Below are 72,089 nucleotides of genomic sequence, written 5' to 3'. Positions count from 1 at the left end.
ATGATCATAGAGTTAGGAAGAGACCTCGTGAACATATCAGTCATGGGAATGGGTTTAAAGTTCATACGTTAATATCATATGTCAGGACACCCAATTCCCATCTAATACAACGTTAGATGCTGAATTCAATGTGGAAAGCTTGTCATATAGATAATGGAACACAATATCATGAACATCCCAAAGTTTGTGTTCAGACCGCGAGATAATGTAACATCCGCATTTCTGAAAGTAATGTATAGCAGAAGTTCTTACTATTAACTGTGTGTCGTTAGTTTAATTGTGTGCGTGTTTATATTGGAAAAGGATTGGGGTTGGTATGGGAAATGGGTGGTGGGGCCCATAGCCCCCTATATAAGGTCATTCCCCCATCCTTTCACCATTTCTTCCCCACCACACACACACTAGAACCCACACTTTCTCTCTAAACCCGAATCCATATCCGAGCTGAAAAGAAGGGAGAATCTCGTGTATAAACATCATACAACAACAAGAAACACCACCAAGATCCTCGAGTGGTCAGATATGAACCCGAACCCAAAAACAAAAAGGTGAGTTCGGCAAAAAGGTTACGTTTTGTGGTTAAGTTCGACATGCAAACTGATAGAACGATAGATCGGGTTGTAGAGCGTAAGAAAAACATAAACTTGGTAAGTTATAAACCCACGGGGGTGTTATAGGACAAAAGATGATGTTCGGACCATGAAAAACACGGGTATACAAAGTTGGTACGACCCAAAACCCATAAAAAGAGTAGAATCGGGTCCTAATGAAGAGTCTCGGAGGAAAATGGTAAAAATGAAGTAAAAAGGGGTTTTTCGCATGAAAAAGGGCTTCGCATCGCATGCCATGCGAAATCCAAGAATTTCGCATCGCACGCCATGCGAAGCGAAACCTTCCCATGCGAAGCGAAACTTCCCATGCGAAGCGAAACTCCATGCGAAATGGCCATGAGAAATTTCATGAAATCCATTTTCTGATGCGTTTTTGATAAAGGACCTGTTAACAAAAATAAAAGTTTTCCCCTTGGACCCTACTAGGGGCTCAACCCCAGCCAGGGGCTCTGCCCCTTGGACCCTACTAGGGGCTGCCGCCCCTAGACCCCGCTACCAAGGGCGCTGCCCCCGGACCCCCGTTAGTTGAGGGTTTCAGTAATGTAGATGTATGAGGTAGTAGTGATAAATAATTGACACTCGTTATGTGTTGCACAATTAGCCGCGCACAACTAAGGAAGGGCATTACTATTAACGGTGAGAGAAACCGGCTTCAGGTGAGTTCTAGCCCCATATCTCTTGAAATGTTTTCAGGGCTGTGTGCATGCTTGTAAGACTAGTAATATATATATATATATATACACGTGTATGATTAATATGAATGATTGTTGCTAGAATGAAAGAAAGTTGTAAGAACTTGTATGTGCCTAGCTGTTAACTTAACGTGATTGAAAGAGTCAAGTAAGAATGTGATGTAAGAGTCGGGGTGACATGCCCTTATGATACCTGGGCAAGAATAGTAAGAGTCTGATGTAAGAGTCGGGGTGACAGGCCCCTATAATACATGGGCAAGAATAGAGTGGCCGACTCTATGATTAGGGCTGGCAATTTATACACGAATACACGACACGTACCTACACGACCTTAATAGGTAACGGGTAAGGGCTTAACAAGTTTCGTGTGCTAAACAGGTAGACACGAATTTACCTGTTAATTTTCGTGTCTAAACAGGTAAAATACATGTTTACATGTTAAGTACCTGGTTAGATTTTATAATTATATATATATAATATTATAATTTTATTATCCATTTATCCTAATTCCTAAACCTGTAAACCCTAACCAGTACGACTTCCAATTTTCCATCATTAACTCATTCCCTCTATATCACCACTTTCTCAGCCGTAGGCCCGTCACCACTCACCCGTCGGTGCTTCATCCGCCGCCGCCCCTCTCCGCCAGCCGGTGTTTGAAACACTTCCTGTCAGCGCCGTCGCCGGTGCTTCCCTCGCCGCCCGCCGGTGCTTCCCTCGCTGCCGGAATTTGTTAAATATGTGTTTCCAAACAGCACTTATCGTGTATTATCGTGTTTTATCGTGTATACCAGGTATTAACAAGTTCGTGTTCGTGTTTATGATACAGGTACACGATAAGTTTTCGTGTCATGTACAGGTATACCCATTTCGTGTTCGTGTCTTATCGTGTACGGGTATACACGATATGCCAGCCCTATCTATGATATCGGTGCAAGAGGTCGAGTGACAGACCCTTATAATATATGTGCAAGAATGTAAGAATAACTGTATGTTTGTAAGAAAGTATAAAAATATGTAAGAATAGTGCAAGAAATGTTTGTTTGTAAATAAAAGAATGTATAAGAATAATTATTTGTAAATGAAAGAATAACGTAATGTGAATGTAAGACGAACGGAAACAAGAATGGGACAATGGTAAGAATGGTACCTACAGGTACAAACGTGTAAGAATAATCTTGTAATTTGTTAAACTAGAACTCACTCAGCGTAGCTGACTTTTAGTATGCACGCATGTGAGTAGGATGAGGCAGGTTACTTGAGATGGGACACGTGGCAAATGGATGAAGACTGGCACCGAAGACAGAAGATTCACGTGTCGTTTATGTTGTTGTTTAAGACTTAATGTATTTTGTTAAGACAAGTACTTATGTTATGTAAGAATGTTTAATATTAAGTATTCCGCGAAAAGTTTTTAATTAACTCTGATTTTAGAACTGTATTTATGTGTAAAGCCAACACCAAAGTAGGGTTACCGGGGACGGGGCCTTACAGATAAAGTAGGTTGAAGTATAGCTTCTTAATAGTTCATTGTTAAATTGCAGTGCGGGTGCAAGAATAATGAACTACCTATAAGAATATGAAGTTTAGCCGCTTCAAGAAGCTTTGGATTTGAACTTTGATATATTCTTTGAAGGATTAGGACACAGGCTAGTAAAATATTGTGTCGAGCGGAATTTGGATTTATAAACGTATGTGTATTTTGCCTTCAAGTATTCAAATGGATAGCAAGGGTTCAATCCATAGGACACCCCGATATTCGAATATTTGGATCGTGTAATTTACTAAGATGAAAATTCAATCCATAGGAAATTTTCATTTATGCATACATTTGCGTTTCTGTGACGATGGTTAAGTTAATCATGGATATCACTAAAATAGGGGAGGATTGTTGGATATTTTAGTGTTATTGGATTAACTTGTCGATGGAAGAAAATAACGTTATGAGATTAAACGAGTTAGGTGACGCAGGAGTGCAGGCTTGTTTAACAATAATGTTATTTGGGCTTTGTTGTTTGGTTTTATACTTGGGCTTAAGTGTAATGTCAAATGGGCTTTTAGTTATTTTTTTGGGCTCATGAAGGAAATGGATTTTGATTAGATTAAACCATGTTTTTTCATTCCCTGGATGATAATATAACTTCATCGAATACATGGAACAGAGAGGACAGTTACTTCTTCTCTTGTTCTTCATCGCATTCACAGAATCATCAAAATCCAATCCATCTGCAGAAATTCTCTAGTCTTATCCGATAAATCATCGTGTGTAATCCACAAATAGGTTTATCTGATAGTAATTACACGATTCAGAGAATAATCCAGGTTGCAATTTTTTCATCTTCAATGGCATACAAAATTACCAGATTTGTTTATTTGTTTAATTGGTTGATTTATTGATTATAGACTACACATATATACAACATCGTAGAATCCCAAATAGGCCATGACATGTCATGATCAATAGAAATGAGACATGATGCAGTGTATGCTACCCTTCTATAACTTCCAATTGTTTCTATTTCATATATATTCAAACATATCACAAAGGGATCGTTATGTCTACTACTTTTGGTGATTGAACAAAGAGGCTGTCTACTTCCATTTAATATTGGTAAGGGTATAGAAACATTACTAGAAAATTGAACCTTCATCGATGGAAAACAGCCCGTATATATCCATCGGTAAATAACCAACGGATCACCACTGAATTTCGTCATACTTTACTTAAAAAAAAGAAATAAAATTAATAGGCCCTGATAGAACATGTAGTCAGAGAAGGTGCGTTGGTAAGCTGTCGAAAAAAGTGTGAGTCGGTGATCTGTCGGTTATCCATCGGAAAGAGAACCACCCACGGCCAACAAAGCTTCACCGACGGATTTTAGTCAATGATGCCTTTCAGTCTTTCACTGACGGACGAAAGCGTTCGTCAGTGAAGCCCCATTTTTCATAGTGATATGTTGATATATAAGTTACTTCTAAATTGTATAGTTGAATTGTTCATTTGGATAACAAAACAAGCCACTATTAACCACCACAAGCATTACACGGAAAACATACAGTTTGTGGATTACGCAAACACATATGGATATGAACTTTTGTCGCATTTATAAGCACATACAAATAGTTAAGTTTTGAATGTATTAGGAAATTAAGAGCTGCACGCCAATAAGGCAATAAGTTTCATGAAATAATAACTAAACTGCATACTCATAAATTAACGTGTAGGTAATCATAATGTACAAACATAAAAGTGTGAAGATTACAAGCTTTGAGATTTTTATTTTTATTTTGTTTCTTTTGAAAGGCGCAAGCTCTGATATATAACATGCAAATGACCAAGTGTTAAATAGCCCGTCCACATGTTAAAGTTTTTATTTTATTATTAGTTTTATTTATTTTTTTTTTGGCAAACTTCAATAACACAAAGCAGCCAGCTAAAAACTGCAACATCAATCACAACTAACAAGAAGCAGCAAACATCAAAATTACAAGATAAATCTACACTAACCCTCCACCTGTCTAAGTGGAAGTTTTAAAGAGGTTTATAGGTTTCTAATGGTTTAGAAATTATATTTAATTATTGAGTTTTGAAATCCAGTGGTTGTTATTAAGGAACCTACACTTTTTCAATGCACCGGAGTTATATATGGCACCTCGGTTATTGATATAATTGCCTACACTTTTTCAATGCACCGGAGTTATATATGGCACCTCGGTTATTGATATAATTGCTATAGTATGCGTCAAACGTTAAAGATCGCATCTGCCATGTTTGTGTTTAATTGTGTGGTTTCTAGCGGAGAGAATCTACGATTTTAAATGATTATTTAACATAGCATTCTTTAGTTTTTTATTTAAGGATTTGAAAAAAAAAAGATAAGGAAATTTTTTTTTTCAATCTTGAATTTTCTTTTATGAAAAAAAAGAGAATGACAAAAAAAGTTGGGTCTTTTTTTCCTCCAAAACTTTAATATGTCCAGATTGTGAAGGAAAGTTTATAGTACATTATAATATTATTAATTTACCATATCTTAATTCTCTTTTTGCATTTGGCTATGAGGACATAATTGTAAAGCTATAATTTATTTTTCCTATCTTTCTCTTCCTATCTAACTCAATAATGTAATTAACACATTTTTTTTCTTTTCTTTTATTTTAGACAAAATAGCAAAAGACGTCATTTACGTTTGACCTGATTTTCATTAGACATCATTTAATAAAAGACATAATTCATGTTTCAAATTTGTTTCACGTTACGTCCTTTTTCACTAACTCAATTAAATTTTTTTGTTAAACCTGATCATTTGTCTTGCACATGAGGGTATTTTTGTAATCCTATATATAATTTATTTTATAATTAAAACTAACAAATATAAAATACACAAAAAGACAAAACTAACTCTCTCTCTCTCTCTCTCTCCCCTATTACAATTCATCATCATCCATCACTTCCACTAATCTTACTTTCTCTCTCTGCACCAAAGAACCAACCGGACCACCACCACCTCACTGCCGCACCTGCAACCACTGACGACGATGGTTCCCCAAACCCGACAAGACAGATGAAGCTAGAGTTCTGGCGCATCTGCAACCACCACCGTTTTTCCGGAGGATGAAGCTAAAATTCCCAAAACGTTGACAAGCGCGGCGGTGCGGGTGAAAGAGTAATACAGATCTGCCATAATCTCCACCCGTAACCGCCGTTGTTGTGTTCGCCAAATACACCAGCAGCATAACCCTGAAGACTTGTTTTTTAAGGTTTGATTAGTCCCTTTTAATTTTGGATTAAACTACCATTTTTGCCCTTGTTCCATATCTAATCACCTTATCGTGTTCAATTTAACCGGACGCAACTTCGATTTGGCGTGCGCCGGACATAAAGAAAGGGGTTATGGGTGTAGCCATGAATGGATGATTGGTGATGGTGATTTGTGACTGCTAGGGTATGGGGGATTGGTGGTGAATGGTGATGGTGCTCTTTGGTGGTGGTGTAGAGAGAGAGACTAGAAAGAGATAGAGTGTATGTATAATAAATATATATGTTTGTATATATATATATATATAATAGATTTTACAATATTATTTAATTATAAGTAGAAATAGAAAGACAAAAATACCCTCACATATGATCAGATTTAACAAAAAAATTTAACCGGGTTAGTGACAAAGGACGTAACGTGAAACAAATTTGAAACATGAATTATGTCTTTTGCTATTTCTTTCATTAAAGGACGTATAATGAAAATCAACTCAAACGTAAAGGACGTCTTTTGTCATTTTGTATTTATTTTAACTCGAGAATGTCTTTTAAGCATATAATTTCTTTTCCTTTCTTTCCCTGTCTAATATAATTATCATATCTTTTCCTTGCATTTTAAACCCAAGAATGCCGTGTAAAAGTGTGTTTGAAGTCCTTGTGCTACTCAGGCCTGGTAGTCGTCTAAAGTGTGTAGGACGCCCACATGATGATGAGTCCATGGTATGACAAAAGTAGTGACCCATTATCATAAATGGAAGGATATGCTTGCCCTTGATAGCCACACCACACCACACCCCACCCTGCCCTGTGACTATTCTTTAAGTATAAATATCAAACAATACTCAAGAAATTTTGACATCAACCATAAAATTTGGAAACCGATATACACTGACATTGGCACTCAAGAAAAAATATTTAAATAATAAAATTAGGAAAATTGGTTTTAAATAATCCTAACTATTCAGTATTGCCAAATAATAGTTTTAACTAATGACAGTTTCATCTTTTAACATTTGTTCTCAATGGTCCACAACTAACAGACTCTAACGTCGTTAGTTACAGGTCGCCGGAAAAAACGGTTTTTGCCGGAAAAATCACATTTTTCTCCAGAAAACTCAGTCTGAATACCACCACCACCGACTCACCACCAACCAACCACCACCAATTGACTTCGATGGTGTTTCTTGGGTTCCGGCGACCTAACTAGGCTTTTACTAGAAAAAAAGATCCTAATGTCTTATATAACGTTATGAAGAGGTTTTGGACGAAAATGCTGAGTTTTCCGGCAAAAATATGTTTTTTTCCGGCGACCTGCAACTAACAGCGTTAGAGTTAGTCATGGGCCATTGTGAACATGAATGCTAAAAGATGGAACCGTCATTAGTCATGTCGTTAGTTAGGACTGTTATTTGCAAACAGTCAATAGCAATTTTCCTTAAAGGTATATAGATACAATTATATTAACCTATTATAAACTAATTAAATAGATATAACAACTAAACCTGTTTCATATAACTAAACAAATAGGTTTGCTTTAAACTAAACTAATTATAATTATAACTATAGATAAATAACGAAGCTTGGTGCCATAAAGTTTTTTCAGACCTTTGTTTGAGCTTTTAAGTAAATTATTTCATTTGGTTAACAATCAATTGTATGGGGCAGATGGCTATGTGAGATCCTCTTAAAGCTGTGGTGGGTCATTTGTCCATGTCCAAGTCTCCTTCGCAATTTATTTTGTTAAAATTTCTTCTTCGTGATGTGTTAAGTGGATTTGTGTTTATGTATTCTATGCTTGACTATATGCACCTATCTACGTACTTTTAGATTAATTCGTTCTTTTATTCTCTGTTTTTACTTTTTTTTAATGTTTTTGTTTTTGGTTTAAGTGTGTTGCTTTGATGAAATCATGTTTTTGTCTTTGTGATTAAGTATGTTACATCATTTTCTAGATTTAGTTTGGTACCCACAAACCTAAATAAAAAGAAAGTATGATATTTTGTTGCATTTGAGCAATGAAGAATTTATTTTTTTTTGTTTGCTTTCGGTGCAATGTTCCGATACCGACCGAATTCGCGTCGGTTAGCCGTAGAAACACACGTGTTTCTTTGGATATGTTAATTTGTTATATTTGAGTGTTGAAGAACTTGTTTTTTGGTTTAGCCGTTGGATCAGCTCGCTTATTTCCGCATCCTCATCTTATTTAACTCGCCTACCACTTTAAGGTGAGTAACCACACTCCTCTTTTTCTGTTTTTGTTTTGAGGACTTTATGCGTACACAAATTTATTATTTATTTATTATACAGGTATATACGCAAACACAATTCCACTATTTTCATATTGTGATATTGCTCGATTAGTTGCTAAATGTTAGATGACTACGAGTTTACAGTTTTTATGGTTGGTTGGTATTTCATCCTCATCCTAATAGTATGATCATCCATCGCCTGAGTAAACATATCCGAATCTAGTGACATGTTGAAAAGACATTTTTATTTTTATGTTTTGCTAGTTGATGTAATACATATTATCGCAAGGGATTGTCATTTTTATCATTATGTATAACTCAAAACTTGTGATTACTTGCTCAACATTATTGTTGACAAAATATATCTATTTTTGCGCATATCACGGGTAGCTACATGGGATGATTGAGGATGCAAGACATTATTAGTTATACCTTAGGTTTAATAAAATAAAGAACAATTTAATGTATTAGTTAATGTAATAGTTTTGGATGATTTGGATTTGTAAAATTCTTGTGTACGATGATTGTAATAAATAGATTAAATATTGACACTTAATATTTATTTTAGCGTCTTTGAGCTATGATACAAATATTGCCGTGCCCCGGCATGTTCTGCCGTTAGGTTGGAGCATGACAATCACCCCATCATGTTCACGGGTAACATGTTTTATGGCCTTATGTGAGTAAAAATTTCACGTTGAGATGATATTACTCAGAATTCAATCTTAAAAAAGTCATATAAAAAGCTAACTCGGAGTATCAAATGCTCGACTACACTTCTAACAATCATGTGATTTTAGTAATTTCAATTTTGTAATAAACTCAACATACTTTCCGTTAAAAGTTAAAATTTATGATTATAGAATCTTACTACTCTATTATTTTCCTGTCTATTTTCCACATGACACCATTTTAGGTCCTCCACATAGGATGCCACATAGATGTCATGTGGACAATTTCATTATTAATCAACTATCTTTGTTAAATCTTAAAAACCACACGCTTGTTTTAGTGAATACAATGTTTTAACCCATAACTCGGAAATTTATTGTTAGTTACGGACCATAAGGATATTCAAATACCACTTAAAGTACGTTAGAGCGTATATAATCATAATTACCTGTTTTGTAAAATCCTAATCCTCCCTTTTATTGCCTCATATTTTTCTTTCTCCTGTCGTCATTGCATTCTTCTTTATTATTTACTAATCTAGAGGTAAGTTATTTGTTATTTGGTATGTCATTATAACTCTAGTACTAATCCGTTTGCTGATTATGCATTTTTCTTTTATAATTCTTCTTCTTGATGTTATTTACTTCAGCTTTGTTGGTTGAAATATTTCTTGAAGATGACAAAATCTTTCTACATTGTTAGAAAGTTCTTTTTAAGGTATATAATCAAACCATGCATTTCAATTATAGGTAATTAAAGATTTTTATTTTTTACTAATATTGGTTATAACATATGATATTTTTAATAGGTACTTCCACAAGAATTTATTGACAAAAATTATGTCAGGTTTGAAGTTTTGCCTTAAACCATCCAAACTGAGCATCATAAAGGGTCATCTAAAATTCAGTTACAAAGATATGAACAAAGTCTATGTTTTGCCAATGGTTTTCCTGAGCTAATGGAAGATTTGAATGTTTGTCAAAATCAAAAGATATTTTTTGGTTTAACTGAATATGAATATAAATGGTCATTAAGAACTTCAATGAAGAAGGCAAGATCAATTGGTTATCTGCAGCCTTTAGTATTATTCAATCATTAGAAAATGAATCATAGATTGGTAATTTTCAATTCTTATGTTGCTAACATTATTAATCGTTTATATTTTTTTTATTTGCTAACTTTCTGATTTATGTATTTATTTTTTTTAGGTGGTGTCAAAATAACATATTCGGTTTCAATTTCAAAATCTGCTTCAAGTTGGTGTAATTAAATTCATTATGAATCATAACCGTTCATGGCATATCAACTTCAAATTTGAAAAGCAACGCTATGTATTTGATTATGGATGGGAGCAATTTAAAAAGGACTTATGGTTTAGAGATGGTGGCATTATGTGGTTGAGTTACGTGATAAATCAACGATTGATGTCAATGCTTATGACAAGACAGGCTTACGATTACTTTTTCCACATTTACCACCAGTTGTCGAACATGATGAAGAAACCGTTAATGCTCCAAAGCCTCAATCAAATGTAGGACCTTCTCATAACCGATATTATGACCATCCTTATAATACAACATCACAAAATAATTCTTCCTATATTGAGTTTCATCGGAAGATCGATTATCGTATGGTAATGTTATTTTCTATATATATTTTAATAATATTTTATATTTGTAATTTATATTATAAATTACAAATTTTTAAAATTTCATTTTCTTTTCGTTTTTTTTTGTTTAATGTTGTTTTTTAAGCGTCTTCCTGTTGAAGTTGAACGCCTTGCTAATCTTGGCAAGACACGGTTTGCTAAAGTAAGGAGTTTTGGTAGTTCGGAATTTATCTTTAAAGTTAAACCGGAAAGCAAAACCGTAAATCATCGCTTTATTCTAATTGGATGGAAGGATATGTGCTAAACAATGACTTTTGTTTTGGACACAAGTTAACTCTTCGTTATTATAAGAATGATGTTGTTTTGCAGATTACCAAAATAAGTTCACTTTGAATTTATTTTTATCATTTCGTGTTATTTCTTACGAACGTCATTTCGATGTCAGTTGTACACTTTCAAAGCCTTTGAGCGTTTTTTTATGTTTCATTTTATGTGTACATCTTTTTGTGTTTTAATTAGTTTTGTTATTTATATTACATATTTTTATGCTATTGTTTCTTGATTAAAAAATATATAAAACATTCTTTCCCAATTTATGGTAATCAGGTAATATTATTAAGGGCGATGCTCAAATAAGAAGTTGTGTTTTTGTAGGAAGCCAAAGGAATAACAAAGTGACATGGAAAAGTTGGAAAAACAATAGGAAGGGCATTTTGGTCCACAACAAGTTAAAACCCTGAATCATAAAAACCCACATCTTCCTATCTTAACCACCGTCTCTCTCCGATGTAATCTCCCCCTCACCACCGTTATTTGCACGAGTCATCTGACGGCCTTGTAATCGTAGCTACAGTCGTGTCGATCATTGTACTGGTGATCGGAACAGAACATCTCGTTGCACCGGCACCGGAATCCCGTCAACCCCCGGCAACCTGAGAACTGATGTACCTCGATCTCGTGTCTCTTCAGCTTGCTCAAATCCTCCTCTGATAAATCTGCAGTCACCGTCGACGGCGATAATGGCTTCTGATTGACCAGTCACCGAGAACGAATCCATCATTCCAGTTTCTGTTGAGAGATCTGGAAGCTAAGGCTTATTGATTGTGGTTAGCTTTTTCGCTAAGGCTTTAGTCAGGTGCTAAGTGTGTTTATGAATTGTGTTTTAAAGGATTTTTTATTCAAATGTATTGCATGATGAGTCATGTATAATTCATCAGTTGGTGTTTAGAGGTAACAGTGTGATGTGTTTTAGCCCCTCTATATATGTGCCATTGTGTAATTTTGATTTTTTTTTTTATTGTGTTTTTTTGGTTATTGTGTTTTATAGATAAGTAAGAGAATTGTGTTTTTCGAGCCAAAGTATTTTGTGTTGTCATTGTGTTTTTAAACTAAATTTTTTTTATTAGTATGTTATTTCACAATTGTGTTTTTCATCCTAGAAACACAATTGTGTTTTTCATCTCGTAGCACTATGCTAAAACATAATAACCGAGTTCATTGTGTTTTTATTTTTTTATATGTATATTGATTATATACTCGTTTTAAAGATAAAAAGCACTCATTTTTATGGTATAGTGTTTTTTTGTTTTTTTAAAAGAACGTCATATGAAATACTTATTTACGTTTAAAAAAGTGGGGAGAAAGTATACCATAATACCCTTAAAAACCTATCAATCTATTTTATTTTTGATTAATTCCACCCAATTAATCATAGTCATCCATTATCCAATCTGGTTACAAATCTTTCCTTGACTTTCTAGAAAAAAATAACTTTCTACTATGACTTCACCCATATTATTAATTATTAAAAATACAGTAATCAAGTAATTTAAATGCATGTTTAAACTCTATAAATATGGTAATCATTAATATTAACCTTTTAAAAAGATTGTTAATATTTAGTTAGTATTTAGAATTCTATAAGTAATTCTTAAAATAACTGAATCCTTGTATATTACGCTAGAAATACGTTATCATTAACATTGACCTTCTAAAATTAGTGAAATACAATCAAATAATTAAAATCAATTTACTGTTACTCGAAATACGGTAATCAATGAACCTTTGACTCTCTATCATTTAATCTGTATGTAATGATTGAAATCTTCTCAACCTCCCTAAAACATCATAGCTGTGGAATCCGAGCAAGCTCAACCACTTACACTGCATTCTTAGGTTTAAAATACAAGAAAAAGAAATGATAAGATTGGATAGGGGGGACAGGAAAAGAAATTATATATTTAAAAGATATTCTCAAGTTAAAAGAAAAGAAAGTGTTAATTACATTCTTGAGTTAGATAGGAATGAAAAGATAAAAAAAAATTGTAAATTTACAATCATGTTCTCATTATTGAGTTAAATAGGAAAGAAAAGATGGGGTAAATTATTAATATTGTACATGACTATAAACTTTCCTACAGAATCAGGCCATTTTGGCTGGAAAGTTTTGGAGGAAAAAAACCCTAAATTTCCTTTCCATTCGCTTTCTTTTCTTTTAAAGAAAAAACTCAAGAATGAAAAAAGAAAAAATTTTTCTTATCTTTTTTTTTCCAAACCCTTAAATAAAAAACTCAAGAATGCAGTGTTAGAGCAAGGAAAATGCTTCCTTGAGCAAGATAGCCTATCCGAGCAGGATTATACTTCAAATATCTTCCAAGTGTTTTGTTCAAGCAAACTACAATTCTCGAGCATGTTTACAGTACCTGTCTATACTTGGAATGTTCAAATAAACCAAAGGGAAGACTGAAGAGAGTCAAGCATCAACTTGCTTACTCGTAGTAGCATATCCGATAAAACTTTGTTGTGCTTATGTTTCATTTATGTGTACCACTTTTTATATTTTAATTAGTTTTGTTATTTATATTACCTTTATTCTTCTATTTTTCGTTGATTAAAAAATATATGAAACATATAATCAGCTAATTTTTATTTGTTTAATAGCATTATAACAAATGATATAATTAAAGTGTACTATAATTAAAAGTATAATTAAAGTACACTATCTTTAATATTGGCCTTTCGAAATTATTGTTAATCTTTAAAACTTTCAAATTCAAATCTATCAAATAATTAAAATAAATTTATGTTACTAGAAATACGGTATCATTAATATCGACCTTCTAAAATTAATGAAATGCAATCAAATAATTAAAATCAATTTATGTTACTAGAAATACGGTAATCAATTAATTTTTGACTCTCTATTATTAATCAATAATATTGACACTTCTATAAATAATTATTAAAGTAATTAAATTAGGATAACATACTAACAAATTTCATCTTTGTGATGCCAACAAACTTCGTCCTAATCAAAAGATATTTTTTGTTTTAAGTGAATATAAATATAAATTATCAGCAAGAACTTCAATGAAAAAGGCAAGATCAGCCGGTTATCTGTAGGCTTTCGTATTATTCAATCATCAGAAAATGAATCATAGATTGGCAATTTCCAATTCTTATGTTGCTAACATTAAAATCAATTTATGTTACTAGAAATACGATAATCAATCATTTGACTCTCTATCATTGATTGCTAATATTTGCACTTCTATAAATAATTATTAACATTAATCGTTAATATTTAAATTATGTCATTATTTAAAGTATAATAATTAATATTGACCTTCTAAAATAAAATCGGTTTTATTATTTTCAACCTTCCAAAAATATGTTAATCACGTATACTTTTTTTATTTTTATTATTTTAAACACAGATTTTTAATTTTAAACAAAATTTTAGAAATTTATTCCTATTTACCAACCGATTAACAAAAATAGACAGTTTGCACTGGGAATTTGAGTCTTTCGAAGTTTAATCGGTTACACCGTCGCTTCAGACAACTTTCTCTTCTTCGGTTCATTCATGTAGGTTGTTTATTTCAGTTTTTTTTTCTTTTTTTATAATTATTCATTTTAAAAACTTTATCACAGTTTGATTATTTATATGCATTTATTAATTTTACAGAGTAACGGAGGTTCGGAAATTCACAATGTTGGATGAAATTAATGCACTGAAGACTTCTCATTTCACTGTGAAGGTTCGAGTGTTACTCATTTGGACTGTTAAGGATCGTATTTGTGCGAATGAGGATTGTTAAATTGAAATGGTTCTTATGGATGAGTCGTTAATGTTTTACTTTCATTATATGTTTTTGTTGTTGATATTTGCGTATTAGTCAACTTTTTTTTTTTGCCACATTTAATTTGATTAACCATGTTTTATTTTAGGGGAATCGTATGCAATCGTGTGTTTTCAAACAAGATATATTTCGTTTTAAGAGATATTTGACAGAAAATGCTACATTGATAATTATGAACCCTAGCCTAAGATAAAATTCATCTAATTACAAGGTAGTTTTGTAACAACCGACTTTCAGAAATAATAAATAAAGAAACTTTTATTATTTAATCATGTGTTGCTACTGATTTATGGTTAAATAAAATAATAATAAATGAGGAGTGGACTTGGAGAAAGGATGGACTTGAAGTTTATTATGAACTTGGGGTACACATATACGCATAAGGTCCATGGGCTTGGAGTATTTAAACTACTTAAACCTCCTTAAAACCTTAAACCTCTCATTTTGTCTTTGCCTCCACACACTCAAAACACACACAAACACTCCCCCTTCCATTTCGGTCCAAATCCAAAGAAGAATCAGAGCTTGTTGTGTTCGATTCCCGCAAAAAACAAAGTAACATGCCAAGATTCAGTGATAGTTGGTCAGTTTGTACATAGTTTAGTTAGTTAATTTATTAGTTCTATTCGGTTATTGCATGAACTTCGATACTTCATACGTGTTTGCTATATTTCAGGTCATAAGTAATTAAAGCAGCTATTTTGGACATGTACGAGCATGGAATGAATACCAGGGATGACCAGCACGCGTTACGAGACACGAAACAAATTGTTGGAGAAGGGACCCATTGCGATACGCGATGGGGATGAAACGCGATGGACTGTAACATATGGAAGTTTGACTTTTTGGTCCATCGCGTGCCGTGATGGGTGGCAGAATCGTGATTTTTAGGGTTTGATGTTATATTACGTTTTGACAACCCTATTATGTTTTATCACATTACTGAGCAGTTTTGAAGGCAGAGAATACCATTTTCCATCATCCTAAAACATCTAGTGATCATCCACATGGCCTACGGTATCATTATTGAAGACCTTTCGATGTTGATGCTGGGCTAATATTCTCAAATCATATTCGGGATGTAGAGTTTGTAACATTTTAGTTTTCTCATGTATTAATGAACGAACTAATTGTAGTTGTCTTTAATTAATCTATAAGTATTGATGTCTAATATTGCTGTGCATTCAGTCGGTTTAGGTTTATTTCGATCAGAACGATTAGTTTGCCGGTTGTTATGATAATTACTTATAGGGTTGTTTTGACTAGTTGAAATATGATTAAGCATACAATTGGCCTTAGTTGGGTCACACTGGAAGGGGCTGTTTGATAACTAGTGCCATGTGTTAGCGATTGTTGATGCCTAAGGTTTGCCTAGTTAGTCAATCTGTAATTGATCATTGATAATTAATCTGTTATGTTAATATGAGATTGGTGTTATTTTGCTTACTTGAACCCCCGGGTGTGATTTAGTTTGTTAATTGTTTGAACTTGCTTAATTTACTTGTTTAATATTCAACCAAATCTTTTGCTAGTATGATCAGCACTTTTGACATTCACTTCATCATTCTAGAAATTAGTTACACGTACTCTGACCACATACTCCTCGTGGTTCGACACCCTACTTACCCTAGGTTGCTTAAGTGATTAGGAACACTGATTATAATTGTTTTGACTAGATACCGACAGTCCAACATCAAAATAACGCCGTTGCCGGGGAGTTAGTGCGCTTAGCATTTTCGTGTTATTTGATTTCTTTGTTCTAGTTTAGTTTAGTTATAATTTTCATTATCCCATTTTACGCAGGGTGTGTTGTTTGTGCATGTAACAGGTTTATGCACACCCACCATTCAGGAATACAATCACCACTTTTCTTCGAGCCTGAAATCTAAAGAATAGCTCGGCAGAACCTAGCTCATTTTAGAGAATCGGCAATGGAAGGTTAGAACCAGAACCTGTTAGTGCACGGATTTGGTGTCCGCAACTGTTCAAATAGGCTAGGGGTAGTTTAGTCTTTACACATAATGTATAAAGGCACATTCGCTAAGGATGTTTAGCGAATGAGGCCTGATTCGTTAAAGACTAGACATTCGTTAATGTAAGAGCTCATTCGTTACTACTGTGTAACGAATGGAGGCTTATTCGTTAAAGTAATGCCCATTCGCTAAGGATGTTTAGCGAATGGGAGGTCATTCGCTATGGGAAGCCTCATTCGTTAGTGATGTTAACGAATGAGGAGGACTGCCTATAAATAGGCCTTCCCTAGTGAATGTGCATAGAGATATGTGCCATATTTATGTAATGTAACGTTACCATGCCGGATTCTTTCCTCACCTAATGTATTCATCATCCATGTAATGTATCAGTCCATTAACGTATTGAATGAACACGAGTTAACGTATCGATTTGCGACTAGGTCTTGGCTCATTATAACGTATTTACATTTGGTATCAAAGCCGGAGGTTGCTCGTGATACGTGTTTGTTCGTGTTCATCGGAGTTAACATACTGTTTTGATCAGATTTGAACCAATTCAGAGATTGAATGTTGAATCTGATGATGAATTTGTGTTCAGAATGTAATTCCGAAGCTAATTAATGTATTGAGATGGTTAATTGGTAGTTGGATTGGAATCTGCCATGGATGCCATGGTTGAAGCTTTCAAGTTGCAAAGCTTAATTAATGATGATTCAGATGGTTGATTATGAAATTGATGTTTGAATCGTAATCGTAATGTAAATCCGGAGCTTCGTGTATAATCTGATAATTTGATATGGAGATTTGATGATGATTTGAAGTTTCCGAGCACTGTAACTGAATTTTCCGGCTACGGTAACCATTTGAAGGATGATTCGTTAAGTTAAATGGTCATTCGTTACGAAGGTTTAACGAATGAGTTATTCGTTAAGGAGTTTAACGAATATGGATTACTTAACGAATGAGACCACATTCGTGTACTGTTCATACGAATGAAGGTGATTAACGTATGGAAGACATTCGTTACTAGTGTTAACGAATGAGGGTGTTAACGTATGTGGACATTCGTTAGTGGTTTTAACGTATGAAGACATTTATTAATGGGTTAACGAATGTGGAGTAACGTATGTTCCCATTCGTTAAAAGGTTAACGAATGAGACCCATTCGTTCAAGGGTAACGAATGTGGACGGATGTTTAACGTATGTGACACTGTTCTAGCGAAAGAGGAGATAACGAATGAGGATTGTAAAAATAAAAAAAATTAAAAAATAAAAAAAAAGAGTATTTTCGGAAAATTTTCTCAAACAAAATTTTTCGGGGATATTTTAAATATGCGGGATACTCTTCTGGCAAAATTTGGTGAAATACTTTCCGGCCGACTTTTCACGTATATCGAGGGGCCGAGGGGGAGTAACCGCTTAAGTTAACGAGACGTTTATTGAATATATTTGAAGAATTGTTCAAGACCTTGCCTAATTTGTCAAGAAAAGGGGGAGATAAAACTTTCAAAGAGTTTAAACGATTGGTATCTTTCCTACATTTGCAAGGATTTCTTGAAAAACTACTGCAATTCGGGTGGTAATTCATGTTTGCAAAGCTATGTTTGACCGAGTTCAAGACTGTGTTTGTTCTTCGATTGGTGATTGATTTGTTCAAGATTGAAACCTGACTATGTGGGATACGAGTGTCTGTCCGATTACTTCTTTCTGAGGGACTTTGATCCTGACAATGTTGGCTACGAGTATTCGGCGGATTGCTTCTGTTGAAGGGAACAATTATTGAATGGGTTGATTTGATTGAGGAATATACGGGTCTTGTCATCTGATTGAAGAATGTGATTGTTCGGTGTTGATTAACAAACGTTGGAACTCTGAATCATATGCCCAAAACATTGGCTAAGCGTCCTAACGATTGGGATGTCGAGGGGCTTCAAAGAGTTATATTTTGGGATAGACGTTTTCAAGAGAGTGAAGACCGATGTGAAAGATGTGGAATGATTGGGTTGTTCATGAAGATGTGTGACAAGGTTAAACGTAAAGACATTTTTATGTTACCAGTGTGACTGATAGCCGAGGATTTGTTGCGGATTGACTCGTTTGATCGAACCATATCATATGTCAGTTGGATGATCAGAATGATCACCTGGAGATGCTGATTTGAGGGGGAGATCTGATACGAGTAGCTACAAGTTGTTGGTTTGCTTAAAAAGAGTTATATTTTGTCTGTTCGCACAAGCCCGAGAATCATCAGTCTAGGGGGAGGTTGGCTGTACGGCTGATGATATGCAGTTAAAGTATTCACGGTTAACGTATCCGACTTTAACATATACGTTGTTAACGTATTCGAAGTTAATGTATTGAAGGTTAACGTATTCGACGTTAAATTATTGGATGCTAAAGTATTGAAGACTAAAGTATTGGAACACATTCGACAGCTACGAACAAGGGGGAGTTTGTTAGTGCACGGATTTGGTGTCCGCAACTGTTCGAATAGGCTAGGGGTAGTTTAGTCTTTACACATAATGTATAAAGGCACATTCGCTAAGGATGTTTAGCGAATGAGGCCTGATTCGTTAAAAACTAGACATTCGTTAATGTAAGAGCTCATTCGTTACTACTGTGTAACGAATGGAGGCTTATTCGTTAAAGTAATGCCCATTCGCTAAGGATGTTTAGCGAATGGGAGGTCATTCGCTATGGGAAGCCTCATTCGTTAGTGATGTTAACGAATGAGGAGGACTGCCTATAAATAGGCCTTCCCTAGTGAATGTGCATAGAGATCTGTGCCATATTTATGTAATGTAACGTTACCATGCCGGATTCTCTCCTCACCTAATGTATTCATCATCCATGTAATGTATCAATCCATTAACGTATTGAATGAACACGAGTTAATGTATCGATTTGCGACTAGGTCTTGGCTCGTAATAACGTATTTACAGAACCAAAACCAAAACCAAAACCTTAACCAAAACCTTAACCAAAACCAAAACCTTAACCATAATCAAAACCAAAACCTACCACCCGAAGACAACATATTCCACCCGAACTACAATAACAACCAAGACCAGCCCGAAAAAGACCAACTCCCACCTATCAATACCAACCAAGAACCAAAACCAAATAACTCAGCCTGATAATCTAGAAACCAAAATCTCAACAGACCGGGACCATTAGCCCCACATAACACCTCCAGCCACAGAGTTCGGGTGAACCGAGATGATGATTATGTCAGCATTCATACCGAGGATGAAGAAGACGGGGAGTGGAATGAAACAGATCAGGGGCAAGACGGTAGTAATGGGGACGGTTGGCGAGTCAGACAGAATGAAGGGTTTGAGCCAATTAATGAAGTTAATGATGGTTGGAATGAAGAGGTAGACGAGCCGGTGAATCGGAGAGGTAGCGGGTGGTGTGTTGAAAGAGGATAGGGAATTCAGGTTAATAGAGGTGGTTATAATCAAGGTAGGCGAAGGAGGAATTTTGTAGCCCCGGTTCAGGGTGTTAATAGTTGTTTCAGATCGACTATCTCAGAAGGGGCATCCCTGATAGTCCCACAAGTTCGTATATTTGGGAAAACAAGAATTTAAGTCATGGTTGTCTTACATTAATATTGTGCCACATTTTCACAAGATGGCTTATGAGGACCCGCATTCATATTTGTCTGATTTTTTGGCTATCTGTGGGTCGATTGGTGATGGTACTTTTGACCAGGATGAGATTGGATTGAGGTTATTCTAGTTTTCATTGAAATACAAAGCAAAGCATTGGTTCAACTCATTACCAATGCACAGTAATGGAAACTGGGGAGAGATGCCGCAAGCGTTTTTTAACGAATGTTGTTCACAGTTGAAGACAAACGAGTCCCGAATCGAGATTCATCATTTTTCACAGTTACCGGGTGACTTATTTCATGAGGCTTTCACTCGTTTCAAAGAGATGATAAGAAAATATCCGCACCATCAGATCGAATTGTGGGAATTAGCGAAGAGTTTTGTGGGGGTTGAACTATGAAGACAAAAAGTATTTAAAAGCCTCGTGTAATGGTTAACTGTTAAACCAACCTGAAGAGGATGACTGGGATTTTCGAGAGTTCATGTGTGAGGATTTTAAGTCTGGAGCATCTGCCGAAAGAAGGAGACAAGTGAACACCAGATCAGTAAAATCAGCAGTGAGCGAGTCTGATAGAGTAGCAGAACTGGAGTGTGAATTGACACTGCTAAGAGAGAGAAGAAGAAAGAGGTCGATAAAGTTGGGGTGAAATTCTCGGTGTGAGAGGACTGTGGTGAACTTGGGCATAAATCAGAAAATTGCCTTGAGTATGAATACGAGGAGGATCCCGAAGAGGTTAACTATTATGGGTGCTAACGAGCCGAGCTGCTTGGGAGCTACTTGAGATCGGCTCGTTAAAAAGCTCGATCGAGCTGATCTTAATCGAGCCCGAGCCCGAGCTCGAGCCTAAAATTAAGCTCATTCAATAAACGAGCCCGAGCCGAAGCTTCACTTATCGAGCTCGAGCTGGCTCATGAGCATAAACGAGCTTGCCATTTATATAATTTTTAAAATATATATTTAATAGTTATTAATTAATATATATAATGTTATGAAAAAATAATTAAAAATAACTAAATAATATATATTATTTTATGCATAAAACCATAATAGAAAAAAATATATAAAAATAATTATAATTATATAAAAATAATAATTGATATATAGTAAACAAGCCGAGCTCGAGCTTTAAAAATAGAGCTTGAAACGAGCCGAGTTCGAGCCCTGTACACGTTAAACGAGCTGAGCTCGAGACTAGTCGAGCTCGAGCTCGGCTCGGCTCGTTTGCACCCCAACTAACTATGCTTACGGGGACTCCAAAGGTCAAGGGCTTAACTCAAACACTTATCACCCTGGCCTAAGGAACCACCCGAACTTCATATACAGTAATGCTGCGAATCTGTCAAACCCAAATTTTCAGGGTTCCAGTCAGAACCAACAGCAGAGTGGTTACCGCCAAGGTGGTTATTAGCAGGGTTCGTATAATCAGAATAACAGTCGGGGGTATAACAGAGATGGTTATCAGGGTAACAGTTCATCTGTGCACTCAAAATTAGATGCTTTGCTGAAACTCGTGATAGATAATCAAAAGGAAACCCATAAACAGTTCGAATTACGGGATAAATTTTCAGAAGCGATGACAAAGGAGATTGGTTAGCTCGCCTCAGACATGACAAAGTTGTCGAAAAGTGCGGGTCAGTTACCGAGTGACACCACAGTAAACCCGCAGCACTTCAGTTCGAGGTCGAAGAAGCATGTTAATCAGGTAAGTATTTTAAGAAGTGGTAAGAAACATGAAAATAAAGTTAGGTTTCCACCACCATTGTTGAGGGGATGGTGGAAGAAATTGATGAAACTGCCATCAGTGATGACGAACTAGAACCAATTACTTTAATATGATAATAAAATATCTTATTAAAGAAAAGTTTAGATTACATCGAAATAGAAGGCAAGCGGGCAACAAGCCACGCCGTTACCCCCTTTTGAATCGCAAAACCCAATCTTTTAAAAACTATATTTGCTGATCTTGGAGTTACAACATTACTATGCATGACCCGCTGAACACGGGTAAGTAGCTCCACAGCTTCAGGCGCGAGGAAACCAAAAGTGTCAAAAGCAAAAGGAATAAATACATGTTGGTTGTCAAGACACGCCTTTTCATGTTTTGCCACCTTACGAAGCAGCTTTTAATGCGGCTTAACCGACTGCGAAACCACTACTCCATAAGCCCACCAAAGGAGAAACCCCTGTTAAATCCACACACACGTGTTTCCCTCCTATCCATCCAAACACCAAAATGTCAGTCGGTCGAAGAGATGATCTTCCCTCCGACGGGTCAGTCAAGAAATTCATAGGTGCTTCTTTCTTAACAGAAAGTCCAGCTCGCCTGAATATATCAAAGAGTACATCCCTAACCAGATCGTGTCGGTACTTGAACCCCGGGAGCTCTTTACAGTGCACCGCATGCTCCCCATATGAGTCTAAACACGCCTTACGACAAACAGGACATATCTCATCAACCGGAAATAGAGGAAACATGAGGCGATACTTAAGAATACTACGATACTCCATTGGAGACATATGCTGGCCTAACCCATCTATAGGGATAGCAAGAAGAAAATATTGAGAATGTGGTGCTTGTAGACACTCAAAAATGACTTTTTGTCTGCTTGTCATGTTAAAGTGTGACTCCATGTCGTAAACAATTTTACTAAAAAGAGCGCTTGCCAATACATGCTGGGCTTTAGAGGGGGCGGTCTCTTTGTTAGAGAAACTGCTAAAATCGACGCTTGGAATCATATCACGAAGACAAGCCAAAGCACAAGAATAATCAGAATCCATCCCACACATACCACTGTCTCGCAAAATGTGATCCTGAAGCATCCACCATTGGGCTCTCGAGGCCACAAACGCATAAGATGAAGCCTCTACTGACGAATACAACCCCAAACCCCCATTCTTAATAGGTAAGGAAGCAAGTCGCCATTGGAGGTCTCCAAAGAAAGGACCTCCACAAACTACAATGTACTCGATCGCCTCACGCAATCCCTTGTCAAAAAACACCGCTGCCTCCATCATGTGTACAGGTTGGCATGTTCTCAAACCGAATAAAACCGAACCTAATAAAACTAAAAATAAAATTAACAACTCGGTTCTGAGAGATGGCACCAACGATTCTAAGGATAAGAGGAAGGTGAAAACCGTCCCCTATCCCGATGCTTTGTTGGCGCCATCGAAGGCGAAAATGGCAACTAAACGGGGCCCACAACAGGAGGAGATGTGGGAAAATTTTAAACAGGTTAAAATTAATATTTCCCTATTAGATGTCATAACAAAATTCCTGCCGGTGCGAAGTACTTGAAAGATTTGTGCACACAAAAGAGGAATCATAAGATTCCCAAACAGATTGACTTAAATGATAACGTGAGTGCAATTATTTCGGGTGCTCTTCAACTTAAGCTACAAGATCCAGGGCGCCCATTATATCCATTCAAGTGGGTGATTTTAAAATTACAGGGCACTCCTAGATCTCGGAGCTAGTATTAGTATCCTCCTGGAAAGTCTATACGATCAGTATGACCTTGGTCGGCTTCGGGCAGCCGCCAGCACGGTTGTTCTAGCTGACCACACATCTAAACTTCCCCGAGGGATATTGAATGATGTGATTATCAAGGTAGGAGATTGTTACTATCCAGTTGACTTTTTGGTTCTTGACTATGTTTTGGTGAGAGGACCAAACAGCCCACGGTTATACTCGGTAGACCATTTTTGGCCACTGAAATGCTAACATTGATTAAAAACTGGTACTGTTGATTTGGAATTTAGTAACCACAAACTTAAGTTGAATGTTTTCACACATGGCCGATATTATTGATGAGTGCATCCCGTTATGACTTTGTCGTGGACACGGACGGCAAACGGAGACGTGTTTTATGTTTGACTGGTTATGGGTGGAAACTGATAAGAAACTGGAAGAGTAAGAAAGGAAGCTAGAGGTTGTAGCTGCGAGAGAAGATCGATTCAGGTGGAGCCACTACCCAAGAAGATCGATACCGGGTTAAAACCGTCACTGTAGGAAGCACCGAAAGTCAAGCTGAAGGAACTGCCAAAGCATTTAAAATGTGTTTTTCTCGGCAAGAACGAGACTTTACATGTTATTATTGCTTCTAATTTGTTTTTTGAATAGGAAAATGCTCTACTGGAGGTGCTGGTTGCAAACAAGGAAGCAATCTGTGGACTATTGCGGATCTGAAAGGGATTAGTCCCTCTATTGTCATGCACAAAATTATGACAGATTCGGATGTCAAACCAGCACATAATGCTAGAATGAGGTTAAACCAGATCATGCAAGAGGTAGTGAAGAAGGAGGTCCTGAAGTGGTTCGATGCAGGTATCATATTCGCCATTTCTAACAGCACATGGGTGAGTCCGACTCAGACTGTACCAAAGAAAGCGGGCATCCAAGTAGTCAAGGACGTCTCAGGTAATGAGGTAGCCACCCGGTCGGTAACCGGGTGGCAAATTTGTATAGATTATCGGAAGTTGAATGCGGCTACATCGAAGGATCACTTTCCACTTCCGTTTATTGATAAGATTGTAGAGAAGCTATTATGCATAAATTTTATTGTTTTTAGACGGTTATTCAGGTTATAAGATGTGAAGAAGGAGGTGTCGGTTTTTATTGCCGATTCATTAAAGGTCTTAATGATAGCACAAAACCCTTATGTAATTTATTGTTAAAAGATGCCCCCATTTGATTTTAATAACGAATGTGCTAAGGGCTTTTGACATTTTGAAACAGAAGTTGTTTGAAGCCTCAATTTTGCAATCACCTGATTGGAATTTACCATTTGAAATAATATGTGATGAGAGTGATTAAGCTGTTGAGGCAGTGCTAGGTCAAAGGGTTGAAAAGAAACCTGTTTCCATATACTATGCAAGTACACCCTCTTGGATGCCCAATTGAATTATACAACAATCGAGAAGGAGTTACTAGTGGTAGTATATGCTCTAGATAAATTCGGTCATATATATGGGGTAGTAAAGTTATTATTTATTCTAATCACTCTGCTGTCAGGTACCTCATGGACAAAAAGGATGCAAAACCGCGGTTGATCAAATGGGTTTTGCTCCTACAGGAGTTTGATCTAGAGATTCGGGACAAGAAAGGGAGTGAAAATGTTGTTATAGATCATTTGTCCCGAATCATGGTGGAAGAAAGAAATGAAGACGGGCCCACTAATCCCTGATTTGCTCATATTGTTAAATATAATGTTGCAGGTGACATACCGTAGCATTGGCCAAGGAGGAAGAATAAACATTTAATGTCACAAGCCAAACATTACATTTGGGATGACCTGGACTTGTTCAAAATTGGTGCCGATCAGATGATCAGTGTAACACCCACAAAGTTTAGGTCCAAATTTGACAAATTTATAAAAGTGAATGACCAAAATTATTTATGAGATAGTAAGGGGAAAAGTATGATAAAGAAAAGAAGACATTTTATGTTAAAGGAATAAATAAGGGAAACTCCATCCCACATGGAAAGTGGGAAAGAAATGAAAGCACTTTATAAGGAAGGAGTTTTCCATGGTAATGCTATTATGTGGCTAACCACTCTCACTGGTCTTAGCGGAGGGTGCGAAGCACCCGACGCACACGCGCACGGACACGGACTCGGACTCAGGCGATTGGCGTAATGTGGCGTTTTGATGGCGCACTTTGCACTTCGCACGCTCGCATCGCCGCGGGCCGCTTTAGTATTTTTTAACTATGGAAGGTAGACCAAGAAGTGAAGAGTTAATAAAGTCCAGGGACTGAAAATAAAAAATTTTGATTTCTAGACCCATCGCACTACGCGATGGGTAGATCATGCTGATTATCGCGCTACGCGATGGTGTTTCCCAGGAGTTTAGAAAAAGGTGTGTCGCGCTACGCGATGGTCCAGAAGGAAGGGGGTATCACGCTACGCGATGATCCGGTTAAGTAACCGAATCAACCACGTGTCAACACGTGGCAAGATCTCGTGAATTGCGGCGTCACGCTACTTGATGGCCTATGTAAAGGCTCATCGCGCTACACGACGGTGGGCAAAACCTTGCCTATGAAAGGGGGCTACGGGTTTGAAGCATTCTCATCCCAAATTCACCTTTTCTTACACACACATAACCTTGGAAGGTGTGCCCGACTATCGTGAGGTTCCGTGGTCCTGATTTCTCGTAATTCATGCATGAATTGAAGTTCTGACGCTCTGTCGAGTGGTTAAGCAAGTTCGAAACAAGGTTCTAACAGTTTAAGTAGAAGTGCTACTTGTACAAGGCTTAGGCAAATAAAAATACCCGTATAAGGTAGGGATTCTGCTTAAGTTATTATTTTATTATTATATATGGCTTAGGCGCTAGTCGGAGGTATAGTCTATACCTTGATCAAATAAGTAAGTGAATTATAAGCTTTCATAAGATAAGAGTATGATGAAATGTTGTTCTTTATATTATAAAAATATTACTTATGAAAGAAGAAACTTGATATACCCGTTTCTTCATGAAGAAGAAACGTAGCCTATAAATGTTAAACATATATTTTATAAATGAAATGGATATCAAGGTAAAGGTTATGCAAGTAGACTAAAGGTCTAAAGCTAGATTGTAAATCTAGTTATTTATAAAATGTTATTCTCATACTATAGGTCCGAGATAAAGAACATGCATTTGTCAGTGAGATACATTGATATATCAAAAGGTGAATACGCTAAACCTTTTTATAGTATGAATATGTTTTCAACGTGAATACGTCTATATGACATTTGAAAGATATTTACTCTTGTAAACTATGGACTGTTATCCATATGTAAAAGAGTTATGAAAAGTATTTTCATGAGGGTTGGTTCAAATCCTCTAAAACGTTTTGATACAAGGTAGTACTAAACACTCAGGCTAAAATACACATGTGTCTAGATCCTTAAATATATGTACTGTAGTGGGCACACTGCAGGCATACTGACCACGAGGCAAGTGACTGTCTCTATGGGCGAGTGAAGTCCAATTATATGGTTTGTGCGTATGTTTAGTTCCGATGAGATGGGATTGAGACCCAATGAGTCGTTGAATGCTATTGGTGTCGTGTCATTACGAATTGTGAAAACCTTTTATCGAGTCTGCGTGTTCACCAGCATATAGCTTACGTATTTTCAAACTGTTTTCAGGTAACCAAGAGTAAGGTATAGAGAAGAATATGCCAGTGGAGATAGAAGATCGCTATGCATAGAATACAGCTGGTGGCTCAGCTAATTTTGTAATGAAGCTTTATATAGTAAACTTGTTTTTAAACAAGTAATTTTCTAAAACATACAAGGGTGTTTAATTCCCTTTGTAATGAAAGTAAATATTTTTAAATTGACATTTTCCGCTGCAAACTTTGATAAATTGACAAAAATGGTACCAACTGTGAGTCACACGCCTAGGCCCGAAGGCGGGGTGTGACAATCAGACGATGCATACCCGAAGAAGATGTCAAATTGGTGTTGGAACACGCCATTTGTCCACGTGTGGGGACCACTTTAATGGCCAAAAAAGTTCTTACGAGTGGCTTTTATTGGCCCTCACTATTTAAGGATGCTCATGAGTTCGCGACACATTGTTTAAAGTGTCAACAATTCAGGAGCATTTCTAAGAGGGTTGAGAAGCCCTTGAACTTGATCCTTATAGTTGATATTTTTGATGTTTGGGGATCGATTTCATGGGCCCATTCCCGAACTCCTACGGTAATTTATACATCTTAGCGGCCATCGACTACGTGTCTAAATGGGTTGAGGCAATATCCACTAGTACCAATGATCACCTTGTCGTTTGCAATTTTGTTCAAAGTAACATATTTTCAAGATTTGGAATCCCTCGGACTATAATTAGCGGTGAGGAATCTCATTTCAAAAATTTTAGGTTCGGTAAATTTGGGGTTGATCATAGGATTGCAACTCCTTACCATCCGCAAACAAGTGGACAAGTTGAGGTATCTAATTGGCAAATTAAACAGATTTTGCAGAAAACTGCTCGGACAGACCGTAAGGATTGGTCAACCAAGTTGAATGATGCTTTGTGGGTCTACCGGACGGCTTATAAAATACCAATTGGTACTACTCCTTATAGACTTGTATATGGAAAGGATTGTCATTTAGCGGTTGAAATTGCATTGAGCTTATTGGGCCACTAAACAGGTTAACATGAGTTATGATGATGCAGGTAAAGCTAGGAAGTTGGCTTTGTGCGAGATTGAGGAGTTAAGGGACGAAGCATTTGAGTGTGCATCTGCATACAAGGCGAAGATGAAGAAGGTACATGATGTAAAGATCCGGTTGAAGAATTTTAAAGGTCAAAGATGGCTACACAACACAAGGATGAAACTCTTCTCGGATAAGTTGAAAAGTAAGTGGACGGGCCCGTATTGGATTGCTCGAGTTAGGAATCACGGGCAATACGAGATTGAAGATTTTGATGACTACGTGAGGCAAGTGGTGAATGACTATAGTTTGAAGCCATACTTAGAAATGGAAGACATCCACCACATGGACAAGGAATCGGTGAGTTTCATTGTGACCTCCCCGGTTTATGAAGACAATTGAGCATTCGAGGCATTGTTGAGATGCAGACACGCAATTCAAGCGCTAACCGGGAGGCGACCTGGGGTTTGTAAGTGTGTTTCCAATTTATTTTCAGTTTATTGAGTCATCTTTTGATTGTTTGCTTTGAGTTTGTGCAACAAAGAGTAAGTGTGGGGAGGCTTTGTGGTTAAGTTACATCTCAAAGAGTTCGGTAAAAATTTTCAAGGGTAGCAAAATACGAAAACCGAAAAAAAAATTTGCACTGCCGACAAAAAGTTGAGGGGTAGCGTATGCTACCCCTGCTTATGAAGTGCATTCGCCACTGCGCGCACACACACACACACACACATATATATTTCCACCCGTGTGTAACGCGGGATCTAACCTAGTAGTCATATTAAACAAACACTCTAATCTAATGAATCAAACAACAAATGTGGTATATAAAGAAATTTTTGGATTCTTATTGTGATTAAGCTTACAGGTATGTTGTGTATGTGTTTACATGCTATTATATTAATTAAATACATTTTTAATGTCTTTGGGTATGCTAGTTTTATTTTTATTGATAACTTTTAAAGATGATTTAACTTATATATATATATATATATATATATATATATTCTATCGTGTGTAACATGGGTTAAAACCTTGTATATCAATAATACAAGCTAAAACCTAGTATGACTTGTAAATTCTATTATGATCATCCCTCATTGGCTGTCCGCAGATTCCATTATCAAGAAGTGCATCCACGGCTTCTTGTAGCAATTTTTCCTGAGATATTATTAATTCTTCTGGCATACTTGTTGTTAATAGATCTGTAAGAGTATTATTCCGATAGATAATTTATTTTCTACCGTGTGTAACATGGATAAACAAAGTTGGATAAACAAAAGTAATCTCATACCCCAGTCGATAGCCATTATCTATATTAAGTAAAGTTGAGGGTTGGTGCCGCAAAGCCCTGATTGGGCCAAGTGGCACCAACTCAACGGTTCTTTTTTTTTAAAAATTTTTTGTTTTATTAGTTAAATGTTTTTTATTTTTATTTTTTTTTCCTTGATTCATAACAAGCGTTTTGTTTTTTGTTTTACTGAATTTGTGTCAACTCATCGCCACAACGTCCGGTACTGACAATGCTCGGGTTTTACTGACTCATCGCGCAACGTCCAGTACCGACAATGCTCGGGTTTACCCACACCCGTGTTTTACCTAACTTTTTTTTGGTTCTGGTACCGTCACAAATGTAAACGAAATCGATAAAATTCACGTTGACCCACCGCCGAAATGCTCGGATTTTACCAACGCCTCGGTTTTACTGACTCACCGCTAGAACGCCCAAATAAGAGTTGACTCGCCATTGCAACGATCAGGTTTTACCAACGCCTGGGTTTACCGACCGAATAAAATTGTTTTAAATATGTTAACAAAAATAATTATAATATGTTATACGTGTGTCATAGAGTCACTGATTCAGCGTCTGGACCGACCAGCATCACCCCATTGGCCTACCTTAATTTTTATTTTTTATTTCTTGTTTCTAGTTTGTTTTAGTTCCAATAGCGTAATGAGCGTAGCTACTATTGACTGAATTCGTGTTAATTTGTCAGTGTAACACCCGGATTTTAACGACCGATTTTACCGTGCAACGCACGAGGAAATCACTAGTTGTGATATTAATTAATTTACAGAAGATTCATGTAGTTTTGTAAGTTTTCCGAAAACACCCCTGTTCCTTTGGGTAACTACTGACAAACAAGAGGGAGGGCTACCCAATTCCTCAAATCTCTTCTTTCTTTGAAGCCAAAACCAAATCATTTCATTTCATTAATATTATTATTATTCTTCACCGTCATCAATCATCATCATCGCCGGCGAAAGCCTCTTTCCTTCTTCCACCGTCAAGGTATCGATCCTCCTCCTCTTCTTCTTCTTCTTCATGGTGTTATTATTATTATTATTACTATTATTTTAATGCGTCTAAGTTTTGATTGAAACCCTAGATCTGCATCTATTTCATTTTGTCTAAGATTGATTCTGAATTAACGCTTCAGAGTGATACAAATCAAGATCAATAAAAGTAAGCTGCATATAATTTCATATCATTGAAAGGATTGTAGGTTGCTTGTTTTCTAGGGTTTGATGATTGCTTAAGGATTGGATTCATAAATTATTATTGTTGTTGTTGTTGAGATCTTTGGAGTTGAAACTCATCAAACTTTGAGTGGAATTGGCAAGAACCATCCCTTGAGTTTATTACTATAATTGTTACTTATGAAACTATGTAGCTTTTATTCACCACAAAGATTCTCGTGTTTCCACTTGCAACATTTGTTACATTGTTTTTTCCAAGATTCTTATACGAGTGCAATGGGATGCTTATGCAACTTGTTTTCCATTCATTTCCAAGATTCATTTCGTTGTTAAACATTGGAGTTTATTTATGTTAGATGTATCCTCTATATATTAAAGTTTAAACCAATGTTCGGGATGAATGGTTCTTCAAGGTATTATGCATCCAAGCATTCAATTGCCTATTAGCGTGCATGTTTTCACTAATCTTCGATTTCCATTGATCTGCAAGTACCTTAGTCGTCTAATAAGTAAAGATTTTGTAAAAAGTCTAGCTTGCTTGTGATTTTCATTTTGGTACCTTTGCTTTCTTGTGGAATTAGTTATCAATATCATGTGTATTTAGAGATTTTTATAGATCTTCTTTCGCCATAGAAGTTTTTCATCTCATCAATAAAGCTTGTGTTAGATGCTACTTTTATGTGCTCTTATCACAATTGTTATATTAGATTATTAGAATAGAGAAATAGAAGGCTCTTGTAAATGAGTTATTTTATTTCTTTTGTAATGAAGCGATATTCATAACTTCTTATTGCTGAATTTCTGCTATTTTTGAGATTATAAGTAACAGAAGCAGCTTTTTTATTCACTAATTTAAAAAAGGAAAGGGAATTTTTTGAGAAATTGGGTTTTTAAGATTTAGTTATTTTACTAGGCCATTTATATTGAAAAAGATATGTAGGGTTATTTTGTGCCTCTTAGCTTAAAGTGTTTACTTTGTTTTCTATTCTATTGTAGCAAGTAAAAGCAACTTTCTAGCTTATTCCAACCTATTCAGATTTCAGCCAACTGGAAAATTGCAGTGCTTGAGGGACAGTCCGCTTATGACTTATGAGAGCTGCATTAATGGTCTGAAGTTACAGCACACAGGTATCTTCCTACGTATACCAGAAGAATTTTTGAAGTAATAATAGTTTCTTCTTGTCAAGTTCTTCTAATTTACTGCCTGTTTTAAAGAAGTTCCTTAAGTCTAAGTTCAGTTATCTACTTTTAGTTTGTAGGGCTTAAAATGAAAAGTGAGACTTTAACGAACATCAGTCATGTATAACCATTTTTTTTTGTTTTCTTTCCAATGTTTACTCACTCGGTACACAGTGCTGTGACAAGGAAGTTATTTTAGGGTTCCAGAAAATTACCACCATTGAAGATTATAATCTTGTACTTTGTGTTTAGGTTTTCTCCCTTGTGCATGTGTCTTCCTTATTAATGACCCATGTTGATATCGTTTGTTTTCTACTAATCCATCATCACTGAGGTAACTCAGGTTGTTAAGGTAAAGAGGTTACTTTCTTCTATTTGAAACTTTGATCCTTTCTGTAGCATGGTGGTTTTGTTTCTAAGGTTTTATTGCTTAATAATTTTAGTGGCTATATCTTGAGATTGACAATGAAAATGTGGATAATAGGAAATCATGGTGGTGTTTTGGTGTTTGGTTTTATTAGAAGTACTATTGAGAGATATAATGCAGATTATATAACAATGTCGAAAGGAGATTGTGTGGTTGTGAGGGACTTTGTATTCTATCTCTGTAGAGGGTAGATGTGCCTGAACTTTTTAATAAAATTGCGTTAGATACTGATACGTACCCAATTTCAATTAGTAGCTGGAAAAGTTTATTACTTCTATTAGCCGTTCGTATTAGTATTGATAGTCTAATTGAACATTTGTTTTAGGGGTCGATGTTTATGTACTTAAAATTAGGGAACATTTGTTTTAGAGGTCGATGTTTATGTACTTAAAATTAGGGTTTTTTAACCTTGTAATCTGGAAATCACCCATCTCGAATCGGGTCACTATCCTTTCCAATTTCATTAATCAAGTTCTTAATTTCGGTTCTTATCATTTGGATGGTTCCATTACCGAGAAATCAAAAAAACGATGGTGCAAGAAATTGAAGAGACGAGGGTTTGTGATCACAAATTTACCGAAACGAGGGTGTGAAATTGGGGAATTGAAGGAACGATGGGGCAGACTGAAGGCAGCATCACTCAACCTGGCTTCCTCGCTGCCCAATTAGCCACAATTGCATCCAGACTCGAGCCTTAGTGTCGCAATTGAAGGGTGATATTGCAGATATCAAGGAGGCTTGGATGGATGAGAAGGAGTCTGAGGATGAACCTTCGTGTAACAGTTCTAGTGATGCTGGGGAAGTTTCCGGCTACCATCCTACTTTTGAACAGGTTTTGGTTGAACCTCACAGCCCGCTGCCAGAATTGGATATGGAGGAAGTTTCCAGAGACAATCTTAGTGCTGGCAGGGATCAATCTGCGCAGGTTTTTAGTGTTGTACAGTTGGCACAAGGCCTCTATTCAGAATCTCCAAATCAAACACTGTTGGTGTTCAATTGGTTGTGAACGTGTTGCCATTGAATACGGAGATCGAAGTTCTGTGAGAAAACCTAGCATTCCGTAACTACTCAAGGAACGATGCGGCCGATAATCGATATGATAAGTTCTTGGCCGAATTCTTTGGGCTATCTCGCATCATAAATAAGGCGGGACATGTGACTTGCAAACCTGTTCTCGCATACACCCGATCTTTTACTTTTCAATGATCAATCTTGTTCCTGGTCGACGCCAACTGCATTCCGTTCGAGACCATTCCTGGGTCCTTTAATCAGTTCAAGACCGTTGTGGGGGTCCAGGAAGCCGATCAAGCTACAATTGAATGGTTAATCGTTTGGTACAAAAAATATCGTATTTTCGACTTGAGGACAAGTCGTTTGTCCGGGCGGGATGTATTGATGCATACACAGTTTCAATTAGTAGCGGGAACAGTTTATAACTTCTATTAACTGTTCGTATTAGTATTAATTGTCTAATTGAACATTTGTTTTAGGGGTCGCTTAGACTATTAATACTAATACTAACGCGTAATAGAAGTTATAAACTGTTCCAGCAACTAATTGAAATTGGGTACGTATCAGATACATACAGTCAAGTACAAGAGAATTGAAGGTTGCAACCTTTAGCTTCCAACTACATACTAACACTATGTTGATAGGCCACATATTAGTTAACGGGTGTTTTGATGTGTGTTTTGTAACTGATTACTGTGACATCAATTTTTAATGTTTGGATGAATAGTTTTGCTTCTGTTTTATTAATTATTTAAAGTCAGATAATCAATTTTGGATAAGTATAATTTGTCACCAGGACATCTGACTACTTCAACTTTCAAACTGATGCACATCAAAACATCTACAGCCTGTTTTATAACAGTTGATTATTTAGTTCTAGTTTTTCACTATTTCACTGTCATCTAAGCACTTTCTAATGCACATCCAAACAACCCCTTAGGAGCTTTAGTCTGTCTTTCTTCTTTTCCATGACTGTAAATAATCAGCCGTAAGAAGCTACATATGTAGCCAAATAAAAGGAAAAGTAGGTATTATTTGTTTCATAAATTTTTGTGGTGTTTTTTGCATGCCTGAATAGAGATTTATGAATTATAGAATTGCACTCCCACCAATCATATCATATTGATCGTTTTGGTTCAATTTTGATCAACATAAATTCTCAATTACGATGATTAGCACTCTCCATCAGATTATTCTTCCATTCTTTATCTTGTCCCAAATTACCCATTTATATTACTTAGTTTGATTTACCTGATGAAAATGGTGCACTTGATATGACTTATAACTTATAAGTATCTGATTGATGAATCATTTAGGCTGCGACTTTCAACAAAAAGAACCTTGAAAGTTCACATACATGTCATTTGTATTGCCTAGAACATCAATTATATTAGTTTTCACGATTTCTGAAATTCCTTTTTTCAGGGACTTAATTTGTGATTATATATGGGCTAAATGCACATTTCATGGGAGGTGTAGAGGATAATGAACCACCTTCAAAACGCGTGAAAGCATCTTCTAGAGAACCAAAAGGTGTTTCAAACGGTCTAAAAGAACCAGCAAGTCACTCATTTGGTGCATCAATGGCTCGGCCCCTAGCTTCTCAAGGGGACAATGAAATAATCAGTTCAAAAGGAGTTAAAAAGGTGGAATTTGTTAGAATCATAGCCGAAGCATTATATTCTCTTGGATACAGTAAAACTGGAGCTTGTCTTGAGGAAGAATCTGGAATACCTTTTCAATCACCACCTGTCAGTATCTTCATCCAACAAATTCTGGATGGGAATTGGGATGGAAGTATAGCTACTTTACACAAAATTGGTATAATGGATGAATCTATTATTAAATCGGCATCTTTTATAATATTACAACAGAAATTCTTTGAACTTTTGGATCGTGAAAAGTTAATGGAAGCTTTGAAAACACTGAGGACTGAGATATCACCTCTTTCCATTAACAGTGAACGAGTCCGTGAGCTTTCTTTCTTCATATTGTCCCCTAAATTCAGGATCACTGGAGTTTCTGCTGGTCAGCAATCGGTCAAACCGAAGGCTCGTTCAGAGATACTTGAGGAGTTGCAAAACTTGTTGCCTCCAACTGTGATGATACCAGATAGAAGGTTGTTACAGTTAGTTGAACAAGCTCTTGACTTGCAACGGGAAGCTTGCTTGTTTCACAATTCTGATGTTGGAGAAACATCATTGTTCACTGATCATCAGTGTGGAAGAGATCAGATTCCTTCACAAACAATTCAGGTTGTCTTACATTTATGTTGCATTGCATGATAATATAAAGATTTATTTTGATTACTTGTGTTGTAGATCTTAGAAGGACACCAGGATGAAGTCTGGTACTTGCAGTTTTCTCAAAATGGGAAATACTTAGCATCTTCATCGAGTGATAATTCAGCGATTATTTGGGAGGTAACGACTAACAATACTTTATTAGTTTTGGTTAAGATTTGATTTAAGTTAATGCTATCCTTGCTGGTGTAAACTTCTTGTTTTTTTAAATTTTCTTGAAGGTTGGTTTGGATGGTAAAGTATCATTAAAACATAGATTAATCGGTCACCAAAGGCCCGTTTCTAGCATTTCATGGAGCCCAGATGATGATCAGATCTTGACATGTGGCATAGAGGAAGTTGTTAGACGTTGGGATGTTACCTCTGGTGCATGTCTCCATGTTTATGAAAAAGGTCTTCTTGGTTTAGTCTCGTGTAGTTGGTCTCCAGATGGTAAATGTGTGTTTTCAGGGTTAACCGATAAAAGCATAATAATGTGGGATTTGGATGGAAAAGAGATGGAATGCTTAAAGGGTCAGAAAACAATTAAGAACTCTGATTTACAAATAACAAGTGACGGGAAATTGATAATTACAATGTGTAAGGAGACAACGATATTGCTAATTGATAGAGAATCAAGAAGTGAAAGATGCATAGAGGAACAACAGATGATAGTTTCATTCACATTATCAAGGGATGATAAGTACTTGTTGGTTAGTCTCATGAATGAAGAATTACATCTTTGGAATATCGAGAACCATATTCGACTGGTTGCAAAGTACAAGGGTCATAAACGGTCTCGGTTTATTGTTAAGGCTTGCTTTGGTGGACTTGAACAAGCATTCATTGCTAGTGGAAGTGAAGATTCTCAGGTATATCTTGTCTCAAAAAAACAATATTTATTTTAATAATTGATTATCTTATGATTATTCAGTATAAATAGATCTTTTCAGAACACAAAATGATGTATGAATGCATGATTATTGAAATGTGGTTGTAGGTTTATATATGGCATAGGGGATCAGGAGAGCTAATTGAGACACTGGAAGGTCATTCCGGGGCGGTTAATTGCGTTAGCTGGAATCCAGTGAACCCACATATGTTGGCATCTGCAAGTGATGATCGGTCAATACGCATTTGGGGCTTGAAACAATTACATTCAAAACAAAAAGGTAAAGGAAAGGTATCCAACAATGGCGTTCACTATTGCAATGGAGCAACAATTTTAAGTTGTCAAGTTTGATTGTAAATACATGAACTTGCTCACTCATCACAGGATATTTGCAAGTGTAATTTGAATCTGAACTGAACCATTCTGTCATCACCCTGATAAACTTTTCTTCTTTTATCGCTGTGTGTGCCAATAGCTGCTTGTGATTAGGTATTTTAGTTGAAACTTAACAAAAATGTCTAGTTAGATGTATGTTAAATTACTATACAAACTAAATTGCATATAAAATATCACGAACAATGAATTACGATAGAATCTAAATTATATCTTAAATGGAATTTATACATGTGTTCATGAGATCCATCAACTATACATAATATGCTTTCATACAATGTTCTAAGAATAAAACTTGATGTCACATAACTACAAGGGGTTAAAGTGTGTTCTTCAAATGCATTATAATTCCATGCCAGTTTTTGTATACAAGACTTCATCATTCAGGGTGTGACTGATCTCAAGCCGTAACGCTTCTTCCTTTAGTTCTTACATCGTTACTTCTTCCTTTAGTTCTTACATCATCCCAGTATTTTACTCCGGTGTGTATTAGTGAATGAAGCATGTAGCTGAAAACCAAATAATGATGTATAAGTTGGAAAATAGTATCTGAGATATATTGCATAAATGATAATGTTTAAACAAAAACTACTACTACACACAGGTCCCTTAATAGTATTTACTCAAGTATCAAGAAAATAAACAAGCTTTTCACATAATAAGGATATAAAGAGCGGTTCGTAAGAGAGAGTTTCATACCAGCCACACTTTTGTGGTTCGACGTGAAGCAGGCTTTTTTTTCATGAACCTTGCAACTTTTGGAGTAACAAATGCATAAAAGTTATCTTTTGTATACCCAACAAAGACTCGTATGCAACATGTTAGCGTCCAATTATGTTCTTCAAATGCATTGAAATCTCTTACCAACATAACATAAGATTGGATTGAATTGGATTTGATTTGATTATTTGATGTTTGACCGGACCCCAGCCACAACATCTTCCTTCAACTCAACTACACTCACTCCTGGCATTTTGGCTACACCATTGTCTTGCATAAGCTTCCGTGTTGTTCTTGCATCATCCCAACGTTTTGCTCCAGCATATATGTTTGAAAGAGATATGTAACTGATAGAATAATCAATCACATTTTATAAACTTATTCATATGAGTTTGTAATTTGGTCATAAAAGAAAGAGCCCCATACCGGCCACTATGATGTGGATCTAAATCGAGAAGACGTTTTCCCACTAACTGAGCCACCTTGTCATTCCCATGAATCTTGCAACCTCCAAGCAAAGCACCATACGCATACTCATTGGGCTCAAAAGGCATACTCTTTATGAGATCCAACGCCTCGTTTAATCTTCCAGCTCGAGCCAGCAGGTCAATAACACAACCATAATGCTCAATTTTGGGTTCAACACCATAAACATCTTTCATGGAAGCCAATAGCTTCTGGCCCTCTTCTGTCATTCCCGCATGACGAAAAGCACCAAACATTGCGACAAAAGTAATGTCATTTGGTACAACTCCTTCAAGCTGCATTTGTTTGAATAACTGCTGAGCATCATTAACATGTCCATGCATCCCCATCCCTATTAGCATGGAATTCCAAGCCAGAATGTCTTTTGTTTGCATTGAATTGAACACTTTTAAAGCCTCCACAATGTTACCACATTTGACATACATATCTATCAAAGCAGTAGCAACAATCCGGTTGACTTTGATCCCGTTTTCATTAATATACAAATGCAACTGCACCCCTTGATCTAAACCACCTAACTGACCAACAGCAGACAATACACTAACAACTGTAGCCTCGTCTACTCTCACTCCCACAACCTTCATTTCATCAAACAACGCAAGTGTTTCATTTGATTTCCCATTCTGCGAATAACACGCCAGCATGGCGTTCCACGAAACCACATCTCTGTTCGGCATATCACGAAACATATTAACAGCATCCTCTATGTTTCCCCATTTCACATACCCGGCTAACATAGCGTTCCACGAAACCACATTTCTCTCAGGCATTTCATCGAACAGCTTCTTAGCATCACCAACACACCCAACAACTCCATACCCGTTGATGATACTATTCCAAGAAACCACATCTCTACACGGCATTTCATCGAACACCTTCCGCGCAAGCTCCATCTCGCCACATTTCACACACGCATCAATCATTGAGTTCCAACAAACAACATCTCTGCACGGCATTTCATCAAACACCTGCTGTGCATAACGCAAACACTTTGCATTCGCGTAAAACTTAATCAACGAGCTTTGCACATAAACATCAGACTCAAACCCACATTTCAAAACACACGTGTGAACCGAACACCCAAATTCGGTCCTCGCTAACACCCTACACGCCTTAATAACAAACGGAAAGGTCATATTATTAGGCTTTGCATTACTACTCAACATCTTAACAAACAATAACAAGGTTTCTTGAGGAACAAGGGATGATGAAAACCCCCTAATGAGTGCATTGTAGAGTTGTACGGTAGGGTTTGGTTGCCGATCGAATATAGTTTTGGCATATAATAAGCTTCCATGAGGTGTAACTGCACAAAAGGAAGCTAATTGTTGAACCGAGGGTTGATTAGAAACGATGATTTGAGCATGTATTTGTTGGAATTGAGTTAGGGTTTTGCATTTGGTTATTAAGTAATCAAATTGAGGTTTTGATGATGATAAGTATTTGATTGAGAGTGGTTTGTTGAGCATGGAAACACAAGTGGATTGTTGTAAGGAAAAGTGAAGTTAAACTCACTGGAGATGTAGTAAAATGCTTAAACATAAATAAATGGGTCGGGTATCCGATACAAACTTGGACACGACACAAAACTGAAAATTGCGTCGGGCGTATGAACCTAAATATGATACGGCTTTCAAGATCGATATGAACACGTCTTGTTTAATCTTAAGTTTTATAAAATACATATGTGTAAACTATAAAATGTAATGGAAAAAGTATACCCATTCAATTAAGGTATAACATAAATAATGTTTTTTTATATGATTCACCCGAACACGGTTTTACTAAACCTGAAACTAACATGAGCACGGTTTTACTAAATAATAACCGTTAGTTTCATCTCATTCTTACGTCATTCTTTTGATTTTTTTTAATAGAATGGATCTCTTGGTTAAAGGATTGACAATACATCTGTTCATTTGTTTAATATTATTATTCCTTTTGAACTTTGTTGCTATGAGACTATTGTGTTGATCCAAAAGGTCATAAATAATTTTTCAATTATATAGACATGATTGTTTGTAAAAAGAAAAAAAATAATAACAATAAAAAAAACTTGTATTCATGTCTCATCTTTTATGATATATTTTTTTTGTTGCATTTTCCATAAAAAAAGTAAAACTAATTTAAAAATTGATCTAATATTAGATAATACAACTTAATTATTCATTTAAATGAGTCTCGGTTTCTTTTGATTAATTTGGGTCGAGCCTATGTTATAAATTATGGTATTGGTATTGGATTTATCCCTATCTCTATCGGGGGTCTACAAAATCATTGGGCTGAGCCCATTAATTATTATATCGATAGTTCGGGCCGAGCCCATTAGTTATTATATCGATAGTTCGGGCCGAGCCCATTAGTTATTATCTCGATAGTTCGGGCCAAGCCCATTAACGTATAGTCCCGTTCGACTATTCGACCAATATCACACTCGGTATCCGGCAATGATATCCAACGATAAGTTTTCTTTAAAAAGAAATTCTAGCCTTGTTTTTGGGTTGGTTACAAATACGATTATGATTATTTCTTTTCTTGATTACGAATTTGTGCAACATAGCACGGAGATAGGTCATGAGGTCTAAATCCTTCTAATAAAGGTAAAGTTTTCTCCAAATCAAAATCCGTCTAATAGTGGGTCTAAATCCGTCCAAAATCTTTTATTGTGCAACATAACACGGAGACAAACGTAACACTGATTCTACTCGTAACGATTCTTATCATAATTACCATTATTCAATTCCTAATTATATCATTATCATTTGAAAATGGTAGGAGAGCATAGAAACTCATACAAGTTAGTGATGATGATTCTAGATAAATGAAAATTTTATCTTTTAGATGTCATATTCTATGCAACTACGAGAGAATCGATATACATATGCTTTCAACTTTTTATCACCTTTAAGACTTTTAGATGCATTTTCTAGACATACAATATCTACATATAACATGTGGAGATTGTGACTAGAACTACAAAAGGAATTTTAGTATTTGAAGTTGTTTCCCATAAGCGAAAAAAGTAGCCTTATAAATTCTCATTGGTGAACCATTTACTAGTTTGGTTGCCACATGTAATTAAAAAAATTAAAAAATAATTTGTTGGCAACCTCTGTGCACAAATAGGTCGGTGCAGGGGCGGACCCACATAGTGTGGATCGGGGTCCCGGGACACCAATGTTTTTTAAAAATTTATTAGAAGCGGTATATTAATTTTTTTGAGGACCCCATAACATTTAATACTTGGAACCCATACTATTAATGTTGATGTGGTCTGGTGGAAAGTCCCTTGTTTTATCTTTGAAAGGTCATGGGTTCAAGTCTTACAAGGCTCAGTTTTTGGTTTTTTGTGTTAATTTTTAGTGTTAATCAATCATTTGATTGCTAATGTTGCAATGATAACTTTGGAAACATTCAAACACCTCTAAAATACATATCATTGTTTTCAACTTTATTCATGGTTTTCTTTAGAAACATTCAAACACTTTAAAATATCAGTTTTATTTTTCACTAGTTTAAGTTAATGGTTTTCAACACATGCTTATGAAAGGGTGGATCTAGGTTCTATCTCAAAAATGTTTAAGAAAGGGAAAACAAAGTGTTTATGTGTCAACCCGACCCATTTTGACCCGTTCAGGTAGTGATGATTGAAAAGAAAGTTTTATTATGATATTGTTTTTTATTATGTTCTTCGCCTCGACCCGACCTGAACAACGACCGACCCGAAAAATTTGAACACCGAAAATATGGGACCCCATTGGCAAAAAATCCTGGGTCCGCTACTGAGTCGGTGAAGCAACCCAATTCACATAAGTTTACCACATTTTTTTATTCTTAGACACTCACACATGTCCCTATTTCATTGGTTCACTTTAATAATTTTTTTCTTTCTAACAATTAATTTCATCTATGAATTGATATTTTATCAATAACTTGTAATATTTAACCTTTCTAAAAAAATCTAAATATACAATTTTGTTTAACTTTTTTCCTAAACATTTTGATATAAATTTCATTAAAAACCGAGTTCTTTCATAATTATATCTTTTTAATATGGGTCCGTTAATATTTTTTAAACTTATAAATAATTTATTAAAGTACGAAATATAATAATTATCTTTTATAGTTCTAATATGAGATAAAAACTAATCACAAATCATATAGGCATGATAAAAAATTTTGGTTAGGTTGGGTTAGGTTGTGAATGAATATGAAAATTTAAGTTACATTGGATTGTATAGGTGGAAGAGTGAGAAATTAGTTTTTTAATAAAAGGTTGGATTGTGTTTGGTTGCTAACGGGGATGGTAAGGTCACATTTGTGTGCACAAATGTGTGTAAATTTTTGCATAAACAAATAAAGTTGTACCAAAGTCGTCTTTAACAATGTGTTAGGAAATTTAACGCGTCTTTGACAACTTGTTAGCAAGGTTACAAAAGTCGCTAGGCGGACCCTAGGCGATCGACTGGGGAGTTGGGTGTACTCGGAGTACTCAGGGAGTACTCGAAGAGTACTCGGACATGGTAAATATAAAGAAAATTAATTTTTAGATATTATATATATGTCAAATATCATTATTTTACTAATATTTATGACAAAATATGTAAATATCAATATAAATAGAAGAATACATAATAAATTATTCTAAGAATTACTAATCATTAATTAAAGAAATGATATTTGTTCTTTAATATTATAGAAATAAGAATTACACTTCATTTTTGTAAGTCAAAATCGGCTCAAGTCCACTGACTAAATGTGATTCTGGCTAAGGTTGACCATTTTTTATCGACTCATAGCAATTATGCGGAGTTTAAAAAACTCCCCTCGGCGACGTACCTTGTAGCGACTACTCGGGGAGTACTCGGTCTTGTAAACCTACTTTTACAACATTGCGTGTTAGTAACATCTCGTCAAAGACGTGTTAAATTTCCTAACACATGTTTAAAGATGAGTTATGTCTCCAAACACGTAGTCAAAGATATGTTAGCATCAAACGCATAGTCAAAAATATGTTAGCTTTTGATTGTTCTTTTTTAATATTATATTTTTATAACTAATTTTACCTATATTTGTTTTTATTTTATAACTTTTAATATATAACATTTTATATTATTTCGAATATACCGACGAGAAATGTTTACTTTTATTTACGGACCAACATAAATTTTATTTAAAAACCAAGCGGGGTCAAATTTTATTGAACATTTCGATATTGATTTGGCACGGCTTGAGTTTGAGTAAGTTTATGTCGGTCAGTAGGTAAAAGTAAGCATGTCTCGCGGCATATTCGAAATAATATAAAATTTTATATATTAAAAGTTATAAAAGAAAAACAAATATAAGTAAAACTAGTTATAAAAATGTAATATTAAAAAAAACAAAAAGTTAACATATCCTTGACTATTCGTTTGATGCTAACATATCTTTGACTACGTGTTTGGAAGCATAACTTATCTTTAACCATGTGTTAGCAAATTATCACGTCTTTGTTTGACGACATGTTAGCAACGTCTTTGACGACATGCTGCTAACATGTCGTCAAATACGTGTTAAATTTCCTAACATATGGTTAAAGATGAGTTAGAGAGAAACATTTTTGAAATTATTAAGTTTGGGGGGACAAACATAGAATCTATTTTCAAAATAGGATCATTTTAAGAAATTTTCATTTATTTTAATTTTAATGTAATAATCTAAAACAAAAAATAATAGGCATGGATAAATGTTAAATTGTATATAAAAAGACACGCACAGATTTCTATTAGGCAATTGATAACGTGAAAGACATACGATAGTTAGATAAAGATATATTTATGATTAAGATAGGTTTGGTATTTGCAAGTAAAAGCGTTGTAAAGTTTTATAATGTTTTAGACAGAAGATAATTAATAATGAGAAAAAAATATTTATGTAGCAATTTCTAAGCTTATAACTCCTGAATATTTATTTATGGTTCAATCATATCTTAATGAATTAGATCAAATTAAAAAAAAAAAACACAATAAAATTTTATCATCATATAAATATAATACATATCTGATTACAAATTCATTGCGAACAAACAACCGTAACACAAACCAACGTGGCACTTTTCCGCATACGTGGCTTGTTATTATTGGTAAGCTTACGACTGACCACGTAGAGTCAACCTCACACGTCACCCAAAACTAATTTGAGTCCTTGTGGTTCTAGACTAGACTTGTTCTTCAATGATACGTTAAAACCTTCATGAACCATCTCCACAAACCCTACATTCAATCACAGATTCAGATCCGTATCCACAATGCTTCTCAGATTAAGCTTAATCGCCTTCTTCCTGCTGTTATTGAATCCAATTCCATCGCAATCAGCCGTTTCCAGCATTGATCTCGGCTCCGAATGGATCAAAGTCGCCGTAGTAAACCTAAAGCCAGGCCAGGCACCGATATCAATCGCGATTAACGAGATGTCGAAACGGAAATCACCGGCACTCGTTGCGTTTCACGCTAACGATCGTTTGATTGGCGAAGAAGCCGCCGGACTTGTGGCTCGGTATCCTCATAAGGTATACTCTCACGTCCGTGATCTAATCGGAAAGCCGTTAACTCACGCCGTTAAGTTTTTAAACTCGTTGTATTTACCGTTCAATGTGGTTGAGGATGGTTCTAGAGGTGGTGTAGGGATTAAAATTGATGATGACGTCACTGTGTATTCGCCGGAGGAGTTGACTGGTATGATATTAGGTTATGGTTTGAAGTTGGCTGAGTTTCATAGTAAGGTGCCGGTGAAGGATGCCGTGATTACGGTGCCGCCGTATTTGGGGCAGGCGGAGAGGAAGGGGTTGCTGCAGGCGGCGCAGTTGGCGGGAGTGAATGCGCTCTCGCTTATTAATGAGCATTCGGGTGCCGCGCTGCAGTATGGGATTGATAAGGATTTTTCGAATGGTTCTAGGCATTTTGTTTTTTATGATATGGGAGCTGGTAGCACTTATGCTGCTCTGGTTTACTTCTCGGCTTATAATACTAAGGAGTACGGCAAGACGGTTTCGGTTAATCAGTTTCAGGTACCAGTGTTCATCATTACTGTGATGATCTTTTATACTTTGCGTCGCTTTCTTTATGTTGAATGGTGTTTATTAATTGGTGGCCTTTAGTATGTTAAACTTATATTAGTTACTATCTCTTAACAGTCATTAAGAGGCTACCTGGTAGCCTTAAGTCTGAATGGTTAAGAGGTAATCATTAAGAGGTAGCCTCTTAACCGTTCAGACTTAGGGCTACCTCTTAACCATTAAGAGGTTATGAGCCATTAAGAGGTAGCCTCTTAATGACTGTTAAGAGGCCACCAAACAGCCCCTTACTAGCAATAGATATAAGACAGCCTTGAAAAGATCACAAGTAGAATTGGATGCCTAATCCTTTACTTGCTAGTAGGCCTCTAAAGTCTAAATGAACCGAACCTTCATGAACTGATCGATGGGAAGTTCTTTTATGCTCGGACTAACATGAACACACATTTTGCTTGTTCATTTATGTTTGTGAAGTTCGTTTATGTTTGTTTATTTCACAGTTATTAAAAGCTACCGCCTTCTGCGCCTAGGCGCTATTTTTAGGCGAGGCGATGATTTAGCCCTTCTAAATAGGGAAGGCGCAATTCTAGGAGCAATTTCCGTTTTTTTGAATTTTTTAATAATTTTTTATGATTTCTTTTGATTTTTCATTAACAAAGCTACCTAAAATAAAGTCAAATTTACTTAATTTAATTCAATCTTCCTATATGATCATCGACAATTCTGGATGATGAACTCATGTTTCTTTAAGTTAAATTTGCTTTGCTAAATTCCCATTATCTGATTTAAACTTTAAAACTAAATTTTAAAGGTGAACTTTTTAATCTAGAATATTATTTTTTGTTCTAGAAATTGCATAGCATAATTGGTAGTTCGATTTAATCTACAAAATGTGCAGAGCTGACTTCAATTAGTTGGTGACTGCAAAATTTATGCTGGCTGTAGATGCTATTAAACTTTAGCTTTTGGTATTGGATAATTTTAAAGTTTTTGAACTTTTGATAGTGGATAATTTTTGGCATTGAAACTATGTGATTCAAGTTTTGGAATACATAAATAGATTTTTTATTTATTTTTCATTGTGCGCTTTTTTTTTCTTGGGCCCTTGCTTTTATTGCGCCTTGCGCCTAGGCCCTAGGCAAGGCCTATGCGCCTTGATTTCGCCTAGCGCATTTGATAACTATGGTTTATTTACATTTAATATATAAATAAGTGGTTATATTTATATAGATATGAACATAAAAGGGGCTCGTTTAAATACATATGTATACCGTGTTTGTTTATGTTTGTTCAATTATATTCGTGAACTGTTCTTTTTCGGTTTAAAATGAACGAATAAGAGCATGACCATTTTTTTAATGTACGAACATGAACAAAAAGTTTATTCGATTATATGTTCGCGTTCGGTAAAAGTAACATAAACGAACATGAACAAAAAGTTTATTCGATTATATGTTCGCGTTCAGTAAATTAACATAAACGAACACGAACATGCCTTCGTTCGTGTCGTTTATAGGCCTACTTGCTAGTAGTTATATGTTTCTTTATGAAAAATTGATTCTTTGTTGTATTATTAATGTCATGATCTTGCTTGATATAACATGTGTGATGCAGGTTAAAGATGTTAGATGGGACCCACAGCTTGGTGGTCAAAATATGGAGTTACGGTTAGTAGAATACTTTGCAGACGAGTTCAACAAACAGGTTGGAAATGGGATTGATGTCAGGCAGTCTCCCAAGGCAATGGCCAAATTGAAGAAGCAAGTTAAGCGTACAAAAGAAATTCTTAGTGCAAATACTGCAGCTCCAATTTCAGTTGAATCACTTCTTGATGACCATGATTTTAGGTACTCGCCACAAGTTTTTTTTTCTTGTTTTCTTAGATTAAACCTTCATGTTCTTCTGTGCCTTGTGATGGCAATTTATTTTTTCAAATTTGTGTATACTTTAATCAATTCATAGGTTTAAAAGAAACCAAAATCTTAACTTGCTTTCATGTTTTTGTCATTGTATGCAATTAACCTTCTATAGCATGTAAAAATGGCATGGCACTAGTTTTGTTTATGATGTGGCCTATGCAGTCGATATCGGATATATCACCGATATATCGGTTATCGTTCCCTTGGTGAAATATCGGTAGAAAATATCGGTCATAACATGGGTCTAGATATTATCGGTGATATTGACCGATATTTGACGGATATTGGACTGATATTTGACCGATATATCACCGATTTTCCCAATATCAGTTTCTTTTGTCCTAATTGTCAAATTTTAGTGTTTAATGTTAGTGTTTTAAGTCTTAATCAGTTCCTACTTGCTACAATTGTTAGTGTTTTATAAGTTGCAAAAGGTTAATTTGTTAATGGTAGGGGAGCATACTAAATTGTTAGTGTTATATTGCTATTTATATAAATTCTGCATGATATCTCACCACCAATAACCAATATTTTTCCGCTTTCACTGCATAGGATGTGGCATTGTGCCATGTCATAATTTATGAAAGTTCTAATTGATTCGAAATAAATTATAGCTTTCTTATATATCACTTTCATTTTTTTTCAGGAGCACAATAACTCGTCAGAAATTTGAAGAATTGTGTGAAGATCTGTGGGAAAGATCTATTATCCCTGTGAAAGAGTTGCTTAAACACTCAGGTTTGAAGGTTGATGATATATATGCCTTTGAGTTGATTGGAGGTGGCACTCGAGTACCAAAGTTGCAGGTATTTTGCTACTTCTATTTCATTCTATCATTACAAATAATATTTAATGGTTGTAGATTTTTCTGTTATGTTGTTCAAACCCTTCATGTTGTTATAGTTGCAATAATTTTTGCTCATTATGATTATTAATATATCCTTTTTTAACAGGCTAAGCTTCAAGAATTTCTTGGGAGGAGTGATGTTGACAGACATCTAGATGCTGATGAGGCTACAGTTTTAGGTGCTTCATTACATGCTGCAAATCTAAGTGATGGAATTAAATTGAACCGTAAGCTTGGTATGATTGATGGTTCTATGTATGGATTCATGATGGATCTAGAAGGTCCTGAACTTGTAAAAGATGACACCACCACACAGTTACTTGTGCCACGGTTGAAAAAGTTACCCATCAAGGTAAATATCATCAATAGTTCTGCCAATTTCTGTAACTTTCTATGGCAATGGTTGTTGATGATAATTTTATCTTTAAATGTGTCACAGATGTTCCGGTCTATCATTCACAACAAGGATTTTGATGTTTCACTTTTGTATGAGAACGAAGATTTCTTGCCACCTGGCGTTACTTCACGCACATTTGCAAAGTATGCTGTCTCTGGTCTTGCTGCTGCTGGTGAAAAGTAAGTACCAAAACTTATCACTCTTTATGATCTCATATTAGTAAATATCTTTTTAATTATTTTTAAACTCTTTAGGTACATGTCACGCAATCTTTCGGCCCCTGTGAAAGCAAATCTTCATTTCTCTCTTAGTAGAAGTGGCATATTTTCTTTAGATCGAGCAGATGCTCTCATCGAAATTTCTGAATGGGTAGAAGTCCCAAAAAAGAATCAGACTTTGGAGAATGCTAATGTTTCTGCTCCCGCTAACTCAACAGTTGAAGCCGATTCCGCCAACTCAGCAGAAGAAACAGATGATTCAACTGTCAACTCAACAAACTCCACAGCAAATGACCAAAATACTGTAGATCTTGGTACAGAAAAGAAGCTAAAGAAACGGACATTTAGAATTCCTTTAAAGGTTTGATTCCTGGAAACTTACTAGATTCAACTGTATTTGGAAGCAATCACATTGATTTTGACGGGTATTTTGTCAAATGCTGCAGATCTCTGAAAAGAGTGTGGGATCTGTAAAACCTCTCTTAGAAGATTCGCTTTATGAAGGGAAGCTTAGATTGGATGCATTAGATGCAAGGGATGCTGAAAGAAGGAGAACCACAGAGTTGAAGAATGATCTGGAAAGTTACATCTATGCTACCAAAGAAAAGGTTTGACTTCCTATATATACGCATACATAGAGACACATATCATATCTGTATGTGTATTGGACTATTGGTTTGTGACTTTGTGTTTCTCATGTTGATTCTGGCAGCTTGATTATTTGGAAGAATTGCAAAAGGTTTCTACCAGTGAGCAACACCAATTGTTCATTGAAAAGCTTGACGAGGTTATCTCACACACTTGCTCTCTATTTGTATCATTGTATGCATAATTGATGTTCACTGGTTACCTGAATTTATAATGTATTCTTTCAGGTGCAAGACTGGTTGTACACTGATGGTGAAGATGCTTCTGCCACTCAATTTCAAGAACACCTGGATCTACTGAAAGCTATTGGCGACCCCATATTTTTCAGGTGTGCAACCTATATTATAGGTTTTGTTATTAAAAATTTAAAAGCATTTTGTACATTTACAAAACTTATATTTCTCAATTATCTACAGATACAAGGAACTTACAGCAAGGCCAGAAGCAACACAAACCGCTAAACGGTATTTCAGTGAGCTTCAAGAGGTAAATTAAGATCCAGTTAGATTGTTTCAAGCTGTGAAATCCTTTATTCTTATGCCATCTATTCAGAATCTATGAATGTCATGTTTACAGATCGTTAGCGGATGGGAATCTAAAAAACCATGGATTTCAAAAGAGAGAATTGATCAGGTGAATTTCTTTAACTTATCCAACATGGTTATTATGGTCCATTCTAATCATTATTAAGCAAATAATAGTTAACTTTCTGTTCCATGTTCATTTCCAGGTTTTGCGTGAGGCAGAAACTTTCAAAAAGTGGTTAAATGATAAGGAAGACGAGCAAAAGAAGTACGCTTTAACATCATATTTAGATATAACTTTTTTGAAACTATAATAATTTGAAATCAAACTCTTATCAACAGGATATCTGCATCGAGCACTCCTGCTTATACTTCTCAAGAAGTTATCGACAAGCTACTCGATCTTCAAGACAAGGCATGCTTTATTTAATTTTTTGGTTTTGCTACTCGATCTTGATTTTCTCTTCTGTTTTGCTGACAAGTGACTACTACACTTTTTACCAGGTAGCCGTCACAAACAGAATCCCGAAGCCAAAACCAAAAATTGAGAAACCAACTGTGAAGAACAAAACCGAGAGTCAGACAGATGAACCAAAAAGTTCCGGTTCCTCAAATGATGACGACAAAAGTGAACCCAAAAAGGAGGGAACAGACGGGCAGTCAACCGTACACGATGAGCTGTGATTTAACCATCCTAACATACAGAGTGAACGAGTCTGCCTATATAGAAAACATCGATAGGTATGCGAGGTTAGAAGAGAGGTAGTTAAACGGATATATAATTTCAGACCAATTTTGATTATTCCATTATTTGGGTCAATTTTTGTCTTGTTGCCTAAGTTTTGTACCCTCTAAAATACTATGATAATGATGTATAATGCATTGATGCATTTGAGGTTGTTAAATGGGCACTGTTTCATGATATAATTGTAAGGCCATTGTACAACTGAATTGAGATAAATATAATCTACGCAAAAATAATCATGTATTTAATTGATTTTGTAGTTTTGTGAAACAAAACAGATACTTCTAACATATACTGTAAACCACTTCAAACAGCTAAATGCTATAAAACAAACCAAAACCACCAAGTAAAAAAAACTCAATTTCAAGCTATATTGCTTTTGACAAAATCTCCGATTGGAGCATTAGTTTTGTTCACCTCTGAACCCTGATTGCCATGTTGGCTTTCAGGTACTTCATCAGAAGGCTGATGATGTTGTTCTGAACCGTTAATTGAACCTGCGACCACCTCCGGCCGACCAGGATCAGTTTGTGTTATCGCTGAAGTCAGCGAACAAGAATTTTCAATCGGTCCGTTAATTCCAACAAGGCCATCACATGATAACACACAGGCTATTGCATCTACAGAGGCTGCGAGTACGTTAGGAAGTCTTTTTCCTGGATGTGCAATCTGCAACCGAACAATATATATAAATAATTTCAAGAAATCTGATAAATTAAATTCAAAATTATAATAAAAGTGAATAAAAAAATATGGTACCTTAAACAGAATTGCCGCAGACAACTTTTCTCTCAAACAACAAATCTGAGCGGGCATCAAGAGCCGTTGACTTGAATGAAAGCCACCTGTCTGCAGTAACTATGACGGCAGCTTCAGGATCAGACATGAAGTTATCTTCACTTTCATTAACCGTCTTGTTCATAGGAGCAACAGCAAATTCGGTTGCTAGCAATAACAAAGGGAGCGGGGCAATAATACTGCAATTCTTAATACTCAACCCCCCATCACCACGTGCTACCTCATCATAAACCACCAAAGGTCCAGCACTGCATTGCTTAATATTGAACCCAAAATTAATTGACCGAGCGCTCAAACGGACCTCCTCAATACTAGCATTCTGTATAGCGTACCCACTCGACTTTTGCTTAGATAGAAGTAATTTTCCCACCCTAGGATATAAACCCGCAACAAGGACCGCGTTAATTATGCAACTATTTCTAGCATTTTCATTTAACAACGATGAATTTCCTGGAATAAACCCGCTCACATGAAGTTCACGTTGGAGTTGCTGACGCATTTTAGATAACATCTTCATCACATTAGGTGACACAAAATATTTATAACAAAACTGGCCTGCTAGGCCCCGTTGTTGGGCGTTTCTCCAGCATTCAAAAGCTGCTATGATAGCAAACTGATCACCATGACTACCATATATTGATGCCAGCTCAGATTTAGCAGCAGTTACTTTCTTTTTACCATCGGGTATCAATGGGAAAGTGAAAGGGTCTTTGAGGTCATTTGCGCAAGCTAAAGTCAAAGCCGGGTCAAGGCAGTTCATTGATATGGCAAAGAAAAGCATCTTGCTTGTTAGCGGATGAACCGGGATCGAACCGAGTTTCTCACCGAGCTCAGTGAGTTCTTCATTTGGCGACAAGGCTCCGATACCTTGAAGAGCAGTAATTGCATTATGAATGGCTAGTGAAACCGGGGGGTCTAGTGTTTTTTTCAAAAAATCTTCTATTTTGCTACTTGGGTCTAGAATCTTCACCTATATGAATGAGAATATTAACAAATAAGTTAATGACAAAAATAGAAAATTGCATAAATGGTCCCTGTAGTTTGATCAATTTGCAAGTATTATACCAAGATTCTTAAAAATTGCAAATTTTTGTGAGGGGGTTGCACGTTTAATTCCCATTGTTAATCCCCGTTAGTTCTAACGGAAAAGTGATGCCATGTGCCATTCATGTGAAAGTAATCGTGTCTTTACAATGTGAAAGTAATCGACTTCATCACCTTCGGGTTTCAGATAAAAAGGAATTCACCTTACATGAAAGACAGTTTTATTAGGGTTTCAAATTTGAATAAACACAGTTAGCCTCGCATGAATAGCACATGACATCATTTGGGATTAATAATGGAGACTAAACGTGCAACCCTCTCAAAAATGTTAGGACTAAGCTTGCAATTTTTAAAATCCGGAGACGAAACTTGCAATTTGATCAAACCACGGGAACCTTTTGTCCACCTTTCTCTAATAAAAAACTTAAACTGTTGATCATTAGCAATAGCAAATGTTACAGGTGATTATTACCTGCAAACATAGTTCTTCAATAGGTGTTCTCTTAATCTCGGGCACTTGAAACTCCAAAAGTGAAGCTGCCCGAACCTTCGAATAAAGATGATAACATATTCCAGGTTGGCACCGCCCTGCCCGTCCTTCCCGTTGCTTTGCATTTGCTTTTGAAATCCAAGAAGATTGTAAAGCCGTGACTTGATTATGCGGGTCATAACTTTTTTCTTTCACTCTTCCACTATCAATTACAAAAACAACATCATCAATCGTGACAGATGTTTCTGCTACATTTGTTGAAAGAACAATTTTCCTGCAGCCAACAGGCGGTCGTTGGAACACTTTCTTCTGATCTATTGACGGGACCATAGAATGAAGAACCAATATCAAAAACTTGCGAGAATCATTGAAGAATTCACTAGAATTCAATTTAATTTGTAATCTATTGATTTCATCCCACCCTGGTAAAAAGACAAGCATAGCCCCTACTTGAGACTCTGTACATATTTTTCTCAATAGTTGTTCTATGAGGATAATATCAACTAATTCAGGATTAGCATATTTGAGGTAAGTATCAAGTAAAACACTCCCCTCTTTTGGATCTAATGTGGTTGTGTCTAAATGTTTTCGTAAAATCTCAGAAGCTTCTTTTTGATCTGCTTGTTCGGCCCATGACATCGCGGTTTTTCCTTCATTATCTTGTAAATGACAATTAGCACCGACGGAAAGAAGCATGCAGATATCACTTATCTTTCCTTTTCTAGCAAACACCATTAATGGTGTGACACCTGTCACAGAATGCTGATAATCACAAACACCTAATCCTTCACCCATTGCAACAATGTCTATTAACGAATCCAGCTCATCACTAGACCATGCTATATTAATAGCCTCATCAAGGGCACGTTTGTAATCTTCGGTTAATTTGGGTTTCTCGTTAATGTTTGTTTTTGAAGTGCCATCAAGACGACGAGCATTTGTTGACTCTGACCTCACAAGCATAAGTACGTCCTCCAGATAAAACTTTTTGACCTAAATATACAAATGCAACTAACTCAGAAAAGAAACTTGGATGCCAAATATATAGTTTGAAGGTAAAGAAAACAAATTTACATCATAAGTGAACCCCGGGATACGTAGGATTGGACAGCCACCAAAGTACTGAGAAAACCGTTCAGCATCAAGTGTAGCGCTCATCAATACCTTTCAAAATATAACTCTGGTCAACTTTTAGTAAATACTAAAAGAACAATGAAAGATAATTGTACTAACCACACGTAGATGAGGATACAATGGAAGAACATCTCTGCAAGAAATATGTAATTAGAAAAAGGGTATATAATTGCGAGTTGACTTTAGATAAAAGTTAAGCTTTGAAAATAAAAGATACCTCATGACTGTTAAAACAAAATCAGAGAATCGGTCCCTTTCATGAATTTCATCCTGCAAATACAAGCATTTAAAAAAAAACTGAAGTCTTGAAATGTTCAATAAACAACGAATAATATTTCAATAATTAAATTAGAATGATACCACAATGATGTGAGTGATGTCAGATAATGCATTTTTGGTCATCTTTGATAACTTCTGTTTTCCAGCGTTTACTAAAACCCTCAACAAGACTCCAACAGTGCAAAACACAATGGATGAATGACTTCCGCCTTGCTTCTCCAATCTTATCTAGGATTTTTCACATTCAAAAATAAGTGTAACAATCATTGATAAATATGTAAGAATATATTTAAAAAAAAAACAACCAATTTTAAAAAGCAATCAACAAACACCTTGTATCCAACAGTCAATCCAATAGGTTCACCTCTTTCAACAGCTATTCTTTCAGAAACTACAAAAAACATAACATTAAATAAGCAAACTAAAACTAAAAAAAAAACCAGAGAGGAACGTAAGGTACTAGATGTTTTATAAGGTTACCCGAAATAGCAGAGATTCTCCGTGGTTGGGTGCAGACTATCTTACATGCTTCACCTTTACTCCACATATAATCCAATAAATACTGAGGCACCTGAACCAAAATTAACTTTATAAAATTTAGTTATGCACAAAAAAAATCATATACTTAAAGTTTTGTATAGCTTGTTGATCTAAATGTGCAAAAACGGCGCCCACCTGTGTTGTCTTTCCACAACCAGTTTCACCGCATATGAGAACTAACTGGAGTAAGATAGTAAAAACAGCAAAATCATTTTCATCTTTATATCCAAATATATAAACACAATGTATGATACATGATTACATAAAGTAGACTGTGAAACCTGATTGGATTGTATCGTTGATGTAATAGCGTCCTTAAAAGACGCAATCGGAAGTTTGAACCTATCTTCGGTAATCTAGAAAGCGAATATAATATCAGATTCACGTTGACAATCAAAATTCAAAAAGAAAGTATTATGAAAGTGCCATAGCCAAAAACCTTTCTTAACGTCGGGTTGGATCGCATTTTGGCAACAACTGATTCAAACTTCGCTGCAACTTCAGCCTTTGTCATCACAGGCTTAAAGAAAATATCATCAGTTCTCATCGGTACGCCCTCAACCTTTTTAATAAACGGGGCAGCAATGTTGACAGCCTCTTCGCGATCGCCAGGTGGATAACGAGAAAAGAAGTCGCTTAAAGCCGCTTTCCCGTCTTCTGAAAATGTAAACGACGTGATGGGCAATTTCGGTTTTGTATATTTTGAGGTAGTGTTGGTCTTGGTCATGGCATTGGTCTTGGCCTTGCATATGGCCTTGTTCTTAAAAAGTATAAGATGCCTGTTAGCCCCATATCTAAACAAAAATTTGAGTTTGTGTAAAGGTTAGGTTTTTATTGATATAATAATAATAATAATAATAATAATAATAATAACACAGAGAGTTTGATCAAATACAAATTAAATTAACATGCTAACTGTGAGAATCAAGAAGTGTAATTTAATTTGTATTTGATCCAAAGGCACAAGAATTAATATTAATATAAATGCAGACTGACCCAAAACTTTTAGAATAGAGACCCATTTGTCTGCATAGCTTGTGGACCTCAGCACGCTCTAAGTTTGTAAGGGCAAAGGTAGTTTGAAATGGGCACTCTGAATTGAAATAAATAAACAACATTTGAAATTGAATAATAATCAGTAAAGATGAATGGATGTATTATTTGTTACCTTGACGATTGGATTTGTGAAAGTCGTCAAGTTTGAGTTGAAAGTGACGGCGGGTTTCGTCGGAAATCTTACGGGCCTCTTTCCTTCGGCGTTTGGCCCCTTTTTTATCTTCCTTGGTGAAATGCCGATAATGTCTTTTCAGGGGACGACTCACAGGTTCCATGTTCGATTGATTGATTGATTGGAGTGTTTTCGTGTACGTTTCAAACCCTGGCCGGCGTACTCTCTGCTCAAGGTATACTACTGCGACTACTAAACCCTAAACGGTTGACTTTTTCTTCTTTCTTTTTTTTTAATCCATTTGGTCGAAGGTATACTTGGTTCGGTTTCGGTTCGATTTTCTTGAATTAATTACACGCGCACACACCTATTTATACAGGGGTGGGTTATTGTAGAATAATCATTTATCATACATTAAGTACGAGAGCTTTTAGAACGTCGATTTCAATTTCACGCGGTGGCGTAATCGTAAATGACCTAAATCGAATTCTATGATATAATTCATCGAGCATCCATTCGCATCAATATAATTCAACCGTCGACCCATACAAACTAATTTGCAGGTCGATATCAAACTAAATTGAGTTATCTAACCCTAAAAATGTTTGTTACCTCCAAATAAGACCTCAAAACACAATCGGTCAATTTTTTACAATTAAACAAATAATTGCGGTTTGTTCTTCAATTCTCCACCTAACCATAATAATTTGAGCCATTGATTTTACTTGTTTCAATAAGTTGCTGAAGTAGATACCAACAAAAGAAGTTAGGCGATTGATCTTCAAATTGATTAAAAATTGATGATTTAATCAATCGAATTGATGTGTAAGAAGCTTTAGAATCATCCAACGGTTAGGAAATTGCAGAATAATAAACTCAATTAAGCTTATTAGAACAAAAATCTAAGAAGATCAGAACAAAAATTTAAGAAGCTCATAACAAAACTTAAAAAATTTAGAAAAAAAAAAACTAAGAAATTCAGTATAAAAATCTAAGAAGTTCAGAATAAAAGTCTAAGAATTTCAGAACAAAAACTTTAAACGTTCACAAGATCGGATATGAAATTGAGCTTTCTATAACATGAAATGGATACTAAAATCAATTAATATAATCTCGTAATCATCAATCGATCATCGATTTCATCATATGAACATATCAATTGAATTTATTTCTAAACTTCATCGGCATTGTGGAGTCGATGTCTGATTTTGGTTAACGATTCATAAAAGTTAATTGATTTATGATTTTCCATAAACATGATTGAAACAGTTAATTGGTTCGAAAACTGAACTGAAAGAAATTTCAATTTTGCCACTGAGTGTTTTTTAGATCAACAGTGTATTAACTTGTGTACCTATTGTACGATAGCTGATTATTGTATTGGATCCTTTATATATATATATATATATATAATACAATAATCTCTTATAATACAATAAGTACGTGATTTTCCTACCCCTTGATTTCAAAAAAACACGATAAACCCTAAAATCACCCTCCTTTAGGGATGGCAACGGGGCGGTTTCGGGGCGGGGAATGCCAATCCCATACCCGCCCCGGTTTATAAAACTCATTACCAAAACCGTCTAAAAACCCGCGGGGACTAAACGGGGAATCCCCATCGGGGATTCGGGGAAAACCGCGGGTATTCGGGGAACCCGTCTAGCATAAATGGTTTTTAAACGGGCTAAATTCCCCGTGGGGATCCCCATTTAACCGTCGGGTTCACCGTTTAAAACCCGATTGTAAGAAAATGATACAAAATTACAATACAATATTAATACACAAAAAGTTCAATATCCAAACACATTACACATACAAAAGACATTATTAATACATAAAAATGTTTATTTCTCCCATCACAACGGAAATTAACTTCATGATTGATCCTTCTTACACGTCCATACCGCACCCATTCAACCATTCAAACACTTGTCACGCCGGATTGCTATGATAATCAAACATTAACATATTAATTGGAAACTATATAAGAATCAATGTTAAACCATATTAAAATGTAAACGATAAACCATATATATATGTATTACCTCAATACCATCGTCACAATCATATTCAATAGTTTGGCAATATGCCTCGGATTCTTCTGAACAAGTTGCTATATTCATATCACAAAAGTCAAAAGTTTATATAGTAGCTAAGTTAAAAATAAAAAATAAAATGTTTGTTTACCTTTGATTTCATTCAACAACCAACTTTGGGCGCACATTAACGCTTCCAATGTTTTTGGATGAAGACGGCTACGGCTACAATGGATTGGGAAAGTAGGAAAAAGGTTTTAATTTTTAAACGGGTATATTGGGAAAATAAATAATAAATAATATATTATATATAAATATAAAAATTATATTTAATTAAACGGGTATACGGGGCGGGTATACGGGGCGGGTACAGGCTATACCATACCCGCCCCGAACCCGATTAACTTAAACGGGGAAAACCCGAACCCGGACCCGTCCCCGATTAAGTGTCCCCGAACCCGCCCCGTTCGGGGCGGGTTTCGGTTTTCCCCATCGGGTTTGGGTTTTTTTGCCATCCCTACCCTCCTTGTCCCAGCGACTGCCTTTGCCATCCCACTGCCACCGATCCATCACTTGCAGGCATCAAATACTTTTCCGTCACCATCACCGGCGTCAATGAAATTGTCCTACAACCCGCCGAAAAAATCCAGGACGTCGCTCCCTTTGTATACATGTTTCATTTAGCAATTGATCGATTAAACTTTGAAATTGATCCAATTAGTCATCAATTGATCAATTTTGGCTTTGAGCGTAATCAGATTTGACTTTGAGCGTTTTCATTTTACACTTAGCGTATTTAGGGCTTAGAATTCTATAGAGCATATTTGGTTTTTTAACCTTTGAGCGATTTTGTATTTGGCTTTAGCGTTTCTCGCGTACCTAATGTACGCTAAGCAATTATTGTACGCTATATATATGTGTGTGTAATAATAGCGGATCTAGAAGAAAATTCAAGGGTAACTCAAAAATTTTTTTGAACTCAGAGACAATGACAGAACCAAACTTTTATGATCTAGGGGTCGCAATGTAATCCTTACATACACAAGTGTGTATATAATTTATTTTTTTTACGGTTGATATACCACTAGACCATTTCTAAGTTGCCAAGCGTCGGCTACATTTTCATCAATAAATATATGTTTTGAGTTTATTAAACAATATATTATATAAAAAGGTGATATAGTAATTAAATAAAATAAAAACAATAAATAAATAACGTAATTTATCTATAATTTTAGGAAAATTGGAAATAAATAATCTCACCTTTTGTGTATTGGCCGATAATAATCTCTCACCTTTAAATATCACTAGCAATGGTCCCACCTTTTAACTATTTTTGTCTCACTGGTCCTCCGTTAAAAAATACTTAACGTTGTTATGTTTTTTCCCTAGTTTCAAACCGATGTTTTAGGACTTTTGATCGGAAAAACGATATGAGTCGACTGATGTAAAACTTATTTCGAAACGGTGATTCAAACGACTTGATTTTTGTTAATTGGAAATTCAAGCACCCGAATTGAAACATTGTTTTGTCGTTTGGATCACCATTTCGAGATAAGTTTTATATCGGTCGACTCGTATCGTTCTTCCAATCAAAAGCCCTAAAACATCGGTTTGAAACTAGGGAAAAAACATAACGACGTTAGGTATTTTTTAACAGAGGACCAGTGAGACAAAAATACTTAAAAGGTGAGACCATTGCTAGTGATTTTTAAAGGTGAGATTATTATCGGCCAACACACAAAATGTGGGATTATTTATTTCCAATTTTCCTAACTTTTAATACTAAGTTAAACAATATTAAATAATCTACTAAAAATTTAGAAATATCTTATTTTAACTTTGCATTTTTCATCAAGTTTTTTCATATAAATAAACAAATTGTTTAGTGGACTTTCAAGCCCAAACAACATTATCAATAAATAATGGGTTTTTTTAGGTCTTAAGACGCCACTAAATTAAAGCCCAAGAAAAATGAATTACAAAACAAAATAAAGGGGGCACATTTTTCCTTTTCTTCATCTTTCTCACAGTAACATCACTCAGCTGGCAGCCATTGCTGCAACTTGCTGGAGAAAGAGGGTAACTTCTGTAATTCCATTCATGCCTGCCGCAACTTGCTGGAGAAAGAGGGCAACTTCTGTAATTCCGTCCATGCCTAGGGGTAACCTGGTATTTGCTAAGGGATATCCTAATACATAAAACAAAGAAGAAGAAAAAGTTCTAGCAAAAATTTTGCACTTCACCTTGAAACTTGAGTTGTAACCCGGGTAACCCCTGAATACCCTCTAGATTCGCCTCTGATAGATAAAGAATCCAATACAATAATCCCTTATCATACATTAGGTACGCGACTTCCTGCACCACTGATTTCAAAAAAACACACGATGGCAACATTTTAATCCTCCCATTCCGTTTCAGTCCTAATTAATCGTCTGCGTGAATCAATTCGATTTACATCACGTTTACGTTGATCTTAAACCTATTTTTTTTGGATATGAGGATGTCAAATTAGGTAAAATTTGAATTTAACGTGAATAGAGGATTCATAGTATTAAATTGATGAAGTTTTATCCAAAATTGAACAAGGAAATCAATTTAAATCATGTAGAAATCATCAATCGATCCTCACATCAACTTCAATTTCTAAACTAAACATGAACTGAAAGTAACAGAGTGTTCAAATGTCAGGTGTATTTTGCTCTGAGTGTTTAAAGTTTTGTTATGAGTATTTGTGTTTATAGTGTTTTCTATGAGTGTTTAGATTTTTGTTTTGAACGTTTTTTGTCAGAAATTTTATTCTGAGTGTCTTAGATTTTTTGTTCTGAATGTTTAAAGTGTGTTTGTGTCGGTAAAAAGTTGTTCTAAGTGTCTTAGATTTTTGTTCTAAACGTTTGAGTGTTTTCATTTTGGTCAAAATTTTGTTCTAAGTACGTGTCTTATATTTTTGTTCTGAATGTTTAAATTGTGTTCGTGTTGGTAAAAAATTTGTTCCAAGTGTCTTAGATTTTTGTTTTGAACGTTTAAAATGTGTAATTCATTTTTGTGTGAAATTTGTTCCGAGTGTCCTAGATTTTAGTCTGAGCATATAATATATAGTCAACTGAGTGTCCTAGATTTTTGTCTGAATGTATTTCACTCCATGTTTTTCACACCATGTTTTTCAAAAGCTGCACATTCTGAACCCTAATCTGATTCTGACCTAATCCTAATTAGATTCTAAACCCTAATTAGAACTCAACTGAGTATTACTATGCAATTTCACAATCGATTGATAATTCTGCAGCTTCCTACAATCAATTCGATTGATTTAATCATCAATATATTGAAGATTCTTAATGTTCAATAACGTTCTTTTTTTTACTTTGATTTTGACTTTTGAGATTTTGTAGTTTAACCTCTGATTAGGGTTTATAAATTGGATGAGATAGAACGCGAAGTTCAGAAATTAGATTAGACTCGATTTGTAATCGATGAATTTGATCACGTAACTAGTTTTGGGTTATTTATGAAATTTCCACCACGTGTTTGTATTCTAACACTCTGGAAATTCGGGCATGTAAAGTCATTAATGTACAATAAACCACCCACCCCCCCACACACACACAAGGTTTTATCCTCCGTATTACGGAGGTTGTTTTACATTTTTTGTTTTTTAATATTTATGTTTTGGATTTTAATTTTCTTTACTGTAAGAAAGTTAATAATATATTTAGGGGTTGATGATGAAAATGTTTCACAAATAAATGATATGCTATAATCCGTTTAAAAGTTATCTGGCTTTGGTAACCTATGACCCGCTTATTTTTTTTACTATAAATTTTTTCTTAATTATAAATAATATCTTTTTTTTTAAATCGGATATTAATTTTTAGTATATCCCTAATTTTTAGAATTTTCATATCAAATATTTCGTAAGATTACTTTTTAATTTATTAAGATGTTATAACCCGTTTAACAGCTATCTGGGTTTGGTGAGACCCATACCCGTGAATTCGGGTCAAATGCATGAGAAGATTTCATTTACAAATAAAGCAATCTGGTGGCTTGAGAGAAGTTAAGGAGCAACCAGAGAGCTTTTAAATGTTTCGTTTATATATATATATATATAGGGTGGAGTTATAATAAGAAGTGGAGTGTGTCTAAAAAGTGTAGGAAATAATCTGGTGTGTTAGATTTGATGATCTGATGGTCTAGATGAAAAGTGTTTTTTTAGACATGATGTTTTATTTTAATTCTTGTTTTATAAAACTCTAGGGGCATATTCGTCCAGTGTGTTACATTGTATATGAAAACATTATCAATCTATAATAATTATTTTTTTATTCCAAATTTAAAACATAACACTAAAAAAATCATAAGACATATTGCAGTGTGTTTTAACTTTAATCCCAAATTTAATCCAGTTTTAAAACACAAGACCAAGAATATTAAGAACAATAACACACTATGTTGAACATGATGAACAAAAACATAGTAAACATCATACTAATACATCAACTTTAAATACGAAAAACACCACTACCACAATGCAAGAACGATTAGGCTGGAACCCGCGTTCCAACATCTCATTAAACACATTCTGCCCTTCTTTTAACAATCCGACTTGTACATACCCGTTAATCATAACACTCCACAACACGTTATTCCTCTTCGGCATTTCATCAAACAGTTGGCGTGCAACCTTCACTTTCCACAAACTTCACATACCCATTTATCATCGCAATCCACCTAACAAAATCCTTATTCAAAATCCCATCAAACAATCTCCGACGCCCCAAATAACCGTTGAACAAGATGGTGGTGATGGCGGTGGTAGTTAAAGATGGTGGTACCTGAGGTTGAAGACGACAATATGCTGGTAGTGGCTTTAAAGCCGATTGACGGTGAGTCGAACCCGATGGTGGTGACTTCCGGTGGTTGAACGGGTGATGGTGGCGGTGGATTGATGAACGCGACGGTGGCGGCGGTGGGCAGTGGTGGTGTGAAGGTTTTTTAGCATCAGAGACGGTGACGGCGGCAGATCTAAGATCTATGATTGGTGGATCTACAGATGTTCTTTTGTTTTTGTGGTTGATCGAGTTGAATCTTCATGGTTTGTTTGGGTAATGTTCTTGGATCTGGGTCTACTTGAATTTACCTTGGTAAGTCAGACGGGATTGGAAGCTATTTTGGATTATAACTTGAATTTCATATTTGAAATTTTAATTATTTTGTTTCACTTGCAGGTGAGATTATTTCCTTGTATGGTGACTATTTTTTGGAATGGTATTGTTTGGTTTCCACGGGAATCTTCTGCATTATTATTATTCTATAGATATTATCTAGGAGTTAATATGTTTTTCAAGGCATTTTCAACTCTATGACCGCCTTGAATTTTATTTGGGTCTGGGGATTAAGTGAATAATGAGTCGATCATAAGTAGGGAGCAGAATTATGTTGGGCTATGAGCAGAATTATGAGAGAGGGAGAGAGAAAGATTGAAAATAATTATAATAACTACTAAATTGATTTCAAAAATAACAAAATATATATGGACCATCTTACCCTTTTTGTTATATTCCATCCAATGGTCCATATTATTTCTTACACTTTTTAGGAAAAAGTCACTTCTTATTCTAACCTTGCTCTATATATATATGTATTGGGGGTAAAAGAGAACTTTAAAAATTGCGAAACCTGGAAACTTCCTTCCCAGCCTTGATCATTTCCTTTCATTTTATTGTGCGGCTTCAATTACATTTATCACATCTTTTTTGTAAGGGCAAAAAAAAAAAAAAAACCTCTTACAAAATAAAAATAGTAAAAAAGATTAGTTTAGTTATTTTAGGATTGTTTTGACGTTGATTTAACTCATTATTTTACATTTCAAATAAGTCTGGTAATTTTATAAACCTAAAAATATTAGTGAATATGGACAACCATTCTGACATGAGGTCGAAGACTCGCGCAAAAATAAACCAATTACAACTAATTAGATAGTGGTAAATGGGTGTCGAACACGAAGAGTTTGTGGAATATGTGTTACTGAGTAGTTTACAATTAACTAATATAAATGTAAATGACAAAAAAGTAAAATTCAGGTTGGTTTGATTTGATTTTATAAAATAAATAAACTAAACTAAGGTTGTAAACAATTGATTAAATGAGCATTCCTCTTGGAGCTCGGTTATTACGCAACTCTTTTGTTTAAGTTCAATGGATAAATCATAATATCTTGATTTTGTGTAAATGTAGTTGTTTGTGATTAATCAAGAACTAAGTACTCGGATTCCTAGAACGCGAGGTTGTTACTTGGTTAATCAATCAATATAATCTTAACCCTAATTTCTTCTACTAAATCTCGATTGTCAACAACACCAAGAACGTATAGAACGAAATTAGGTTAAACGATATGGACAAATTACAAACCATCAAACAAACAACGTGATTATATTAATCTAAACGATTCGATAATCAATCCAAGAGCACAACAACAAACAAAAAGAGTATTGCAATAACCTTACAGCCAAGAGAAATACTAAAAGTTTTAGCCACACATAATTGAAATCATCATACCAAGTTTAATCCGAAGCAATTCTAGATTATGATGTTAATCCTTGATTAGAAACACCCAAAATGTTGTTCCCAAGCACCAAAATCACCCCACAACAATGTCTAGATCGGGATTATGAAGAATGGAGCTCAAAAGCCACTTATAACATAAAAAATGAGTTGTAACCGCCACTAGTCGTCAGGGTCCACCGTAAACTACGCTAGGCTGCGGTGGCTTTAAAAATCACTGCACCATGTTGTAGCTTACGGTGGCTTTGAAAATCACTACGCCATGTTCTATCTGTTTACGCTAGGCTGCTACGTTGGGACCCTACTGTAGCTTACGGTGGCTACCGTAAGCTACAATAGCCTCAGCTTCAAATTCTTTGTTCTTCTTTGACTTGTTGACTGCCATCACCAACTCTCGAGTTCTTTGCTCCTCTCCATCATAGTTCACTTGAATCGCCATTTTTAGCACATGTACCTGCAAACACGCACCATATACGGTAGTAACCTAAATCCTTGAAATAACACGTAAACGCTTTGTTTAGAATTACTACAATTAAGGGTGGCTCTACAATCCACCCGTCACATTCCTACACTTGCTCGTTGCTTGCCTGATGTTTGGGTATTTTGTACATATATTAGTGTATTAATTATGTAGTATTGTTTAGTATATTGTTAGAACTTTGGTACTTCATACGTGCTTGTGTGTTTCAGGTCATTGATCGTTAAAGATGCTAAATTGGAGACTTTTACGAGCATGGAATGATATCTCGGGAAGACCGGAGCATAAATTGAAGTCTTAGGAAGTGTTAGAAGGATTTGGGAGGAGTTTGGATGAGAAACCTAACGCCGATGCTAAAACTGAACAAGATGGGTTCACAAAAAGCGACCAGGAAGTAAAACGAGCATATCCTGGGCTAGAAAATGAGTTACGGAATCCATAATATATGAATTTCAGGTTTCTCGATGAAAGGAATCCAAAAATGAGGTTACCTACTATCGCGTAGCGCGATGGGAGAGTCATTTGACCATCGCACTACGCGATGGTCCACACAGACGAGAAATTTAGGGTTTTATGTTATATTTGTTTTGACGACCCTAGACGCCATTCTTCACCTTCCAGGCGATTTCCAGAGCAGAAGAGCAAGTCCCGATCATCCCCAATCATCTCTAAGTGTCCTACATGGCCTACCAGATCATAACCGAGGCCCGAGAGATGCCGATGCGCGGCTAGTTTCTTCGAGTCATACCCGGGATGTAGAGTATTGTATCTTTCAGTTTTTCTCATGTATTTAGAATGAATTGATTGTAATGATCTTTGATTAATCTATGAGTATTGATGTCTAGTATTATTGTGCACTTAGTTGGTTTAGGTTTATTTCGATCAGAACGATTATTGTGCCAGTTGCTATGATAATTGCTTATCGGATTGTTTTGACTAGTTGAATGTGATGAATCATACGCTTTCCCTTAGTTGAGTCACACTGGCAGGGACTGTTTGATAACCAGTTTCGTGTGTTAGTAAGCGTTGATGCCTAAGGTTTGTCTAGTTAGTCAATCGGTGTTAATCAGTGATTGTTAATCTGTTAAGTTGCATGAGTTTGCTGTTAGGTTAATTACTTGGATTCCCGGGTGTGATTTGTCTTTGTTAATTGATTGAACACATGATTACTTGCTTGCTTGTTACAACATATAAACCATTTGCTAGTATGATCAGCACTTTAATTGAATTACTTCATAAGTTTAGAAATTGATTTGACTTCACACTGACCACATACTCCTGGTGGATACGATACATGACTTACCCTAGCTGCTTAGGTTAATTAGGTTTTTGCATGACTCAAACGACGATCATCATTGCCCTCAAGCAACTCGTCAAACCAATTGTTTTTAGAACACCACCACCACACAAACCACAAACCCGGCTCAGTTAAGGTCCCGAGTCATACCCTATTCCCACATAACCAGAGGTTTGCACTAGCTTACTTGATATTATATTTTAAAACATAGAATTCTAGTCAACCTTAACATGCTTTCGGTCTTTACTTGCACATAACACACCGTCACTCATTAACTCACTTATCGGTGACTATTCCAAATATCACAATCATACTCGATTCTCCTCGCATATGCTTGTACCACCGTCAAATCTCCACCTAATCGTGCTTTAACATAAAAGCAAATCAAGAGGTCTTAAACGGGTTGTAATGAGGTTAGGGGTAAAGGTATGGAATGGAGATATTGAAAGTGGCTCAAATGATCTGACCCGGCTTGTTACATCAAAACTAAATTAAACAATAAAACATACCGCTATATACATAACAGCTTTCATAATGAACTCGAACCACAAGGCTTTGAACATTGCCTCGACTTTTCCTTGTCTTTTTTTTTTCATTTTTTTTGACATAATAACTTGCATAAACAATTAACTACTACTCTCTATTTATTACTAACGAAACAACTACAATTACAAAAATAACCTATTAAGCCGGATCGTCTCACAATTACATCGGGGTTTGATCAAATAAAAAGAATAGGTCCAATAAAGTTTTCTAAAGGAACCAACCCCCCGCCCCTCTCATTATCCACGCTCATATATGTAATTTATGAGGCCCAACCCCCCAAAACCCACACTCACACTCATCCGAGACGAGGTTTTAACCTAAGTGCCTCAATCACTTTTGCATTTATGCCAAGCTAAGGTCTTGAAGTGCATTGATGGCACAAGTTTTAACGGAGAATAACCATTTCGTCACCGCTCTTCGTTTTCCCAATACCCAAGTGACCGTGGCATGTTATGTGATTGGATAAACCGAAAGCATGCTAACCTTGCCTAGAATACTACTCGACCACACTTTTAACATAGCTAAGCAACTTGATTTTTGGGGAATTATGACCATGAAAGGGGATCAAAACTTTGCCCCGACAATCTTACCGCTTTTCCGGTGTTTTTTTTTATTTATATTTTCATCTCTCATTCCCACACTTGAGATACATTGTCCTCAATGTAGGGTATTTAGGATAACAAAACACCACCATGAGCACGACCCTTAAATTCCAACTTGTCATTACTCCACCCAACCTCCCAAAACCCAAACATAAACAGAAAAAAATAAGATACACAAATGTACAAGGGAACACCTGATTTGCTGCCGACGCAGCTCAATAGTAACGTGGTTTAGGTGGTCCCAAAATGGACATCATCACGTCCGTGAATTCGCCAAAACCAAATGCCCCCTGATCCTCTCCACCAGCTTGACCTTCCCATTGAGTTCCTTGTCCTGAACCTTGAGTCTGTCGTGGATCCAACCATTCTGAATGATGCAACGGTGGCATGGGATAATTCACCGTACCGTCGTATGGTGGCAATGTGGTGTAGTCAACGATCGGTGGGTCAGCCACCACCGGTTGCCCCGAATGCCATGCGGCGTGCATTTGTCTCTGACGGTCATCCTCATATCGATGGTTGATTTCTCTTTGTTCAGCATAAGCGTGGGTCCGGTTCCACACTTCTTGGCGATCATACATTTGCTTTGAGCGCGCTCCATACTAGCGCCCATGAATGTTTGGTGATCAAACAATGTCTGAGTTGTCTCGGCCCAATTATAGTAGTGTGCTGGCCTAGTGTTGAATATTACATCCTGCATGCTGCCATGGTGTGCCCAATTTGGGTCAAATGTTTGCCTCGAATAATCAAATGGTAAGGCACTTCCCCGTCCCTGTCCTTGCGCACTTGAACTACCACCTACTCCTTCACTTTCCATCGCAACCCGCTCACCCGGTTCATCATCATAGTCATCCTCTCCACTCTCTCCCTTTTCATCATCACTCTCACTTTCATCTTCTTCTCCCGGTTGCAAAGGTCGAGCATCAACCTTCAATGCCCTCCATCTTTGTCCCTCGCTTTTCAACATATGGTACCTGTCACTTGCTCGGTATTCCCAACCAACCCCCAACATTGTCACATCGAACGGCTTGTGTTTCTTCCCAACTCCAATATCATTATCTCCAATAACACCAAAAAGCATCAACAACGCGTTAATCAACCAACAATGTGGAATAATCTTCCTACTCACATTATTCCGGCTTATCCAAATATTGTTAAGTACTAGATATCGGAACGAAACAAGTGGTCCACCATGCATCAAAGAGTATAGAATCGGGACATCAGGATACCGAACTTCTTGCATATCCCCTCTTCTTGGCATGACATTGTGTAAACAAATGATGAGCAACATCTTTGGCTCAATCTTTAAATTCTTCCTCAATAACTTCCCATCATAAGTACCGGGTAAAAACAATGCTTCCAACATCATTCTCCACGTTGGATGCCTGTCGGGTTGATAATACAAGTCATTCAAATCTGGATACACGTAGTTGCTTTAAGGCTTACTGTCAAATCGTGCAATTTGCCTCAATGTTTCAAATGACATAGTGACTTCAATGTTGTTAACAATTCCTATGAGCTTCATCCCCGAGGGTTTATTAAACGAAGGACATCTCAAAGTTGCCATCCATTCTTCAATTTCATCGATGAAAACATACTTCTCGTTTCGATCATAACACTTGAGGGCTGCTTACCAACTGACGTGTGCAAAAATATATAAAATTTGAATAAAAGTTTCACACAAATCGGGTTTTAAAAATGGTTTTCACCAACAACCAAACCACACACGAAAGGCAAGTGTACCTATCGTTTGTAGCAAAGTATCGGTAAGAACCGAGTGTCAATCCATGGACACGGCTAACTTTTGATACTGAATCTTTGTAATTAATTTAACCAAACAAACAATCCAAGTAATTTTTCAAGTAACTAAGCTAGCATACAACAATAACAAAGCAAATACAATACAACTAACATTCAATCCAAACAAAGCTAATTAGACTATGCATCCACTTAAACTTAGTGACAAAATGACAATGATAATGGCAAACATCATGTATTAAGCATCAATATCAAATTCCAATAAAGGCAACCTAATACTAACAACAAAACATCATGATGGGTATTCAACAAGTTAATAACCATAGATTAGTAAGTTTGTCAAAACTACCTAATCTCACAATTAAAGGAAAGCTAGCATAAAAACAACAAACTAACCACCTAGAATCATGTAAAATAGACAAGTTCAAGAACACTAGTTAAACACATGAGTCTTTCAAATTAGCAAAATATAACCTAAGGATTATGGCCTTAATCTCTAGCAAACATTAACCAACTCAAAGAATCATATTATCACCATACAATTTTCCAATAACAAGTGATAGGTTTCATGCTTGTTAAAATTCATAACCAAGTTAATTTCCACTAGTCATTCCTAACTTAGTGGTATAAACAAAGTATGCATACACAAACTAAGTTCATAAACAAATACTCAACACATAGTTTTCCAACATATTATGGCTAAGCATCTATCAAACTAGCAAGACTAGGAATTAAAACAAGCATTCAACCATTAAACTCTATTCAAGAACATGTCATAAACTTGAAGAACACCAATTTACCAGAATCATGCATAGATAAATATCACATAAGTAGAAGTTTCAACATAATCCAAGTAACAAGAGTATTTAGCCCATAAGGCTTAATACAACAACCAAAATCAAAGTAATCTTACAAATCATTGTCAAGAACAAAAGACTGCAAAATAAGATGAATGATGATTGCTACTTGAAAGGATGATCACACAAGATGGAAGCCTTGAATTCTCTCTAGCAAACACACAATAATTTTCCAGCAAGTTTGAGAATTCCTCTACGGCTCCACCCATAAATGAAGAGAATTGAAGGCTTATAAGCTGTCTGGTCACTTGGCATGGTCGTGCCAAAAAGTGCACGGTCGTGCCCAGATATAGTAAGTCAATGTTTTGCTTTCTCCCGACCAATTTTGCAGTTTTCTCTGATTTGGCACGGTCATGCCAAAAAGTGGCATGGTCGTGCGGCTCGGCACTGGCTCCGGCACTGGCAAGCATGGTCGTGCAGGTCTGGCGGCCCACAAAGTCAACATCCTCCACTACCATGGCCTGCTGGCACTGACTGGTCTGGTGTTTCCCGTCACACACCCCACAACAAGAGCTAGACTTAGCCAGATCGGATTGCATCTGGTCAAATCTTTTGGTCAAGGCTTCTAACTGAGCAGAAACAAGGGTATTAGAATCGACATGAAGAATGCCCTCAGTGGAAGGAATACTACGAGGCGGATTATATGCAAAACACTTCTTAGCAGCTCGATCCAAGACATCCAACGCCTCGTTGTACCGAAATCTCCTCCCACAACCTGATCAACGGCCTGCTTTTGTGCTCAGGATAAAGCTTCAAAGAACGTACGACACTGAAGACCGCGACTCAAACCATGATGAGGAATTTTCTCAACAATCTCTTGAACCTCTCCCATGTAGCATGAAGTGACTCGTCATCATCAACACGAAAACCAGTGATTTTTGCCCGGTATCTTGCAGTTTTATCGGGTGGGAAGTACTGAAGAAGAAACTGCTCAACCAATTGGTTCCAAGTGGTGATGGAACCGGAAGGGAGTGCCTCTAACCACTCTAAGGCAGCTCCGCGAAGTGAGAACGGAAAAAGTCGGAGTCTCACGACATCGTCCGTACACCCCTGGATCTTGAATGTCGCACATAATCGAAGGAAATGCCCAACATGAGAGTGAGGGTCCTCGTTCGAGAGGCCATGGAAAGAAACGGAATTTTCGACCATATGAATAATACTCGACTTTATCTCGAAACTCACGGTAATCTCGGGCTCCGTGACTCCGCTGCCATAGCCATCGAGGGACGGCGTGACGAGGTCATCCATGCGACCTTGATTGTTCGGGTCCACCATTTCTTCAACCACGGGATTCGCGTCGTCCTCCACAACTTCGTTTTCAATGACCTCGGCAATTTCTGGTGCTCTCCTCCTCAAACCTTCTCGAAGATGTCGTTCGGGTTCAGAAAAGGGGGAAACAAGATCAGGACCGGGTGTGGTGGACATGCATCTCCCGAAAAAAACGCGGAATGGAAACAAACAAGACACGGAAAACTACCTAAAAAAATATAACTAACAAAATAAAACAAGATGAATAAAAATGAAATAGACTAAAATAACATAGAGTAAAAATATCAACAAGGCAAATCAATTACTCGTATCATTTTTAAAAGTAAAACACCGTGTCCCCGGCAACGACGCCAAAAACTTGACGTGTGTGAATATATATAAAATTTGAATAAAAGTTTCACACAAATCGGTTTTAAAAATGGTTTTCACCAACAACCAAACCACACACGAAAGGCAAGTGTACCTATCGTTTGTAGCAAAGTATCGGTAGGAACCGATTGTCAATCCATGGACACGGCTAACTTTTGATACTGA

The 72,089-nt window shown here is 36.0% G+C and overlaps 3 protein-coding genes and 1 pseudogene across 4 annotated transcripts; 2 read left to right on the top strand and 2 right to left on the bottom strand.

Moving 5' to 3' along the window:
• Nucleotides 1-35,013: 35,013 nt before the first annotated feature.
• Nucleotides 35,014-37,167, top strand: LOC143558163 (WD repeat-containing protein 26 homolog). Its single transcript, XM_077047058.1, has 4 exons — nt 35,014-35,825; nt 35,892-35,993; nt 36,095-36,724; nt 36,853-37,167. The coding sequence occupies exons 1-4, from the start codon at nt 35,037-35,039 to the stop codon at nt 37,093-37,095; spliced, it is 1,764 nt and encodes a 587-aa protein (XP_076903173.1). The 5' UTR covers nt 35,014-35,036; the 3' UTR covers nt 37,096-37,167.
• An 859-nt stretch (nt 37,168-38,026) lies between these two features.
• LOC143558152 (putative pentatricopeptide repeat-containing protein At5g37570) lies at nt 38,027-39,812 on the bottom strand. Its single transcript, XM_077047047.1, has 2 exons — nt 38,284-39,812; nt 38,027-38,204 (listed from the first exon to the last, which is right to left on the bottom strand). Exons 1-2 carry the CDS (start codon nt 39,810-39,812, stop codon nt 38,042-38,044), a joined length of 1,692 nt encoding a protein of 563 aa, XP_076903162.1. The 3' UTR covers nt 38,027-38,041.
• A 4,814-nt stretch (nt 39,813-44,626) lies between these two features.
• LOC143558161 (heat shock 70 kDa protein 17-like) lies at nt 44,627-50,631 on the top strand. The gene is made up of 14 exons (XM_077047057.1): nt 44,627-45,388; nt 47,009-47,241; nt 47,960-48,119; nt 48,267-48,512; nt 48,600-48,736; nt 48,812-49,136; nt 49,222-49,383; nt 49,488-49,562; nt 49,651-49,751; nt 49,840-49,909; nt 50,000-50,056; nt 50,154-50,215; nt 50,290-50,362; nt 50,452-50,631. The coding sequence occupies exons 1-14, from the start codon at nt 44,630-44,632 to the stop codon at nt 50,629-50,631; spliced, it is 2,640 nt and encodes an 879-aa protein (XP_076903172.1). The 5' UTR covers nt 44,627-44,629.
• A 424-nt stretch (nt 50,632-51,055) lies between these two features.
• LOC143558169 (DExH-box ATP-dependent RNA helicase DExH6-like) lies at nt 51,056-56,308 on the bottom strand (annotated as a pseudogene). The gene is made up of 14 exons (XR_013139689.1): nt 56,146-56,308; nt 55,974-56,070; nt 55,417-55,771; nt 55,259-55,333; nt 55,113-55,157; nt 54,918-55,008; nt 54,770-54,828; nt 54,519-54,665; nt 54,376-54,428; nt 54,258-54,291; nt 54,099-54,188; nt 53,007-54,017; nt 51,452-52,460; nt 51,056-51,361 (listed from the first exon to the last, which is right to left on the bottom strand). The product of XR_013139689.1 is annotated as a DExH-box ATP-dependent RNA helicase DExH6-like (transcript).
• Between the last annotated feature and the right edge of the window lie 15,781 nt (nt 56,309-72,089).

The sequence above is a fragment of the Bidens hawaiensis genome, unplaced genomic scaffold (genome assembly GCF_021521415.1).
Source record: "Bidens hawaiensis isolate Kalapana, Puna unplaced genomic scaffold, B.hawaiensis_p1.1 tig00019341_1, whole genome shotgun sequence".
NCBI lineage: Eukaryota > Viridiplantae > Streptophyta > Magnoliopsida > Asterales > Asteraceae > Bidens > Bidens hawaiensis.
The sequence above is the reverse complement of the archived record's forward strand: the minus strand, read 5'-3'. Positions and strand labels throughout refer to the sequence as shown.

Bases quoted from the DNA above. Each gene is read 5' to 3' on its own strand.
- LOC143558163 (XM_077047058.1), top strand. From the start codon at position 35,037: ATGGGAGGTGTAGAGGATAATGAACCACCTTCAAAACGCGTGAAAGCA. The intron at 35,994-36,094 runs GTAACGACTAAC...ATTTTCTTGAAG, and splicing joins ATTCAGCGATTATTTGGGAG to GTTGGTTTGGATGGTAAAGT. The intron at 36,725-36,852 runs GTATATCTTGTC...ATGTGGTTGTAG, and splicing joins GTGGAAGTGAAGATTCTCAG to GTTTATATATGGCATAGGGG.
- LOC143558152 (XM_077047047.1), bottom strand. From the start codon at position 39,812: ATGCTCAACAAACCACTCTCAATCAAATACTTATCATCATCAAAACCT. The intron at 38,205-38,283 runs GTATGGGGCTCT...TTATTCTATCAG, and splicing joins GATCCACATCATAGTGGCCG to TTACATATCTCTTTCAAACA.
- LOC143558161 (XM_077047057.1), top strand. From the start codon at position 44,630: ATGCTTCTCAGATTAAGCTTAATCGCCTTCTTCCTGCTGTTATTGAAT. The intron at 45,389-47,008 runs GTACCAGTGTTC...TGTGTGATGCAG, and splicing joins TTTCGGTTAATCAGTTTCAG to GTTAAAGATGTTAGATGGGA. The intron at 50,363-50,451 runs GCATGCTTTATT...ACTTTTTACCAG, and splicing joins TACTCGATCTTCAAGACAAG to GTAGCCGTCACAAACAGAAT.